Below are 72,089 nucleotides of genomic sequence, written 5' to 3'. Positions count from 1 at the left end.
CTTTCTTAAAGATACATTTTTGAAAGAAAAAGTTTGTGGGTCAAAAACTTCCTTACGTAGTCTTTCTTGTACTCCCTTATTCCAGTATTTGTGCAAGAAAGCGCGTTCAAATTGGTCGTAATATTGTCACCAATCGGATGCTTCTGACACCCACATCGATCCATCTCCATGTATGAATCCTGCAACGTACATAATTTTTTGTTGCTCAGTCCACATTCGCAGCAATATCCCTTTAAATTGCTTGATAAATACCACGGGATTGATCGACTTCCTTTCGGGAATAAATATCTGGAATTGACGATATTTAAGCATTTTTCTTCATTCATAGCCACAGGTGTATTCTGGTGGCTACTTCGCGGTGAATGATAATCTCGATAATTTGTTTCTGGTTGATTACGTGAATGTGCACCAATACATGGACATTGTTGCATGGATTCGGTTTCACTGGTTTCATCAGGAATAATGTCTGCTTTTGATAAACTGCAAGTAGTATGTGCCCCTCTAGTATTAACTAGACCCTGTTGGCATGCTTTTAATGTATTTTCTATCTTTGCTTTCCAAGCAGGAAATTCATCTCCTATATTCTCCTTAATCTCTTTAACTTCTGCTTTAAGTTGTTCTTGTGCAGCTTCATTGTTAACTTGCACGTTAGAAACCGTTTCTTTCAAGGTTTTGTCAACATAATTTCGCACTGTCTCGGTTTGCTCTTTCGCCCAATCTTCAATGTCCTTAGAGAATGCGATCTCATGTTCATTGAAAAGTTTCTCTATGTGTTTCTCGCCTTCGAGACTGAGAGTGTCTATCCTCCGAGTAAGCTGAATGACAGCTTGCTCGTTATCGTGCTTAATTGTATTCACGTCTTGCGCAATAGTGTTCTGTACATGAATAACTTCTTGCACTTGATGATTTAGTGAATCTTGACGACATAAGATGTCTTTGTATTTGTTTGTTAATTCCTGATACTGTCGTTCTTGTGTAACTATGAGTTGTGCCTGACTGGCAATCAAGTGAATCTGTTTGGTTTCCAAACTCTGGAATTTTTCAGTAATCTTATCATTTGTTTCTTTTAGTTTATTAAATTGCTCCTTAGCCAAATTAAATTGCGCACTCTCCAATACTTGCAATCTATGATTCATGTCATTTGCAAACGTGGATTGCGTGGTTTCCAATGCCTGGTATCTGCGATTCATATCGTTTGCAAACGTGGATTGTGTGGTTTCCAATGCTTTAATCCCTTGCGTTATGACAATCAAACTTGACATCAGCTGGGATAACAAATCGGTATTCTCAGCAATTGACGATTGCACTGGGCTTAATGAGGATTGTACCGACACAATTTTCGGTACATTCATTTCGTTATCGCACACGTCTGTGTCAGAGATGAAATTCATGTTGTTTGTTGCTTGCTGCATATTTCTCTGGACTTCTTTCGACATATGAATGTCGGAACTAGCAACCGTTTGTGTCGACGGTGTGGGCGCATTAATTATTGCTGGTTGCTCAGCCGTAATCCACATATCGCTAACTACGGCGGTATTAAATTCTGTGGCACTAGTTGACGATGCATTCACACTATTTAATTCATTTTGTGGCATTGCGATGCGTGCTTGCTTATTGGCTTTGAACATAGATCTAGTTATCACCATGTAAATGAGCAATTGACAGTTTCTCCTCTAAATAAGTCCTACAAAGTGACTATTAAATTTTACACACGCAAAAAACGTTAATGTCCTAATGCTGTTTATGTACACTTTACAATGTGACACAAACACAGTACATAGATAACATATAAAATATTGTCTTACTATATCTACTGAAATACTGGAATTCTAGTAAAAGTAATGTAGCAACACTATTTATACTTAGAAAAGTAACACATGAAAGGTCACTACAATGCACAAATGCTCAAGTCACGGTCGCCATATATAAAGACTCCTTTGAAAAAAAAGAAAAAAATTTTTGTATGTTCACTGTTCTGGATAAATACATACAGTGTACACAGGGCGATGTGTGAAACTGATAGCGATTACACGCTTCCGCTGTTGTAGAAATCTGCTCCAGATGCTGCAGATACCGTGTTGAGGTGAAAGTGGTAACCAAAGTACGGAGAAATATTCTTCGGGGCTCTGTTGCATAGCAATCAGATTGCTTTCAGTTCTGAGAAATGTCCAGGTACTATTGTGGATTTGAATGATCCATGAAGTGACTTCTTTTCCGAAGAAAACATCGAACTATTTCGCTAGAACTGAACGCTCCCGTCGGAACTGTTCTCAAGCTGATGTTTATTAGTAAATCACAATAGAAGTATATCGATGGGTGTATAATAACACGTACCTTCTTTAAATGAACAATATTTTATTGTTCTATTAACTGATTTCTTTCCATATACACTCATATTTTACAAAGTGAATCCAAAACACGCAATGGCGTCGACTTTTACATCACAAGAATGGCTCTCCGGTCCTAAAATTTTTACTCTTAAAAAGAACAAAAGCTCTATCTCCTAAGAATAATTATGTGAGCGCTGACCGCCACAGAGTAATAAACAATATCTTTGTCTCTCTCTCTCTCTCTCTCTCTCGCACTGTCACTGCAAGTTACGCTGCATGATACATCATAATCTGAACAGTTTAAAAATTTAGACCTTTTAGAAATACGTGTTTTCCACATCCCCTCTACGTGCTTTATATACCCTCCATTGCTAGCGCTGCCACATGCCGTCTGCACGTAGATGCTGAACGGGTTAACTAAACGTAGGTAACGTATAGTTTTTTTTCAGTGACTGTAAAATTTTACCATGAACGAAAAGAGTGAGCACTGTCGTAGGTTTGTGAGTAGTGGGTTAGGGTGTGGGAATTTGTTCAAAGTATTTTCATTGGGGGGAAGGCAGTGGGAAAGCCAGTGGGCATTCTAGCGAGATGCTCTCCTGCCATTGTAGAATCTGTAGTAGAAATAAGTTGATACAGGAGCAGGAGCGTAAGGATTGAGCCCTTTCTGGTGCAGGTGGAACTAAATAGGTTGAGGAGGGTGAAGGGTGCTGGGGAATGGTAACTGGCAGTTGACAAGAAGGCAACTAGGAGGAGGAGGTACTCAGACTGTTATAATTTGCGTAAATGCAATTGATTTGACCATCTGTCAGAGTTGAGTAGTGGGGAGAGGCCTCTAGTGGCGGTCGGTGAAGGAAACATGCTGCACTCCTCAGAAGTTACGAGTCCTACGTCAGTTGTGAAGTCTAAGAGAATGAAGAAGGTACTGCTGCTAGGCAGTTCGCACGCTTGAGGTGTGGGCCAGCAGTTGCAGGAATTGTTGGGGAGTGAGTACCAAGTCACCAGCACTGTGAAACCTAGTGTAGGGTTGGCTCAGGTGACTGACAGCAAAGGTGAGTTATGTAGGAGTTTTGTGAAGAAGGATCAGGTATAGTAGGTGGAGCAAGGAACAGTCTTGATAGGGATGGGGAATATGGTGTAGGTGGTGACCTGGTAATGACGGCTACTCAAACTTGTGGCACTATTGTGCATTTCGTGCAACTGTTTCAGCGTAATGATCGGCGTCATCTCAATGCGACTGTTAGGCATGTTACCGCAGGGCTGGAGAGGGCGCTGACGGCAGAGGGCATGGGTGACATTTCAATGGTGCCGAGTCTGTCAGTAGATTGGGTTTCACTAGGCATGGACTGCACCTCAATAGTTATGGGAAGGGGAGGCTGGCTAAGCTTATAGGTGACAAAGTAGTGGGTGGTGGTGGGATCACTCATGGAAAAATTCCTGTAGCAGTTGGTGTTAGAACTGGACATCTTTTAGATTGAAGTCAGCAGCTTAAAGGAAGTTCCTCTAAGTGATCACCTTCAGAGGACATCATGTTTCAAGTAGAGAAGGAATTAGAATATTTCATCAAAATATAAGAGGTATTACAGACACAGTTAGTGAACTGCTTATAGATGTTGACTCTGAAATTGTTGGTATAACGGAGTGCGACTTAAATAATTTGACAATTCAGAGACTTTACCAAGATACAGACTATCTGGCTGTTTTTCAAGGAGTTCTTTGTGGGATTGGGGAGTGGCCATGAATGTAAAAAACAGTATTCCGTTTGGGTCGATACATGTATCACGGCACTGCTTTAAAAAGATGTTTGAACGTTGTGCAGTGACAGTTGAATTTAGTGAAACTAAACTTCTAATTGTTGTTGTTTATAGGTCCCCTAACACTGACTTCAGAGCATTTCTGCTCCAGCTAGAGAGGGTTCTTAATTCATTTCATAGGAAGTACCAGAAATTAGATATATGTCGTGACTTCAGTATAAATGTTGTGTATGATGGTGCAAGAAAAAGAATCTTGGAAGATCTCCTAAATTCATATGATTTGATGCAGGCTGTGTTCCTCTCAACTAAGGTGTAGGGGAACAGTAGCACAGCCATAGACAATATTTTTCTTCATTCTTCATTACTAGATGGGCATTCTGTTAGTAAAAGGGAGACTGGCCTATGAGGCACAAATTTTAACACTATAAGGCTTTTATACTCAAAGAAATGTCACATATAATTACAAACTATTTAGGAAAGTTAATCCAACAGCAATAGAGAGTTTTTAAACCTCATCAAGGAACAAGAGTGGCTGGATGTTTATAGCGCTGATAACATAGATGATAAATATAATGCTTTCCTTAACACATTCCTCATACTCTTTGAGAGATGCTTTCCACTAGAACGTTCTAAACGGGGTACTAGCAGTAAAAGGCAGTCTGGGTGGCTGACTAGTGGCTCAAGGATATCATGTAGAACAAAGTGGGAATTATATCAAAGTGTTAGAAATAGTCAAAATCAAGCTACAGTAGCACATTACAAAAAGTGCTGCAAAGTGCTTAAAAATGTTATTAGGATGGCAAATAGTATGTGGTATGCAAATAGAATAGCTAATTCACAGGATAAAATTAAAACATTATGGTCAGTTGTGAAGGAAGTGTCTGGTCAGCAGCACAAGGTCGATGATTTAAAGTCAGTTCGCAGTAATGATGGAGTACCTAGCAGAATATTAAAGTACTGTGCTGCACATGTTAGCCCTGTATTTAGCCACATTTGTAATTTTTCCTTTAGGAATGGTTAGATACCTGAATTATTAGAATACTCAGTAGTAAAGTCGCTTTATAAAAAGAGAGAAATGGATAATGTGGACAATTTTAGACTTATTTCTGTGCCATCAGTAATCACTAAAGTTATTGAACAGGCTGTGTATATAAGGATAATTGATCATTTTATATCACGCGATTTGCTATCAAATGTACAGTTCAGCTTTAGAAGTCGTTTAGCAACTGAAAATGCTATATTGTCTTTTCTCTGGGAGGTACTGGATGGGTTAAACAAAAGGTTTCGAACACAGGCACATTTTTTTTTAATTAACTAAGGCATTTGATTGCGTTGATCACAAAATATTGCACCAGAAGTTGGACCATAAAGGAATATGGGGAGTAGCTCACAGTTGTTGGTTCACCTCTTACTTCAGTAACAGACAGCAAAAGGTCGTTATTCACAGTGTTGAGAATGGCTGTGATGTGGGGTCTGAATGGGGTATGGTCAAGTAGGGATGTCCCAGGGATCAGTGTTGGGGCCACTCCTGTTCCTTATTTATATAAATGATATGCCCTCTATTATTATGGGTAACTCTAAAATATTTCTGTTTGCTGATGACACTAGCTTGGTAATAAAGGATGTTATGTGCAACATTGGCTCTGTTTCAAATAGTGCAGTTCATGACATAAGTTCATGGTTTGTAGAAAATAAACTAACGCTAAATCACAGTAAGACTCAGCTTTTACAGTATCTAAAAAAACAATTGAACAGGACCTGCCGTCTTAATTTCACAGAATGGGCATGTGATTAATGAAACTGAATTGTTCAAATTTCTGGGTGTTCAGATAGATAGTAAACTCTCGTGGAAAGCACACGTTCAGGATCTTGTTCAAAGACTTATACTATTTGAAAGGTATCTGAAGTGAGTGATTAAAAGTGGTTTTACTTTATCACAACACAATAACTTAAATACATAAATTGTTACCTAACTTTAGCTGAGATGAGCAAGTAGGTGCGGAGCCGTACATCAATCAAATCTAACATCGCCTAGAAGTTACGAAGACAAAACTCTAGTGGCTCGCCCACTATGAAGTAGAAACAATGTTGCTTGGTCGTCTACTCGGAATCAAATGCCCTCAATCTGGAGCGGAGCTCTTAGATCTGCACAGCGCCGGCTAGAGGGCGCTGTCGTCGATGTCGGTGTCGTAGTGCCAACCTAAGAACTTGCACCTACGCCGTGGCGTCGTAGCTATCGATACCACACTTTGCTTATTTTCATTCGCTTATGTCCTATGGTATTATATTTTGGGTAACTCTTCCCATTCTAAAAGGATATTTTTGGCTCAGAAAGGGGCGGTTCGGGCAATAAGTGGTTTAATTTCCCAAACAACATCTACTCGACACATGTTCCCGAGTCTAGGTATTTTGACATTAACATCTCCATATATATACTGCTTACTGTCATTTCTTTTTAACAATATTAGCTTATTTCGAAGAAAAAGGAGCTTTCATTCAGTTAATACTCGGCATAAATCAAATCTGCATTTTTATTGGACTTCCTTAACTCTTTTGCAGAAAGGTGTGCAGTATACTGCTGCATCCATTTTCAATAACTACCACTGGAATTCTAAAATCTTAGCAGTAATCCACGCGCTTGAAAATCGAAACGGAAGAGTTTCCTCGTGGGTCATTCCTTCTATGCTGTCGAGGAGTTCCTTGAAAAATTTAGCTCAGTTTGCTTAAACTTATGGCTTGACTTTTGTCGGGTTTATAAACATTTTATATTTATCTGTTATTACTTTTACGTTGTAATTCCATGACCTTGGAGATTTGCTCCTTAATTTGGCCCTACGGTCGTTGACGTGTAAATAAATAAATATATAACACTGGTGATCGTCACATTAATGTGACCAGACCGTGTGTGTGTGTCAGTGTGTGAGAAACAGCATGGTGTTGACAGTTTTCTATCCATAAGGAACGTGCCTCCAATTGATATCCGTAGAAGAATAAAGCTTAAGTGCGGCGATGATTGCTTCGACACCAGTTACGTGCGACGTTGGATTGTTGGTGCTCGTAATGAGGGAAACGGTGGTGCTAATCTCAAAGTTTATGACAGACCTCAGGGTCGATGACAACATAGAGCAACTGAGGACACTCACCAAAAACAGGCGATGAACTCATTGGAGAAAATCGTCAGATAACACAGTCGGAGCTCTCAGGTGTGTGTGGCATATTACGAGGGCGTGTACAGGCCATCACTTCAAAACTGCATTGGTGGGTGCCTCCAATGGTTACCCGTGGCATAAAACAGACAAGATCGGACATATGTATAAAGTTTGTTTTGGTTTTTATTGTGAAGGGTTCCTTAATAGCATTGGGATAGGTGATGATACCTGGGCTCACCATTTAACCCCTAAAACAAGAGAGCATCAATGGAGTTCCACTGCAAAGGATCTTCGACGCCAAAAAAGTTTAAACCCATGCCATCAGCAGACAAAGTCAAGCTCACAGTTTTGTTCGATATTCAAGGCGCTGCGCGTTTGGAATTCATACCTAAAGATACCACCATGAACTCTAAAAGGCACAGCGAGACCCTCAGAAAACTAAAAGCTAGAGTTCGAAGAATTCATCCACACCTGGAAAACACTCTCACCGAACGAGGTGGCGCAGTGGTTAGCCCACTGGACTCAAACACTAAACTCCTCCTCTTCCTCCTCGTCCTCCAGAACGTTCTCCTCCAGCATGACACTGCCATATCACACACAAGCACTGCGACATATTGGGCTCACTGCCATCGACCATCCTCTATAAAGTCCGGACTACACACAATCTGATTTTCATCTGCTTGCAACATCTTGCAGGACTTCACTTTGATAGTGGCGAAGCGTTGCAAGCAGAGGTGAAGGTGTGTGGCTTCACCAAAACATCAAACGTTCGAGAAATTGGTCCCCTGTTGGGAGAAATTTATTCGTCGCCAAGGTGACTACGGTGAGAAATAAATATGTAGACATAAAGAATGAAGATGTTAAATGTTAGTAAAGTTTGTTTTATTTCAAAAGCTTCAAGAGTATTTACTTTAAAAATTCAGAGGCTTTATTTTTCAGTACTCCATCGAACAATGTCGGCAGCAAACGGCGATGTTCTTAGATAGTCTCACTGAACTTTAATTCCTTCCCCAGTTTCTATTTTATTTTCTTGCAGCTTCCTCAATCTACCCATTAAATAACATCGGGAAGAGGCTAAAAATCTGCGTCACTAACTTCCGAACTTCTGAATGCCTTTCATGTCCTCAGAGTCTTTTAACAGGATTCTGATTTTTATGCAAGTTGCAAATAAGTTTTCACTCCCTTTATTTTACACTTTATATCTCCGTAATTTCAAAGAGTGTATTCCAATCAACGTTCTCAAAAGCCTAATCTAATTCGACAGAAGCTATAAACGTTGCTTTGCCTTTCCTTAGTTTATCTTTTAATATAAGTCGTAGAAACAGTATTGCCTCTCGTGTTCCTACATTTGTCTGGAATCCAAACCGATCTTCAGTGAGGTCATTCTCTACCTGTTTTCCCTGTCTTCTGTAAGTAATTTATCTTAGTAAATTGCAGCTGTGTCTTTCTAAACTTGTAAATCGGTAATTTTCACACGTGTCAGCAACAGATTTCTTTGAAATTCGCATTATTATGTTCTTCTTACAGTCTGAGGATATTTCGCCCGCCTCGTGTCTTGCACACCAAGTGGAATAGTTCTGTCACGGCTTGTCCACCAAAAGATGTCAATAATTCGATGCCATCTACTTCATGGCCCTTGATAGTTCTAAATACTCCCAATCTTACGAGGGTTTACCTAAATATTATTTATAGTTTTACTGGACTTAGAATATGTATTTATTCTGACACACTAAATTTCACAGAAGCAGGCTTTGAAATTGGTATGTGATGCCTATAAAATTATACCGGTTATATATACATACACATCGACATACCCACTCCATAATTACTTCACAGTGGTTGTTAGAGGTATCATTAAGCCATTATCATTCATTCCAGTTCCTGTTCCACTATCAACAATGCTTTTCAGAACTTGCAGCTGTTGCCTTTCTTTTGTCGCTTAACTGAACAGTGAAGCATAACTCCCTGTTGTTGTAGCATTTATGCAATATCAGTTTTAAAAGAATACGTGGGAACTGTTGGTTTTCTTGTCTTGTGCAAACTATTATTGCCAGAGGTATGTGCCAGTAGCCATACTCCAAAATTGACCAAAGCAGGACAGAGATAGTATTGCTGTTTGCCACTATGTTGCCCCTCATGAACCATGGGCCTTGCCGTTGGTGGGGAGGCTTGCGTGCCTCAGCGATACAGATGGCCGTACCGTAGGTGCCAACCACAACCGAGGGGTATCTGTTGAGAGGCCAGACAAACGTGTGGTTCCTGAAGAGGGGCAGCAGCCTTTTCAGTAGTTGCAGGGGCAACAGTCTGGATGATTGACTGATATGGCCTTGTAACACTAACCAAAACGGCCTTGCTGTGCTGGTACTGCGAACGGCTGAAAGCAAGGGGAAACTACGGCCGTAATTTTTCCCGAGGGCATGCAGCTTTACTGTATGGTTAAATGACGATGACGTCCTCTTGGGTAAAATATTCCAGAGATAAAATAGTCCCCCATTCGGATCTCCGGGCGGGGACTACTCAAGAGGACGCCGTTATCAGGAGAAAGAAAACTGGCATTCTGCGGATCGGAGCGTGGAATGTCAGATCCCTTAATCGGGCAGGTGGGTTAGAAAACTTAAAAAGGGAAATGGATAGGTTACAGTTAGATATAGTGGGAAATAGTGAAGTTCGGTGGCGGGAGGAACAAGACTTTTGGTCAGGCGAATACAGGGTTATAAATATAAAATCAAATAGGGGTAATGCAGGAGTAGCTTTAATAATGAATAGGAAAATAGGAGTGCGGGCAAGCTACTACAAACAGCATAGTGAACGCATTATTGTGGCCAATATAGACACGAAACCCACACCTACTACAATAGTACAAGTTTATATGCCAACTAGCTCTGCAGATGACGAAGAAATTGATGAAATGTATGATGAGATAAAAGAAATAATTCAGGTAGTAAAGGGAGACGAAAATTTAATAGTCACTGGTGACAGGAATTCGAGAGCAGGAAAAGGGAGAGAAGGAATCATAGTAGGTGAATATGGATTGGGGGAAAGAAATGAAAGAGAAAGCCGTCTGGTAGAATTTTGCACAGAGCATAACTTAATCATAGCTAACACTTGGTTCACGAATCAAAAAAGAAGGTTGTACACATGGAAGAATCCTGGAAATACTAGAAGGTATGAGATAGATTATATAATGGTAAGACAGAGATTTAGGAACCAGGTTTTCAATTGTAAGACATTTCCAGGGGCAGATGTGGACTCTGACCACAATCTATTGGTTATGAGCTGTAGATTAAAACTGAAGAAACTGCAAAAAGGTGGAAATTTAAGGAGATGAGATCTGCACAAACTGATTAAACCAGAGGTTGTACAGAGTTTCAGGGAGAGCATAAGGGAACAGTTGTCACAAATGGGGAAAAGAAATACAGTAGAAGAAGAATGGGGAGCTCTGAGGGATGAAGTAGTGAAGGCAGCAGAGGCTCAAGTAGGTAAAAGGATGAGGGCTAGTAGAAATCCTTGGGTAACAGAAGAAATATTGAATTTAATTGATGAAAGGAGAAAATATAAATATGCAGTAAATGAAGCACGCAACAAGGAATACAAACGTCTCAAAAATGAGGTCGACAGGAAGTGCAAAATGGCTAAGCAGGGATGGCTAGAGGACAAATGTAAGGATGTAGAGGCTTATCTCACTAGGGGTAAGATAGATACCGCCTACAGGAAAATTAAAGAGACTTTTGGAGAAAAGAGAACCACTTGATGAATACCAAGAGCTCAGATGGAAACCCAGTTCTAAGCAAAGAAGGGAAAGCAGAAAGTTGGAAGGAGTATATAGAGGGTCTATACAAGGGCGACGTACTTCAGGACAATATTCTGGAAATGGAAGAGAATGTAGATGAAGACGAAATGGGAGATACAATACTGCATGAAGAGTTTGACAGAACACTGAAAGACCTGAGTCGAAACAAGAACGGCCTTGGGAGAGCCAGTCCTGACAAAACTCTACCATCTTGTGAGCAAGATGTATGAGAGAGGCGAAATACCCTCAGACTTCAAGAAGAATATAATAATTCCAATCCCAAAGAAAGCAGGTGTTGACAGATGTGAAAATTATATGTAAATTACCGAACAATCAGTTTAATAAGCCACAGCTGCAAAATACTAACGCAAATTCTTTACAGACGAATGGAAAAACTAGTAGAACCCCACCTCGGGGAAGATCAGTTTGGATTCCGTAGAAATATTGGAACACGTGAGGCAATACTGACCTTACGACTTATCTTAGAAGAAAGATTAAGGAAAGGCAAACCTACGTTCCTAGCATTTGTAGACTTAGAGAAAGCTTTTGACAATGTTGACTGGAATACTCTCTTTCAAATTCTAAAAGTGGCAGGGGTAAAATACAGGGAGCGAAAGGCTATTTACAATTTGTACAGAAAGAAGATGGCAGTCATAAGAGTCGAGGGACATGAAAGGGAAGCAGCGGTTGGGAAGGGAGTGAGACAGGGTTGTAGCCGCTCCCCGATGTTATTCAATCTGTATATTGAGCAAGCAGTAAAGGAAACAAAAGAAAATTTCGGAGTAGGTATTAAAATCCATGGAGAAGAAATAAAAACTTTGAGGTTTGCCGATAACATTGTAAGTCTGTCAGAGACAGCAAAGGACTTGGAAGTGTAGTTGAATGGAATGGGCAGTGTCTTGAAAGGAGGATATAAGATGAACATCAACAAACGCAAAACGAAGATAATGGAATGTAGTCGAATTAAGTCTGGTGATGCTGAGGGAATAAGATTAGGAAATGAGACACTTAAAGTAGTATAGGAGTTTTGCTATTTGGGGAGCAAAATAACTGATGATGGTCGAAGTAGAGAGGATATAAAATGTAGACTGGCAATGGGAAGAAAAGCGTTTCTGAAGAAGAGAAACTGGTTAACATCGAGTATAGATTTAAGTGTCAGGAAGTCGTTTCTGAAAGTATTTTTGTGGAGTGTAGCCATGTATGGAAGTGAAACATGGACGATAAATAGTTTAGACAAGAAGAGAATAGAAGCTTTCGAAATGTGGTGCTACAGAAGAATGCTGAAGATTAGATGGGTAGATCATATAACTAATGAGGTGGTATTGAATAGAATTGGGGAGAAGAAGAGTTGTGGCACAACTTGACAAGAAGAAGGGACCGGTTGGTAGGACATGTTCTGAGGAATCAAGGGATCACAAAGTTAGCATTGGAGGGCAGTGTGGAGGGTAAAAATCGTAGAGGGAGACCAAGAGATGAATACACTAAGCAGATTCAGAATGACGTAGGTTGCAGTAAGTACTGGGAGATGAAGAAGCTTGCACAGGATAGAGTAGCATGGAGAGCTGCATCAAACAAGTCTCAGGACTGAAGAACACAACAACAACAACGCTATGTTGACTATTTTGTGCTCTCCCTACAATACTCGCTGACGCCTGACCAGGAGAAAATCTAGTGTATTCAAAATATTCGGAGTAAGCACCAACAGCCGGGGCTATGTTTAATTGGTAGCAGCTTTCCACACTCTTACGCCAATGGTCACATGCCCTAGAGGGATATTGCCATGGCCTTACTGTTTCTGATGTCACAGATTGTCTGGAAACACTGCCAATTAGACTAAAGTCTGGCGCCAGAGCTTGGTATAAGAAGACGACTGTTTCTGACACGGTATTTAAGTGATTTCAATAGTGACGCATATGTAGCAACACACATTGGTTAACAGAATGTAAAGGGTGTGGGTTGGTGCAAATGGGTCTGAGCGCTATGCGACTTAACTTCTGAGGTCATCAGTCGCCTAGAACTTAGAACTAATTAAACCTAACTAACCTAAGGACATTGCACACATCCATGCCCGAGGCTGGATGCGAACCTGCGACCATAGCGGTTGCTCGGTTCCAGATTATAGCACCTAGAACCGCACGGCCACTACGGCTTGCTAAAGTGTGTGGGGAAGAGAGCAAAACACTCTGTACTCCATTGCCAAGGGCTTTGAACACACAAATCTAAGGTGATTCTGAAAGATAATGATCATTGTGCCGGCGTAAGCTGTCGGCAGCACTCCGATGAGCAAAGAGGCTGGAAGAAGATCGATAGTAGTCGAAAGAAGGCACCGGAGCAAGCTCGGCTATCAGGCCAAAGACAGACTCGCTAGTAATTAGGTCGCCACCGCGGACCAGATGGCCCAGTCAGGCAGACATCCAGCGAGCCAACAAGTCGAGCCATCAGTCGCAGCCCGGTGGGAGTCGCAGTCGCAGTTATTAGCTGACCCGCAGCTCAGCGACCTGAGTAGTGTGCATAGCGGGACTTTCTACTTAAACAGCAGTGGGGCTAACGGGGACTATTATGGCGAGCTTGTACTACAACTCCTGGACTGTCTTGAGTTAAGCAGCTTCTTCTTTAAGTTAATAAAGAACCATGTTGATACATGCGTGCAGTTGTGTTACGGAAAGATGATACCAGCCACCTCTTCTCGCTTCCCATGGTACAAGCCTACACTGACAACGAGATTGTACAAAAAACTGGCAATAAATATAATTCAGTTCCGCGCGGAATTAGCCGAGCTAGACCGCGCTGCAGTCATAGGTTGTGCGGCTGGTCCCGGCGGAGTTTGGAGTCCTCCCTCGAGCATGGGTGTGTGTGTTTGTCCTTAGGATAATGTAGGTTAAGTAGTGTGTAAGCTTAGTGATTGATCACCTTAGCAGTTAAGTCCCGTAAGATTTCACACACATTTGAACATTTTTATAATTCAGTGCACATTTTATTTCCTTCTCTTGCGTTTTAGCTTTCAGGGATTTCTCACTGCCAACTTCTTGTTGTCTTCTTGCATGTATTCCGTGAGGGGAGTCGCAGAGCTAATCAAATTTCTCTTTTCCGAGGCTTTGCTTGCCTTTTGATACAAAATATTTGTGTAAACAACGGCTACCCCGCCCCTCCACCTCCTGTCCAGCGCCACAGTTGCAGACGGCCATTGTGACGGATCTAACACAAGCTTGCTGACGACACTACAATAACTACTGTCTGCATAAGCCGCGTCGGACGCACAACAGACAAATCGACAAGGCGACTACGTGCCGCCGGCCACCGTACCACCGTTCCGACAATTTAACGAAACCGAAGAGGAATGTCCCGAATTCCTGAACGGTTCCAAGCACATTGTGAAGTTCATCGAGTTCAAGGTACTGTTAAGCTACATTATTTTCTTTCTATTGCCCCGTCCCTAGTGTTCACGTTAATACAAAAAACTATTCCCAACTGCGACTCCCGACGCACACAGCTCTGAATGTTCAAACGTCTGTGGATTCCTAAGGAACCAAACTGCTGAAGCCATCGGTCCCTACTTAAACTAACTTAAGCAAAGAACAACACACGCACCCATGCCCGAGGGAGGACTCGAACCCCCTTCGGGAGGGGCAGCGCAGTCCGTGACATAGCGCCTCAAACCGCGCGGCCACTCCGCACGGCGCACGCAGCTTTGACAAAGTACTGTGACTAGCAAGTTCAAGAAGCTGCAGCCAGATATCAGTTCTTTCGCTTGCAGGACAAACGAGAACAGACGTACCGTCAGTGATATACAGACCTAACCGGCATGGCTATGAAGTGTAAATCTAAGTGTAGTTGCGGCAATTTTACAGTGGGTTAATGATTAAGGATGCTATAACATTCCATGTCCCAGATAGTAGAATACAGGAACATTTCCTAAAGTACTCTGATCCATCATTTCCCCAATAGTCGCAAATCTTAGAGCAATATGATTCGGGTGCCACAGCGGCCGATAAGTCTGACCGTGCCCAGATTTGTAGGGTCGAGTCGCCCCTTGCTCGCGACCGCCCCAAGAAGCCACATAAGAAGCGCGTACACAGCCGCGCGGACCGCCACGTGGACAGCTAAACAGACCTGTGAACTCCGTGAAGTCTTGCCCTAGATGTTTTGCTCGCCATAAAAGACTGGACTGCCCATCTCTTAACGTAAAGTGTTACACGTGTGGAAAAAAATGGCCATATTCAAGCAGTTTGTTTGCAACGGCACAAAAACGCCAAGTGTGCCAGCTCTCAGGAAAAACAGGCTCGCGCACATGCAGTGGACGCTGTGCTTTCTCAACCTACAACAGGTACTGACATAACCAAGATTAAGGTTGTGCCTCCTTCTCGCCCTAGCGCTGAGCAATGATGTTCGAACAAACTATTTGTCTCACTACTAATTGCTGGCTATCGGGTGAACTTTCAGTTAGAAAGAGATGGCTCTGTAGCTTTGCTAAATCGTGCCACGTACGAACAGTTAGGCTTACCACCCCTTTATAAATCTAGCAACTCCCTGCTTACAACGGACAGGAAATTCCCGTACTTGAAAAGTGTAGTTCGCTTACTACTTAGAAATCTCCTTAGAAATCTCACACTAGGACAATGAATTTTGCTGTGTTGAAATCAAGAGAGAATGAGAACATTTCCGTTTTAGATGCCTTTGACTTGCTTGACCATAGCTTCCAATACAATTTGCTTTCCATATCAGCATTTGCACCGAAAGACTGCGTCGCTAACTTGCTTAAAGAATTTCGTAAAAAACTTTCAGAAGCAATGGGAAAAGATAATAACTTTGCTGCGCTTGTTACATTAAAAGACAACGCACAGCCTAAGTTTTTCCACGCCTACCCCGTTACAGTTGCTTTAAGAGACAAAGCAGCCATTGAATTGAAAGAATTGCAAGATGATACTGCAATTGCTCCCACTGAAACTAGTCAGTGGGCAAGTCTTCTCATTTTGTTGCCTGAACCTTCTGTTCACATTCGCATTTGTGTTGACTTCAAGTGTACAGTCAACCCACAGACAGTGGTTGACACTTTTCCGTTACCTCGTCCTGAGGAAATCATGGACAGGCTTGGAGCAGGGCGTTACTTTTATAAGATCGATTTGCGTGATGCATACTTGCAAATTCCATTGGATGAAGAATCACAGAAAGTGTTTGTTGTAAATACGCACTTAGGACTGTTCAAGTATTTGCGCTTGCTCTTCGACAGTGCTTCCGCAAACGCCATTTATCAACTTTACTTGGAACAGCTGGCTGCTAAAGTGCCATTTTTTTTCAAAGAGCCTTGACGATATTGTCTCATATCGTACACCTGACTTTTTTTCAAACTAAACTACAGTAATTAGGTCATGTATTAAACAGTGAAGGTGTTCACCTTCTCCAGTCTCAGTGAGCTGCTTGTGTCTCTCAATGTGTCTGAACTGCAGGATGCGCGGAGGTTTCAGTCCTCCCTCGGCCGTGGGTGTGTGTGTTGTCCACAGCATAAGTTAGTTTAAGTTAGATTAAGTAGTGTGTAGGCTTAGGGACCGACGACCTCAGCAGTTTGGTCCCATAAGACCTTACCACAAACTTCCAAACACTGAACATCAGTCAGTAGTAGTCAAGACGACATACAACAGTCAGTTCATACCGAATGCCACTCAGCGGCCACCATGCATTGCTTGCATCACGGAAATGTACATTTTGTGTATACTAAAGACTGTCAAGACGCATTTCAGAAACTCAAAAATGCTTTGCTTGGTGACAGACCTGTAGTGCATTTTGACCCTGACAAGCCGGTAGTTTTGCAAGTCCACGCTTCTTCCTACGGAATCGGCGCTGTGCTTTCACACAGAGCTGGTGCACGAGACAAACCTATTGCTTCTGCCTCAGTGTAGTTAACTCAATCTCTGTGCAATTATTCTGAGACTGAAAAAGAAGCTCTTGCTATTGTGTATGGTATGGCAAAATTGCATCATTATTTGTATGGTCGCAAGTTCCATTTAGCGACAGATCTCAAGCCTTTGCAGTCCTTGTTTCATCTACCAAATCCAGTTCCTACATGCACTGCTCAAACATTGCATCGTCGGGCTTTGTTGCTTTTGCAGTGTCGGTATGAAATTGTGTACGGATCTACAGCAAAGCATGGCAATGCAGAGGCCCTATCTCGCCTTCTCATTGGTTCAGACACTGATATTGATTCATTTGCAGCATCATGTTGCCAAATCGATACGCAGGCCAGGGAAGCAGAGCTACATCTCAAGATTTTATTGAATTATCTTCGCACGGGTTGGCCCCGTTCATTGAACAGTGTCCAGAACCCAGTTGTGCGCTGATACTTTGCATGTCGGCATAGCCTTTCAGTTCAAAAGGCTGTGGTTCTAGTTCAAAATAACAGTGGACAATCGAGTGCTCTTATTCCCAAAGTGTTTCAGGTGAGTGTGCTGCGATTGCTCCACCAAGGATATTGGGGAATCGTTCGAACTTAACAACTGTACTTGTCAGGGCATGGACGCCCACATTGAACAGGTGACGTCACAGTCTCGCACATGCGCGGAGTACCAATCTGCTCCGACACAAACCTTCTCAGCTAGACCTAAGACTAATTCGCTATGGCAACGTGTGCTCATAGACTTTACATTATAATTTTGGAACACTCTTTGGCTCATAGTGGTAGACTCTTTTAGCAAGTTCCTATTTGTTGTGTCTATGGCTTTTATCACATCACATAGCACCAATGAAGCATTGTCCTCCATATTTTGCGTATAAGCTTTGCCGGAAGTATTTGTGTCGGACAACAGACAACAGTTCACTTCACGTGATTTTGAAGAGTTTTGTGAACGAAATGGCATTAGTCACCTAATAAGTCCTCCGTTTCACCCACAGTCCAATAGAGAAGCAGAACGCTTCGTACGCACTTTCAAGCAACAGATGGCTAAGCTTCGCAGCACCACACACGGGAACAGGAGCTGCAACTCTTTCTCGCCTCCTGTCACTCCTACCCACAACACGGACCATCACCAGCGACAATTCTGCGTGACCGCCGCCATTGGACGCTGCTGCACTTGCTACACCCCCCACTGTGGCTCTGACCACTATGGGACTCAACTTCCGAGGTCATTAGTCCCCTAGATCTTAGAACTAGTTAAACCTAAGGACATCACACACATCCATGCCCGAGGCAGGATTCGAACCTGCGACCGTAGCGGTCTCGCGGTTCCAGACTGCAGCGGCTAGAACCGCACGGCCACTTCGGCCGGCCTCACCACAGTATCTGGCGCCGCCAATGGTCTGAAACTATCGCTTTGCGCCGCGAGATCTTGTTCTTTTCAGGATTAATGGCAACCGTGAGTGCTGGAAAAGAGTCGTAATCCAGGAACGCATTGGATTTTCTATGCACTTGACTGCAGGTCCCGATGGTTTGCAGCGCCGCCACCAGAACGAAATTGACGGATGTCATTTGCCCGTGATTCTGCTGCTTTTCTCCCCCCCCCCCCCCCCCCGCCCCACATTCACGGTCTCAGGGAGCCGTGCAGCCCGCGCTACGGCCCGCTGGATCCACCAGCCCACCCCAGGAGGAGCGGACGCGCCCCCGCCGCCCCCTCTTGCAGACCTCGTGAACCTGGCTGGATCTGCTACTTCCGTCGTCGTCGTCGCCCCAGGACACGTCCTCCGGCTGGACATGTGGCCTGGCAGCAGTTTTCCGGAGGATGTTCCTGTCGCCTCACAAGCCAGATGGCGGGGTAAGGTCGGGTGTGCGCCGTCCTCCACGGCTACGGCTCCCAGCTCATCTCTACGTACAGCGTCCGGCCTTACTACCCTTTGTCGTTCGGAGCTTCACTGCACGACCCACGTTGCGCGTTTCAGGTGGGAGAAACGTGCTGGCGTAAGCTGTCGCCACCATTCCGATCGGCAAAGAGGCTGTAAGAAGATTGTAGGCACTGGGACAAGCGAGCCTCTCGGGCAGAGGCCAACGACGGACTGGCAAACAACGCGCCGCCAGTGCACCCTCAGCCACCGGTATTCAGGTCGCCGCCGCCGACCAGAGGGCCCAGCCAACCAGTCATACAGTGAGTCAACGGGTCGAGTCATCAGTCGCAGCCCAGTGGGAGTCGCAGTTAGCTCAGCCTCTAGCTCAGAGTCAGACAGCACATGGCGGCGAGAGTGGTGTACATAGCGGGACTTTGTACTTTACCACCTGTGAGGCTAACGTGGGCTGTTATGAAGAGCTTTAGTTAAGTAGTTTCCTGTTTTAGTTAGTAACGAAAGCTATTAATACATGCATTTAGTCGTGTTATGCAAATAGGATACTGGCCACCTAACAACATCCTCTCCTTGCTTCCTATAGTACAAGCCATTAGTGACAACGAAACGACACATAAATTCTGGTGGCGAACAAGACGAAAAACGACGTCGATAAATAAAGTGGACGCATACAGAATTATTCTATGTAAACCACGTTACTATTTGAGCACTCGGAAAGTAATTTTAGCAGCGTGCTGGATGACATCGAATTTCTCCGTATTTATCTTAATTTCACGAATGAATTAAAATAAAATGTTCTCTGACCTTGAACGTATGCTCTCAGATGTTTAGCACATAACCTTTGTCATGCACAACACCTCGCCTGCAGAACCTGCCACTGGGTATGGGTGACTATCTAAAGGACGTTATCTTGGTTGCTAAAGGAATTTGCGTAAAAATGTGCTGTTCTTCGCTGGATCTACTCTAGCTGTCTCTTTCTGTTAATCCCACCTCTTGAAGATCAAAGACAATTCACAGCTGTCCCTGAATCGGCCGAACTAGGGTCCTAGCGTTTACTATACCTACAACTGATTTTACGCTCTCAGTACACTTTATGTTGCCACGAACGAATATTACTAGCATTTGTAATTGTTACTGTTTCCCAGAGACAGAGACAGAGACTTAAACGTCTAATCGAAATACAAAGGATCTCTTCACAGTTTTTGTGGTTAATATGTAGCATTTGTTTATACTTCAAATAACTGGCTGTTTTTGAAACAAAGTCGGTCCTCTCAGGATAAGCTAGACTAATAAGAAGAAAATGGGAAGTTAAGATGGTAGTTTTAATGTTTCACATGTTCTACATACTCTGTCCTCACTTTAGCACAACGCGCAGAACATTCGTACCACGATGTAATACTGTCTGAGAAGTCCTTCTTTGGGCTATTCTTCAACTCGCGCATAACAGAGCCTTGAATCTCGATTACGTCAAGAAAGCGTTGAACATTTACGTGAATTTCTGTACTTCTTCGTTCGTCCGTAGGTTAGCATAGATTGCGCCAAGTGTCGTGACCCGTGGTGACTTCCTACAGAAATAATAGTCTACCGAGGGGCGGGCGTCCACGTGTCGCTGTTTTTGCTCAGGTGTCAAGGCGTGCGGGGCAAACGGGGCACACGCTTTTCTCTTGTTCAAACATTCTTGGAAATGACTTGAACACTTGATGTAGAAATATTGCTCCGCTGCAGTTTGTGACACAACAGCGTCGACACGCTATGGTCGCACTTACACTACTGAACTCTGCTTGCTAACAGCTGACTGCACGAATGCGCATATGTTGTTTACATTTCTTAATTCAAGCCGCCAAAGTGGCTACTGCGCTGGCGTCACTTATACAGCAGAAATATCGTCAGTGTTGGACCTTATTGGACGGACGATGGATGTTGCGACTGTGCCCTAAGTAGCAGCATCAGCCACTGTGTGCCTTGCGGAGCATCAGGTGTTACCGATCAGTTCATTAATAAAACCTACTCTGAGTACTGCACCGCTAGCACGACTGCGAACATGTGTAGGCTTGGATTCAAAAGCAGCAGGGAATCAAGGAATAAGTTTCTTGGATCTAAAACTATAACTTTAATGTGGAATAGAAACAAAACAAAAATGAAATACTGTCTGTCCATTCAAAATGCCACATCTTGGAGTATTCAATTTCTGTTGGTTCATTATGGACAGGGGACTTAGGCTGGTTAAGTAATTTTCAATGTCAACAAAATTCACCAATAGCTGTGTAACTTAAGATATTATTATATTTTGTTGTGAAGGCTATGAGTTTCAGCATTTTATTGTGCATTCTTATGGGGCTTAAGTATGGCATAACGAAATGGTGCAACTGATAGCCTTCACAATAAAATAAAGTAATATCTTAAGTTACACAGTTGTTGGTGAATTTTACTGACATTGATAATTCTTTGGGATTTGTATAATCAAAGTCTTCTGCTACGTGGGGCTGTTGATGAAAACATATCGCAGTACATCGATATTTTCTCGATTATATATCGATATACACCGGCGAAACTTTTGGCGATGATATATCGATATACCGATATCAAAACGGCAATACCGAGAGCCGTTAGTTTTATTTTATATTACCCTTTTTTCACAATTTTCGGTAAATATTTGAAATTGTGTTCCAGCGTAAAGTAAAGTGAAGCGCCGGCACGGCAGTCGGGAACGCGAGAGCAGAGGGGGCTGTGAAGGAGACGTCAGCCAGCTGCACGCCGATTGACCCCTTCCTAGGACAACAGCGCCCCCTAAGCGAACATAAGCGCTGCAGCTGAAGACCGGCCAGTTCTGCGACTTCTGCAGCAGTGAGGTCGAGAACAGCGTCGAGCAGTTTTCCTAGGCACTCCGTATTTGACGAGTAGGCAGGGTACAACCAGACGTCTTACTGCTTTTTGAGATTTCATCACTTTCGGTCTTTCTCTCTGACAGTGTGAAGCAAGTATAGATGACACCAAAGAAGAGGTCCGACTGTGGGGGGTGGTGGGTGGTGGAGTGAGTGGATTGGATTGGATTGTTTGGGGGAAGGAGACCAGTCAGTGAGGTCATCGGTCTCATCGGATTACGGAAGGACGGGGAAGGAAGTCGGCCGTGCTCTTTCAAAGGAAACATCCCGGCATTTGTTGGTGTGGATGGGACAACAATATTCCCGACGTGAGGAAATAGCACACCAGTTGAGTTAAAAACTACTTTTAACCCAGCTAGTGTGCTATTTCTTCACATCGGCATTTTACAAAAACAGTTATTGAAAATGACGGACAAAAATATAAACGACAAGACTGGTTTGCGTTGGACGGAGACGTGTGAGAGGAAATGCTGACGTAGTCTGCGCTTCCAACAGCAACTACAACGTTTGGCTGCACTACGCAATTTTGACACTACATATGTTAGGTCGCTGCCGTTGGCAGAAATGAGAAAACGGGGAAGTCTATACGAAGTGTTCTAGACAAATCTGATACGCGACGAAACCGAACAACGGACTTATCCAACACCTTTTATTGTGCCTCTTACACGCAGTTACCATTACTAGCAAAGAGGTTATCGCTAAGCGTGAACGTGCATCGTTTTGGCTGAAATGGCTCTGAGCACTATGCGACTTAACTTCTGAGGTCATCAGTCGCCTAGAACTTAGAACTAATTAAACCTAACTAACCTAAGGACATCACACACATCCATGCCCGAGGCAGGATTCGAACCTGCGACCGTAGTGGTCGCTCGGTTCCAGACTGTAGCGCCTAGAACCGCACGGCCACTCCGGCCGGCGTGCACCGTTTTCCTTTCAATTATTGCTCTAAGGGGAATAGGCAGACTGCTAGCTTCTTGATGTACAGGATATCTAATAATAAATCAGTACTTACATATACAGCTCTGGAACCTGCTATATATTCACAATGTGTAGCCGATATTTTTGTAGGCCGGTACGTCGATATTTTATCCGCCCTTATACGATATTTTTTTCGTTGTATCGAAGCCGACAGGCCGGCCGCGGTGGTCTCGCGGTTCTAGGCGCGCAGTCCGGAACCGCCCGACTGCTACGGTCGCAGGTTCGAATCCTGCCTCGGGCATGGATGTGTGTGATGTCCTTCGGTTAGTTTGGTTTAAGTAGTTCTAAGTTCTAGGGGACTGATGACCACAGCTGTTAAGTCCCATAGTGCTCAGAGCCATTTTTGAAGCCTACAGTGATATTTCCTTGAATACAGATATATCGGAGTCCCCATACTTTTAGAAAATACCAGTTGTCTTACTGCTACGTAACGTTCAGTACCGTGTTGATACACCTGTGAAACTGTAACATGCTTCCTCAGGTTGCGGTCCATAACCTGGCTCAGAGCGTTCGTCTAATCTGCCCCATTCTTCGATGGCGGGCCTGCAGAGGTCATCGTGTGTGTGTGAAGGGTTCCTTCGACAAAGCGTTGTGTGTTTCAACTCATCGGTGCAGCACCAATTGGATTAATTCCAACAGATACTCCAGGACACTCTTTTCAGTTGTTTCCTGGTTCTTGGATGAAGGTGTTCACGATATTCTTGTGTATTGACGTCCTGAAGGACTAGATGTTGATTGTAGGGTTCGACAATAGACTGTAGGACCCTGGAGGCATTGTACAAAACTCAGTATCGTCTATGACGGTGAGAGACGTAAGCTCTGTCCACGATAGTGGACCAAAACTTGATTACCCGTCTCCCTGCCTCTGAATCAGAGTCTTACAGGTACCACGTGTTGCCCTCATACTGTTTAGCGATTTTCATGAGGTCCCTGTTTGTGGAGCAACTCATGATTTTTACAAATCGATGTCATCTGTTTTCGAAACACAATGCACGAATGTAAGGCGAGTTACAAACAGCTTTGTGATGATGCTCCCTTCACTTTTATAGTGACTTTCTGGCGTCGGTGTGGAATCCGGTGGATCTTTCCCGCCCTTCACAAAGTCTTTCGGCGCAAACCTGTCTACAGTACAGTGTAGAAATCTCTTGCAATTCGTTAAGATCATACAATCACCCATAGAAATGAATATGTGAAGTTGGCTGCTGAAATAATAAGTACTATCTGTCTTCTCACACTAAGCAGAAATATTTGCCTTTCCGTAGATTTCATTTAAGTAGCTGTAATATAATATCCCCTTGGTTACCCATTCCTCTGGATACAAACTGAATTGATAAGTAAAACTTTGATGACCTTCCGGGTATTTAAGATTCTGGTCTTTGGAATTGGTTTCCTTACTAATCAAGATAACATTCAGACAGGATATTTACTACTGATCACACGAATCTCTGTCCATGTAATTTGTTCTAATGACTCGTGCATCCAAAACTCTAGCTAGCAATCTTACACGTCCCCACGTTACCAAAGTATAATCAGAAGAGTTACGTGTGATGTTTTTCAAATTTTTGATGAAGGCCTCTGTCAGTATTGCTTCTGAGGCGATGAATGTATAAAAGTATTAGTGTACCAGTTTCCTAAATAGTCTGATAGAGGTTTCCCCTTGTGATTAATGTTACTAAAACGCTCCTTTTTGCGAGTTCACCAAGTACTTCACTATCGGGCAGCTGGACGTGAGAGGAGTGTTCCTCTGATACAAAAATAATAATGATCAATGAAAATAATAGTGATCAGTGAAAGTAATAATGATCAATGAATCCTCGTAAAGTTAAGGTAATTTCGAAATGTGTGCCTGAACTCTAGTGATAAACAAAGAGTTGGTAGTATTTCACCAATGAACACTTAGAATATTAACATTGGTACCCGATCGCATGGAGTATTTGCTACCTTTAGGAATAGTATTAAAGTTTATAAGGGATTCTGTTATAATAATTATTATTCCACGTAGCTTCATAAGGTGTCTCACGTCTCTTAATTTGACTCCACTTCAGGGACTTAAGCTTTCCTTTGCAGCGTGCCGTTCATGGTGCGTCTTTACAGAAATGAGAAGCGTAGGCTAGAGTGAAAGCAGACTGAAATATTAGGTGGTCCGTTCGGATTTCCATCCAGCTATCTAATATTTCTAGGAAGGCACATTTATCACTAGACCACCAGGACTGACAGCCCTTCCCTTGCAATATCTCGTCTTGTTAAAGGATAGTTTGAATGACATTTGAATTCTGATTTCACACCAAAAGCCTGACATGTTGTCAGTTTAGTTCGGACGCGTTACACACCTTTCAATTTTCTAAAACAGATTTTATTTTTATTACCTTATCTTTTGACTATCCTCTCAAAGCCCTATGTGAGTGCATTTTCTTATACAACTTTTAAAATTAGATTTTGTTTATGAGAACGTGTATAGGGTCTCCTTCGCGAAGAGGATTAAGTTGCTGTTCACTATATTGTAATAATCCATTTTGTTCTTATTTTTCTTGCAGCTTGACCGAAGCATTACTAAAGAAATGTAATGACTTTTAAACATCAACAGTCTGACAGCTAATCACTGTGTGGTACCTCACGTGAAGAGCTTAAAATAAAACAAATATCAAAAGAATATTTTTCTGATTAATGGGATTTCATGACATTACGAAGATTTTATTCTTTTTTTGACCCTTTCTCTGTTGATTTCTTTGAGTCTGATAGATTTGCTCGATAAAGAATTGAATTTCTTTTCCTAATGTGCCACAGATAGTGCGATGGATCAAATTAAGTAAAATATTGTGCGAAATTTTAAAGATTTTGCAGAGGTAAAAACGTGTAAGTTTTGCGTACGGTTGATTTAAGCTTACACATTGCAGTGCAGAAAACGCACGTCCACACGACCACAGCGCCGGCTGAATGGCGTAGCAGGGCGTGTATGCACACCCACAGCAGCCAAAGGTGCCGCAGTGGTTAGCACACTGGGCTCACATTCGGGAGGACGACGTTTCAAACCAGCGTGATTTACATTTTCCGTGATTTCCCCTAAATCGCTTCAGGCAGATGCAGGGATGGTTTCCTTGCAAGGGCCCGGCCGACTTCCTTCCCCATCATTCCCTAGGGTGATGGGACCGATGGCCTCGCTGTTTGCTTCCCTCCTCCAAATCAACCAACCACCCAACAATTCCGTGCCTCTTGCAGCTCTTCATTTTCGCTTTGTTTTCTGTACGATCAGAAATTTACGTTCTAAACTATTTTATTGTAGATACCAACAAAACATTCGTTAGCTATAGGTCATCAAGAACCTGCCGTGCGAAATATTGCCACTTTGGTACCTTGCACTTAGTCTTTGTGAGGAATCAAAAGGAAACTGTATTGTCTGGTCGTCACAGTAGTCTGTTTCTTTTCTTGACATATTGGCGCAGTGGCCGGATACACATAAGGTGTATTAAATATGTACTTTGTGTTATTGTTGTATGTTGATTGCATGTGTCCTTAGCAACCGTATCTCACAGTGCACTGTTGCTGATGCATGCTCGAAATTCAGATTTGAGAGGCAAAGATTTCGTTTACAGTGTGCTGACAATGCTAGGAATGGAAAAGATGACACTGAAAGCAGCTGGCCATGAAATGAGTCGAAAGCGTTCGAAAAACTTAATAAATTGTTAAAAGTAGTGGTATCGTTGTTTCGCAAATGGTCATTAATTGGCTTTACTTGGGATTGCGTCAGTCGTGGTTAACTATTTTTGAGGTAGAGTCAATTGGTTGAACTGCGTATTTTCAGTAAAAGTGATGCGTGAACAGCCATTGGTAGCTATATTGGTGCTAACCGAAGCGGTATATTAGCACTTGCGTTGCATAGTGAATTAGATTCGTCTTCGTACTTGGTTGATTTGAAATAGTTGTAGGACATTTACTGCACGGTTCCGTTTGTGAACTCTTAGTAAATGGTGGACGTGGAGAACAGTTAATTAACGAGGGAGATCTGGCTATTTGTTAGTGAGGAGCAGATAAAATATTTTATTGGAAGCAAGAGTTCTAGCAAAGATGATGAATCAACGGTGCACGTAGGCGCACTTTATGATTACCATAACTTAAGAAGGTCTTTTTTAATAGGAAGATAGATTATAATGAGGAAATTTATTGAGTTTCATAAATTCTTTAGATACTTACAAACATTTGCTGTGAGATTTACGGCAGTACCGAATGTGTAGTGCGTATAGCCTTATTCAGTATACGCAAAGAATTCAGTTTAAATTGTGGTTACTGTAAGGGTGTACAATAGGTGTGTTAAATAAAAACAGAAGCGTATACGTTGGTGTGCTAGCTTTTACTATAGCGTTAGCATCGATTCCAAACTTGCAAATTTACACGTACGAACGAAATGGGCTAGAATACTGATATATCTGATAATTGTCGATTCAGATGCGTGGACTGAGATAATAGTTTGTATGGCTTTAATAAATTGATAAGTAAAATCACCTTTAGCTGGAACTGAGAAATCTTATACGAATAATTTGGGCAATGGCACACATTTGTAATGTTGTCGTGTGTAACAATTATTGGTACATTGTGTTACAATGTAGCATTTGAGATATAGTTTGCTACTTAAGTTATAGATGATATTTGTTGTAAGAAGCTTATACTGGTAAAAGGTTTGGTACATTAACAACTGCTTAAAGTTAACAGCTGCCCGAATTCCGCTCCAACTAAAACAGTATATGAAGTGGCTTACCGACTCAGACCTGCTCCTTGTTACGACACAAGAAGTGTAAGTAAAGCACGAGCACGCTGTCGGATGCGATTGTCACTTCTGCGTATCAGTAATAACCAGCGACAGTTTACTACACAAAAGCATAACAGTTGTTCCGTCCCAGTACACCGTGCAGTTTCCAATGCTCATACCGCACGTATAAAACCGTACTATTTAACCAGTGGTACTGAAAAAAGTTACGGGGTTAAATTCATATTCACTACCAGGCATCACTTTCGCACTTGACGGTTTGGTAGAGTTCTCTTCACCTAAAATGCTGTTCATTCATAGGCTTTTTGTCGAGTGTGATCATGTTGTTTAGTAACACACATGATTTTAAATCGTGTTGCCAGATGACCTATTGTATCAGCTACACATGTATCTGTACATAGAAGTAAAAGGAAATGTGATAAATGCAACATATCCAAAACATGGTGATATTTGCCATCGTAGATTTTTCTTGATCCCACAGTCTCTACTTGAAAATGGCCCAAGGCTGAAATTGTAAGATATTACAGGAAATAAACACTTATAAAATAAATTAAAATTAAATTAACCCCATTAGCAAAGAAAAAATCCCACCAGAAGAAGAAGAGAACCTATGACCCTCATAAACTGATACAAAATGAGGATTATGAAGCACAAACCAGGGATATAAAAATAACAGATGAACTGGAAGAAATAATTCCCAAATTGAAACAAATAGCTGAACAGGTTGCCCCTATAAATCCAAGGAAAAAACACCAGTGGTGGAACGATGAATGTGATGAAGCAGTGTTGGATCGACACCAAGACTGGTTAAGGCATCAAAATGAAAAAACAGAAAAATCATATTTGGAACTCACAAAACAAAGGAAGACAACACAAAAAATAATAAGGAGAGTTAAACGTCAGTACCAAAAAGATATACTTCTAATGACAGAAACAAATAGTGAAAAAACAAACTCAAGAGACTATTACAAAATATTTGGCAGACAATTACAAAGATATGATCCTCCAACATTAATGTTAAAAGATAAAGATAATAACCTAGCCCATAGCAATAGTAAAAATACAGAAATTCTAGCAGAAACATTTAATTACTAAATTGTGAAGATCCCCCAGAACTTCTTCAGATAAACACAGAAACCCCAATTAAAACACCAGCAGAAAATATAAATCCACCTACAATTAATGAGGTCTAGAGAGCTTTGAAAGAACTCAAAAACTACAAAGCAAGTGGAGAAGATCAAACGTTTGCTGAACTTTGGAAATATGCAGCAGAACCAGTAAAGATAGCATTACACCAATGCATAGTAAAAATCTGGAATGAAGAGAAATTACCAGAAAATTGGACTACTGCTATAATGCATCCATTACATAAGAAAGGAGAAAAATCAAATCCAGACAACTATAGAGGAATTTCCCTTTTGGACTGCACCTATAAGATTATGTCAAGAATACTATACAACTGCTGTAAAGATCAATTAGAACTGGAACTGGGAGAATATGAAGGAGGATTTAGATCCTGGAGAAGCTGCCCAGAACAGATAATCACCTTGAAGTTAGTTATGGATGTCTACAAAAGAAGGCAAAAACAACTAGTCATAACCTTTGTAGATTTCAAAAAGGCATATGATTGCATCCATAGATCTTCAATGATGAAAATATTAAGGAATTTTGGACTTCATCCTAAATTAATAAAAATGATACAGTTAACCTTAACAAACACCAAATCCAAAGTAAAATTTAGAGGAGAAATATCTGAACCATTTACGATTAAAACAGGGTTGAGACAGGGAGATTGTTTATCACCATTGCTATTCAATTGTGCTCTTGAATATGTAATGAGAGAATGGTACAAGGAAAATCCTATGAATATTAAAATTGGAACTAAGAAAGATAAAATAAACCTAAATTGCTTGCATTTGCTGATGACCTAGCATTACTAGCTAATAATATTCAGGAAGCCACGAAACAAATAACAAGCTTACAAAATATAGCACAAAAATTAGGACTCCAGATATCATTTGAAAAGACTGAAATAATGGTAACGGATCCACTTGTAATAGATCACATCACAGTGAACAATAGGGAAATTAAAATAGTGAAACAATTTAAATACCTGGGTGAAATTATAACACATAAATTGGATGAGAAACCTGCATGGCGAGCAAGAACTAATAAAATGATAAAAGCTCAAAAACTAACATGGTCTACGTACAATAAAAAATGTCTATCAATTAAAACAAAATTAAAACATTACAAGACGGTGGTTCAAACAGAGGTTACATACGGAAGTGAAACTCTTATTAAAGTCACCCAGAAAAACAGAATTGACAAAATTTTAAAAGTAGAGAGAAGAATTGCTAGAACATGCATAAATAAGAAATATCAAAAACCTGGGCAATGGCGGATAGTTCCAAATGAAGTGGTATACAGAGAACTGGAGCCCATCACTGATACTATACGAAAGAAAAGGATCTCTTTTTGTGGTCACATTCTGAGGACACCAGAAACCAGATTATCAAGGAAAATTATTGAGAAACTCTGGAATTTGAAACAACAAGGAGGATGGCTTAAGGAAATAAGAGAGGATATGGAAGAACTGGAAATAACTCTGGATGATTTGCAGAACAAAACGCGAAATTTAAAGAAGTTGAGGGACACAGAAATGAGATTTAAACCAAAAATTGACAAACGACATACAATGAAAAGGGTATTTACAGATAAGGAACGACGAAAAGCATCGGAACGAATGAAGAGATACTGGGCCACTCGGAAGGGGAAAATACCAAAGAAGAGGACCAGAAATGATTGACTGAAGTGGTCCAATGAGGCCGTAAAAGCAGAAGAAGAAGAAGAAAAATAAATAATACTGACCGACTGCCTGGATATCAGTAGACAGAGGTCACTGACAATGAACACTCATGAACTGTTACCTCAAAAACTGCTACTGTATCCCTAAAATAGTTCAGTACTAAGCTCTTGCCTATGACACAAGACTTCATTACACAGAAACACACACAAAGGCACGCACTCTCTCTCTCTCTCTCTCTCTCTCTCTCTCACGCACACACACACACACACACACACACACACACACACACACACACACACACACACAAACCCAAACACATAACTACAAACATAAAATCACAATAATAATTTTGTAATTATTTAGATACATAAGTTACTCTCCTGTTTTTTATTGAATGGGTGTTTCATCATTCTAAATATTTTAGTTTTTCTTGCGTAAAATTACGAATATTTCAACTGTTATGATTAAGCTGAATCTACTGAGTTACCTGTACGTTAAAGAGGAGATCTGACAGAAATTGTACTATCAACGTGACAATTATGGATTTCCTTGTGTAAAATTATGAGTATTTTACTGTTGTCGGCAAAACTGTAAAACGTGATGTCAACCGAAAGGTTTCTGCTACAGTATATGGAAACATATCAGCCAAATTCAGTTCCGTTAAAATATACTGACAGATCATTTAGCGGTTGAAACAAATAATATTTTGCATTATCGCTTGCTATCAAGCATGTAGGATCTCATTGCTATTCTTAAATAGCTGGATAAATATATAATTGTAAGAAGGTTCCGTTTGAAAGTGTAAACTAAAATATATTTGGATTTATTGTTATTGTCTTAAGATAAATGATTCGGTTTTAACGTTGTTTACTGTCATGTATCTTCACGTGAAGTCTGCCACATTAAGTTTCGTTCTGATGCAAATAGTCACTGATACTTTTGAAATAACGGCTGCTACCAGGGATGTACGAAAGCTTCCTCAGCTGGGAAGTATCTTCTGCAGCAGGTGACTGTTACAGGATCTATAGATCATGAAATATTCTGCTGTCCACAGATAGCTGCTAAGATGTCAATGAGTCTAGGTGATAATGACCAAGTTGGTTTAAAAATAGTGTTAATTCCCACTGTTGCTCAGATACATCATGTTGTTGTGTAAACTTTACTAATAAAACCTTTTAAAACTGTTCATAAGGGAACTCGGAATGGGATGAACTGGACTAATATATAGACGCAGTTTTAAACATACCAATGGACACCGACGTACTGATGCAGTTGAGTAACATGTCACCTGCCTATTAATATTTCACTGCTTTGGTCCTTACATTAAATACGCTGATTGGCCAGGACGTCGCGACCTTGTGCCTAATAGCCGGTATGTCCACTTTTGGCACGGATAGCAGCAGCGACGCGTCGTGGCATGGAAGCAATAAGGCCTTGGTAGGTGGCTGGAGGGAGTTGGCACCACATCTGCTCACACGAGTCACCTAATTCTCGTAAATTTCGGGAAGGGTGGTGATGACATCTGACGCCATGTTAAATCACATCTGAGATGGGTTCGATCTGGTTCAGATCTCATGAGTTGGAAGGCCAGCACATCAATTGCGATCCTCGAATACTCCTTCACACTCATAGCCTTGTTGAAAAATGCTACTGCTGTCGGGAAGCATGTTTGTTATGAAAGGGTGTAGTGGTCTGCAACCAGAGTACGATACTGCTGGGCCGTCGTGGCGCCTCGCACGAGCTCCACAGGACCCATGTGTGCCCACGTAAACGTCCCGCAGAACATAATGGAGCGGCCGCCAGCTTGTCTCCGTCCCGCAGTACAGCCGTCAAGGAGCTGTTGCCCTGTAAGAGGACGGATTCGCGCACTCCCATCGGCACGATGAAGTAGGCATCTGGAGTCATGAGACCGTGCAACGCTCTGCCACTGCGCCAACGTCCAGTGCCGACGGCCACGCACCCTTTTGGTTCATAGTTGCCGATGTCGTGGTGTTGACATTGCCACGTGCGTGGGTCGTCGGCAGCGGAGACCCACGGTGAGGAGTGTTCGGTGCACTGAGTGTTGAGACACACTTGCACTCTGCCCAGCATTAAAGTCTGATGTTATTTCCGACACAGTTCGCCGTATGTCCCGTTTTACGAGTCTATCCAGCCCACGATGTCCGACGCCTGTAACGAGAGGTGGGCGCCCAACCCCAGAAATCTGGACAGCGTTTAACCTCGATTTCGCCATGTGTTGGAGGCACTCACCACAGTACTCCTTGAACGCCCGACAATTCTTGCAGTTCCCCAAATGTTCGCAGCGAGCCTCTGGGCCATCACAATCTGCCTTCGGTCATCCTGAGATTGATGGCACTCCTTCCCTTTTTTGCACACAGACAGCACGCTTACTGATACTGAATGCACCGTGCGTGTGTCTTAACTAGCAGTCATTTCCTCACCAGGTGGCGCTGCTATCGCCTGTACGGGCTTATACCGATAATAGGTCGGTGTCAAAATGTTCCGTCTGATGAGTGTGATTTGAGAGTAACGCCCGTGTTCACAGACCGCTTTCTCAAGTGTGGAAATCAAGAAATAGACACTTGTTATAAACATCGTTTGCACTTTTTCTGTAACTCAGTCTCCTTTCTTCGCCGCGCGGGATTATCCGAGCGGTACCCGGCACGGATGCTCAGCGTGTTCAGTCAGAGAGCCCCTGTAATAAAAAACTGAGTGGAAGGATCAACCACCGAACTTGAACAGGATGTCTTGCGACGTCCGCAACGACCAAACACGACGATCAATAACCAACAAAACGCAAAAAAAAGGCGGTCTAGAGTGCTGTAGTCATGGGCTGTGCGGCTGGTCCCGGCGGAGGTTCGAGTCCTCCCTCGGGCAAGGGTGTGTGTGTTTGTCCTTAGGATAATTTAGGTTAATTAGTGTGTAAGCTTAGGGACTGATGACCTTAGCAGTTAAGTCCCATAAGATTTCACACACATCTGAACATTTTTTCTCCTTCGTTCCTAGTTAAAAGAAAGACATTATTCATTTCGTACACACTCTCAGTGCAACGTATACTCGGGTTCTGTGATGATGACTGTGCACTTCACGTACGTCTAACGTATTTGGCCGGCCGGTGTGGTCGAGCGGTTCTAGGCGCTTCAGTCTGGAACCGCGCGACCGCTACGGTCGCAGGTTCGAATCCTGCCTCGGGCATGAATGTGTGTGATGTCCTTAGGTTAGTTAGGTTTAAGTAGTTCTAAGTTCTAGGGGACTGATGGCCTCAGATGTTAAGTCCCATAGTCCTCAGAGCCATTTGAACCATTTTCTAACGTATTGATTCTTCGTCTTGAAAAGTTTTTGTCTCCTGCTTCGATTGTCTAATGAATTTTCAGTTTCTGAATGTCTGTCTTCTGTCTTCCTTCTCTTCCACCTTCCCTACTCCGTTGATAATTTCGAGAAGTCATCGTCTCGTCTAAAATTTTGGTATTTCTCTGCAAAAACACTGGAATGATAACTCGTTGGTCACTTCTTCGTTTTTCCCGTCTCTGTACGCTCAATTGCTTCCACTGCATCCGTCCTCGAATTCTCTCTCTCCATCACACCTTCAAACTATTACTACAAAGCAAATTGCCTCTTTTCCACAAAATTGTGACTACATTCCACTGACAGAACAACATCTCCTTTCTGTCCACCTTTACAGTGCCATGCCGCAGCCTCAGCTGTTCACTGATCATTATTTCGATTCTCATTCCAAATTTCTCCGTCCATTCTATACCAAGAAAACATCTTCTTTTCGGAAAACAGTGCTGATTTTTCCGTTAATAATCCGCCATTTCCCTTCGATCCATGTTTACGTCTCAGCATCCTATCATCAACTTTCGATTGTCACTTGTCAGTTCTCTCTTAATAAAACTTTTCGCAGTTTACATTTCTCCAAGTCCAGGCATTCTCTTTTGCATATAAATTAGATACAATCGAAGTAACATAGAACATAACTACATGTTTACATAATACACTTAATTAATTGAATAGAATTGGGGACAAGAGGAGTTTGTGACACAACTTGACTAGAAGAAGGGATCGGTTGGTAGGACATGTTCTGAGGCATCAAGGGATGACCAATTTAGTACTGGAGGGCAGCGTGGAGGGTAAAAATCGTAGAGGGGGACCAAGAGATGAATACACTAAGCAGATTCAGAAGGATGTAGGTTGCAGTAGGTACTGGGAGATGAAGAAGCTTCCACAGGATAGGGTAGCATGGAGAGCTGCATCAAACCAGTCTCAGGACTGAAGACCACAACAACAACAACTCAATTCGTTCACATTTACTTTAGAAACAAGAGCCAATGACGTACAAATTACCTTAAACAATGGATACATATATTTTTTATCATTGAAAATTCGCTGTGTTAGTTTGCGGTGAAGAAAATCTCGGTCACAGAAACATTAAAACACATTAATGAGCTACATAATATGTTGAAAAAAATCAAGAAACATGTTGGTCATGGCTCCTTGGAAACACTCCGGTACTTTATATTGATTGCTGTGACTCGCTTTAAATCAGAATTACTGGATTTGAATTCGCAAATGACTTCATTTCATCCACGAAGTCAAGGAGGTGCTGCAGTTTTTTTTGTGACAGGGAGAACGTTTGTTTTCATGGTGCCTACAAAACATTTCCAGCGCAGAACCGAGGGATACAACGGCACGGACACCTGGCGCCCTTGACCTGCTTCAGTATTGACGAGGTCGCAGACCGGCCGTGTTATATGACACGAAGTCGCCGTGGCAACGGGGCCCGGCGCGGCGCCGGCCGTTACGCCTTTTGTGTGGCTGGCGGCCAGTCACGCACGGGTCGGCGACCACGCGGGCTGCCCGTCCAGCGCGGCCTCGCAGGCAGAGACACAGGGAGGCGCTCGCTGCACGGAGCTGGCGCACTTGCAGTGAGTCTACTGGACAGCTCCTCTCTGTATCCTGCACGAGCCCCCAAGTAACGGAAGTAGTCGTGTTTCTAACAGCTCCCTCACGTGTCAAATGAAACAGACCATAAACTAAGGGTCGACTAAGATTTGTCCTTTTGCAGTGTCAGACTGGCATAAGATGTCGTCAATATAGTCTACAGGAAGCTGTCTGAGCCGAGACCCTCCTGTTCTGCACCACAGCATCAACTTGTAGTCGCAAACGCAAAACCGAGCGGATGCGTTAGGGGGCAGCAGGAGACACTTTTCGTTCACATGACTTGGCTTATTTTTTATTCTTACGCCTTTCTGGGAAGAGGTATATTTCTGTGAATTTTTGTGTTGACTGCTGTATACTAACGTACTCAAATTTTTTTGTGTAAACTTAAGCACATTTGCATTTTGTAACCCTCCTGTCACCATAGTAGCACAGCAGAGCCGGCCGCGGTGGTCTCGCGGTTCTAGGTGCGCAGTCCGGAACCGCGCTACTGCTACGGTCGCAGGTTCGAATCCTGCCTCGGGCATGGATGTGTGTGATGTCCTTCGGTTAGTTAGGTTTAAGTAGTTCTAAGTTCTAGGGGACTGATGACCACAGCTGTTAAGTCCCATAGTGCTCAGAGCCAGCCAGCACAGTAGAAGTACTTAGATTGCACGTGGCGACTGCTTCGGCTAGGGTTATATTCTTCGTGGTTACGAAAACAACGATGGTGTGAAACACAGCTCGCTCTGTCCGTCAGTACACGTTCGGCGACCAGTCTTACATCGTGTTCCTTGACTTTCGGGAGGCGTCCGATGCAGTTCCACACTACCACCTAATAAGCAAAATACGAGCGTACGGGATATCACATCAATTGTGCGGTTGGATTTTAGTTTGTGTCAAAAACTCAGCATATTATGAACGCAGTCTTCAGACGTAAAATTAGCTTTGGATGTGTCCAGGGGAGTGTTACAGAGCCATTACTTTTAGTTTTTTTTTAATCATCAGTCTACTGATTGGTTTGATGCGGCCCGCCACGAATTCCTGTGCTAACCTCTTCATCTCAGAGTAGCACTTGCAACCTACGTCCTCAATTATTTGCTTAACGTATTCCAAACTCTGTCTTCCTCTACAGTTTTTGCCCTCTACAGCTCCCTCTAGTACCATGGAAGTCATTCCCTCATGTCTTAGCAGCTGTCCTATCATCCTGTCCCTTCTCCTTATCAGTGTTTTACGCATATTCCTTTCCTCTCCGATTCTGCGTAGAACCTCCTCATTCCTTACCTTATCAGTCCACCTAATTTTCAACATTCGTCTACAGCAACACATCTCAAATGCTTCGATTCTCTTCTCTTCCGGTTTTCCCACAGTCCATGTTTCACTACCATACAATGCTGTACTCCAGACGTACATCCTCAGAAATTTCTTCCTCAAATTAAGGCCGGTATTTGATATTAGTAGTCTTCTCTTGGCCAGAAATGCCTTTTTTGCCATAGCGAGTCTGCTTTTGATGTCCTCCTTGCTCCGTCCGTCATTGGTTATTTTACTGCCTAGGCAGCAGAATTCCTTAACGTCATTGACTTCGTGACCATCAATCCTGATGTTAAGTTTCACGCTGTTCTCATTTCTACTACTTCTCATTACCTTTGTCTTTCTCCAACTTACTCTCAAACCATACTGTGCACTCATTAGACTGTTCATTCCGTTCAGCAGATCATTTAATTCTTCTTCACTTTCACTCAGGATAGCAATGTAATCAGCGAATCGTATCATTGATATTCTTTCACCTTGTATTTTAATTCCACTCCTGAACCTTTCTTTTATTTCCATCATTGCTTCCTCGATGTACAGATGGAAGAGTAGCGGCGAAAGGCTACAGCCTTGTCTTACACCCTTCTTAATACGGGCACTTCGTTCTTGATCGTCCACTCTTATTGTTCCCTTTTGGTTGTTGTACACATTGTATATGACCCGTCTCTCCCTATAGCTTACCACTACTTTTTTCAGAATCTCGAACAGCTTGCACCATTTTATATTGTCGAACGCTTTTTTCCAGGTCGACAAATCCTATGAGAGTGTCTTGATTTTTCTTTAGCCTTGCTTCCATTATTAACCGTAACGTCAGAATTGCCTCTCTCGTCCCTTTACTTTTCCTAAAGCCAAACTGATCGTCACCTAGCGCATTCTCAATTTTCTTTTCCATTCTTCTGTATATTATTCTTGTAAGCAGCTACGATGCATGAGCTGTTAAGCTGATTGTGCGATAATTCTCGCACTTGTCAGCTCTTGCCGTCTTCGGAATTGTGTGGATGATGCTTTTCCGAAAGTCAGATGGTATGTCGCCAGACTCATATATTCTACACACCAACGTGAATAGTCCTTTTGTTGCCACTTCCTCCAATGATTTTAGAAATTCTGATGGAATGTTATCTATCCCTTCTGCCTTATTTGACCGTAAGTCCTCCAAAGCTCTTTTAAATTCCGATTCTAATACTGGATCCCCTATCTCTTCTAAATCGACTCCTGTTTCTTCTTCTATCACATCAGACAAATCTTCACCCTCATAGCGGCTTTCAATGTATTCTTTCCACCTATCTGCTCTCTCCCCTGCATTTCGCAGTGGAATTCCCGTTGCACTCTTAATGTTACCACCGTTGCTTTTAATGTCACCAAAGGTTGTTTTGACTTTCCTGTATGCTGAGTCTGTCCTTCCGACAGTCATATCTGTTTCGATGTCTTCACATTTTTCCTGCAGCCATTTCGTCTTAGCTTCCCTGCACTTCCTATTTATTTCATTCCTCAGCGACTTGTATTTCTGTATTCCTGGTTTTCCCGGAACATGTTTGTACTTCCTCCTTTCATCAATCAACTGAAGTATTTCTTCTGTTATCCATGGTTACTTCTTTGTACCTATGTTTTCCTTCCCAACTTCTATGATGGCCCTTTTTAGAGATGTCCATTCCTCTTCAACTGTACTGCCTACTGCGCTATTCCTTATTGCTGTATCTATAGCGTTAGAGAACTTCAAACGTATCTCTCATTCCTTAGTACTTCCGTATCCCACTACTTTGCGTATTGACTCTTCCTGACTAATGTGTTGAACTTCAGCCTACTCTTCATCACTACTATATTGTGATCCGAGTCTATATCTGCTCCTGGGTACGCCTTACAATCCAGTATCTGATTTCGGAATCTCTGTCTGACCATGATGTAATCTAATTGAAATCTTCCCGTATCTCCCTGCCTTTTCCAAGTATACCTCCTCCTCTTGTGATTCTTGAACAGGGTATTCGCTGTTACTAGCTGAAACTTGTTACGGAACTCAATTAGTCTTTCTCCTCTTTCATTCCTTGTCCCAAGCCCATATTCTGCTGCAACCTTTTCTTCTACTCCTTCCCCTACAACTGCATTCCAGTCGCCCATGACTATCAGATTTTCGTCCCCCTTTACATACTGCATTACTCTTTCAATATCCTCATACACTTTCTCTATCTGTTCATCTTCAGCTTGCGACGTCGGCATGTATACCTGAACTATCGTTGTCGGTGTTGGTCTGCTGTCGATTCTGATTAGAACAACCCTGTCACTGAACTGTTCACAGCATCACACCCTCTGCCCTACCTTCCTATTCATAACGAATCCTATACCTGTTATACCATTTTCTGCTGCTGTTGATATTACCCGATACTCATCTGACCAGAAGTCCTTGTCTTCCTTCCACTTCACTTCACTGACCCCTACTATATCTAGATTGAGCCTTTGCATTTCCCTTTTCAGATTTTGTAGTTTCCCTACCACGTTCAAGCTTCTGACATTCCACGCCCCGACTCGTAGAACGTTATCCTTTCGTAGATCATTCAATCTTTTTCTCATGGTAGCCTCCCCCTTGGCAGTCCCCTCTCAGAGATCCGAATGGGGGACTATTCCGGAATCTTTTGCCAATGGAGAGATCGTCATGACACTTCTTCAATTACAGGCCACATGTCCTGTGGATACACGTTACGTGTCTTTAATGCAGTGGTTTCCATTGCCTTCTGCATCCTCATGTCGTTGATCATTGCTGATTCTTCCTCCTTTAGGGGCAATTTCCCACCCCTAGGACAAGAGAGTTCCCTGAACCTCTATCCGCTCCTCCGCCCTCTTTGAGAAGGCCGTTGGCAGAATGAGGCTGACTTCTTATGCCGGAAGTCTTCGGCCGCCAATGCTGATTATTTACCAAAATTTAGGCAGTGGCGGGGATCGAACCCGGGACCGAAGACGTTTTGATTATGAATCAAAGACGCTACCCCTAGACCACGGTAATGTGTATTAATGACCTATTAGAGAACGTCGGAAGATTCGTGAGGCTTTTCGAGATTGGTATTACATGCGGAGAACCTAAAACCGACTCATTATTTTTGAAAAGTCGTGTGTATTTGTAATTATTGTTTGTTCTGCTGAAGGACATACGGAAACATGTGACGTTCCATCTACGACAACATTATAATTATGATTGAGAACACAAAGAAATTACTCTTCCTACAAATTATGAATAAATCAATCCCCAAGTATGTGACTGCGAGTTTTAAAAATTCCATAACTCCTGACAACCGTTCTGCACTACTCCTGCGCACAACAGACAAATTACCTCGTCTTGCCACTCCAGCTTCGTGAACAGGAACATGCTGAAAAATTTCAAAAGCAATACTGCAATCCATCTAGAGTTCAGTGCGTGGTCAAAATAACTGCAATAACTACTCCCATATTTTGTTTCTAGAGAAATTGAATGAGCAGGAGGGATTTGGTCGACCAGCCTTAAAACGTCGTAAAAGAATGAAAGAAATCAATAAAGACTTTACTGCACTCGCAATATAGATTATTTAAACACTTACAATCCTTACACAGATTCAACTATTCCTCAATGTCTATAATCAATAAACACGTCTCTGGGCATAACAAAGATACTAATATACTTCTGGATTCACAAATCCCACAAAATCCCTCCAGTGCGCAAGCTAGCAACAGCTACTTGCAGCAAAAAGTTACATTACTAAAAATCTTCAGTTAACACCCAAGTCTCCCCCGACGTTACCAGCACGACCATGGCAGGCTGCGACTTCTCATGTCGCGCCGCTTCTCTTCGCCGGAGGCTGCGTCCAACCATTGCCACCTCCTCTCAACAACTGTTCTCTCGTTGCTACTCGCGATAATAATATCTCAGACTCAGAGTTTGTGTATGCACATCACAGCAGAATCATTGGTCCACTTTGCAAAGAAGTATTAACATACAACTTTCATGACCCCCACTCTCCATTTTTAAGAATTTTGTGGGATGATTCTCGTCTAACATGTTCGCAAGGAGCAAATGCATAATTCTTATATAACAAAATTGAGAAAAAGAAATCAGATGTTTTACAAAATTGGTCGAATACATAAACGCAAGCATAAGATTACAAAAGTCATGCACATACTAGGAAACTAATAAGCTGTACAATGCAGTCAAGAATAAATTATAAACAAGCATCATCTTGTGCATCTAAGCACGCATCTCCACCTGACACCGATAGTAATTTGTTTGACAGGATAACAAAATGCTACTTATAATTCACCAAGAGTGTAAAAAAATGTTTTTCAGTTGTGTAGCTTTTGGACTGAATTGCAAAGGCAAGCCCTCGTATCTGCATGGCTTTGGCGGTAGTTCATTTGACACGATAAGAAAATGTTATTTACAGTTCTTCAAGATATTAAAATTCATCTGGAAATAGTAAACTGGGTAAAGAAACACACATTTTCGGTTCAGCTGACGCAGGGAGACCTCACACTTTGTCCACTAACAACAACACCAAAACATTAATATATTCGTTTGACGACACACAACTTTGTTGTGTAAGCAGTCTCAGAGACTCAATACATACATTATATCCTCTGACAATCAAACCAATATATTTTAGTGTGGCAATCCTTTTCATATTCAGGTAAAGATATTGAACACAATCAGTAGTAATAGTATAAGGCATTACTGTAGCATGTGAAGTACCAAACAATTCATGAAGATCATAAAAGCACTGGTGTTGTATACCTTTGAGAGAACAAACTTTCATAACTGACATAGATCAGAAGTGTAGTATATGACACAATAACAGGAACGAATCAGTGATTAAATGAATAACAGTAAGCTATATACACTTGAATATAAAATTCAACATTATGTGAATAGGAATACAAGCTCAGTGCTCAGTTAATGACTCAAAACACGAATTACCACAGATAATTACATAAGGGTGACAGGTTTCTTGAAGTGCTGTTGTAAATATGAAGTTTAGGCCGACCACACAGTGGCAAAGTTGTTCTATATAAATTCATTTTATGTTGTTACAGTACACAACCTATAGTAAAATACAAGTTTTTATCCAGAACATACGAAATATGTGACATATAGCATCACTGGATGACATATAGATTTGACCAAAGACGTGAATGGTGTCATATTTAAACAATATTACAATTAATCATAGATCCCAGTGTTGATATATACATAGTAATTGCAGTTGATTTAAATTATCAGTCAGAATTACAGGTCAACAAAAAAGGTAAAAGTTCATCCAATTTCTATATTACATACATAAGAAAATATGTGTGTGAGCATACATGCAACTCCTTCATATAGGTTATAAGGGATTTGAGCTCAAGGTATCACCATCAGTTCAGATTTCATAAATACTTTTTCCTACAAATTTAACCATTCAGTAGGGGGAAGTGATAATTAGAAGTAAATAATTATTATTACAGAACAGTTATTTCATTTTTCAAAAATCATAGTAATGTTTGCACGATGTTCATCGAATATAAAACTGCAAGTAGCATCACAAGGTCACCACCGTCAGATGTTGAATGTCAACTTGTCTGTGTATGTACAGTCAGGATTGTATAGAGTTATAATCTTATGGAATCAGAATCGTATTGTGTCAATCTTATGGAGTCACAATGGAGTCATAATCTTATGGAGTCAGAATGGTATGGAGTCAGAATCGTATGGCTATACAGTGTTAATCACAACAGCAAAATAAACACAACATTCAAAAGGCATATCTTATAAAGCAACCCATAATGACATAATTTACTCTAAGATGCAGCATAAAAATGATGTATCCTCGAACTGTACAGTAGTAACTGAAATAAATGATTTATTAACGGAAAATGAAGCAAATAACTTCTCTTGAGCTTCAGTGTTGATAATAATAAGAGAGAAAAAAAATCTTCCTCTTACAATCATTAACATGATAGAATCAGCACTGTATCACTGCTGTAGCAGAACCATAATAAAAAGTCCGAAATAAAATTGTTTAAATAGAAAGACACTAAAGTAGTGAAGTAACTTATTTTACAAATTTTGTTACAATAGGCATGAAAGGTAGCTCACCAGTTTGCATCAAGGCGTAAAAATACTACAAACTGAAAAGAAAAAGTTTCAAAGTACATAATATATTTTTATATACAAGTCATAGATCAATGTTTTTAACGCGACAGACAACTGCAACATTTGTATTGTTAGAATGTAGCTTGCTCGCTACGTACGTTATCCTCCGATCTGAAAATATTGTTTACTTCATACAAATGCACAGAGTTCTGTGTTCTTTTTTACTACTTCTGCAATAGGGGAAATTCACTTACGACCGTGTCATGCACAACAGAAATACCTTTCTCAATTCAGAGCCACTCATGCACAGTATCTCATATAAAATGAAGTCTGCAGTTGCACCACTATAATTCATGACCCACTTCACAAAATATGTACCCACAGAAAAAGTCATCTCATGTAATTTCCTCAAAAATAACACAGTGCTCTGTCTGGTAGAGGTAAAGCGAAATGTGCATTACAAATTACCACAAGGCACAAGAAGCTTCATTATATGTGCAAATTGTCTTCCTGAAGAAAAAAAAAAGGATTATCTCAGAACTTCAAAGCTAAGTCTACTCTTCTGTACCAAGATCTCAAAAGAGAGGTTCCAAACTAATGAGATAAGATAACAGTATTGAATTTCAATCAGATACTTCACCAGTAAACTCAGAATAATACCAGCTGAGTATAAATTGTTCACACATGGCTTACCATTCCATATTGTTATAGTGCAAACATAGATGCATAAAGATTGTCTGCTTTCATTGTGTTATCACTTTGTAACACTGTGCTTAGCAAATTCAAAGTCCTTTTCCAGAGACAACACAAATGATAGATAGCCTCTATTTATAAGAATTCCCTATTAAGTTGTTTGACAGAAAGAGATACATTAACAGATATACAGATCAGTCAAAGAGTATGAAACAGTGCTGAAAGCTACAGTAAGAAAATGTACAGCTACAGCTGGGGCATCTATGCTCACCACATCAAATGTTTCCCACAGTGAACCCTCTAGGCTACTCTTCTTTTTAAATTTTGATGTCGGTATATGATGAAGACTTCTTGATTTGTATGTACGTATGGTTTCAAGTTCCACAGTATTTGCAAGTGTGATTCGCCGTAAGCGAAAAGGACCTTCATACACCAAGAAAAACTTGCTACTTAAAGACTTTTGTTTATAACATAAACGATGCGAATTGAGCAGCACTTTCTTATCTCCATGTAAATTCCTCACGTTCAATCGTGGATTCTGGAGGTTCTTCATTTTTTCTGCGGGTTTCTTGATTTATTTCAAAGCTAAATTAATTATTTCACGGTGTATTAAAGGTCGTTGTGTAGAGAAGGCTACTAACTGTTTTACAAGATCTGCTGCTGGTTTATTCTTTAATACAAGGAGTGGAGCAAAGTTGTAGAATCAGTCGGTAGTTCGCTAACGATATTTTGAAAATCAGATAGTTGTAAATCCTAATTTTTTTCTGTTAGCAATACAATCTGCAAAGTTTACCTAATTCTTTCATAATGCCTTCTGAATGGTTACAATATGGTACAAAATGTGATACAAATACTGTTTTAATTCTTCCACGTCTCAGAATTTTTAGCTGTGTATTATAACGAAATTTTGAGCCATTATCAGAAATTACTTTGTGGTCACATCATACTTCTTTCAGAAAGTTCCTTACGAATGCTATAGAAATAGATTTTACAGTAGCTTTCCGTAGAGGTGTGAATGGTCCAAATTTAGAGGTAAGCTCAACAACTACAAAAACAATTGAATGAGAATGTTTAGATCTAGTAACAGGACCGAATATGTCAACAGCAGCTAATTCTCTTAGTTTCAAAGGAGTGATCGGAAATAGTGGTGTTGCGTGCATTTGAGACAGATGGTTCTGCCTTTTCGTATTTTGCCAAAATAGTACGAGTTCGCTTTTCCATAGTGTTGAAACAACATGGATCCTGAAATTTCTGAAAACATTCCTTAGCACCAAAGTGTGGTTAACTGGGGTGTGTGTACCAAATGAGTTGGTTGAGGTGTTCATCTGGGATGCACAGTATCCAAATAAGAGTGTCAGGACATCTACGTCTGAATAAAATGTTGTTACGTACAAAGTCGAAATGTTTTATCGCAGCATTTGATTTGTTTTGCCATTCTTCCTTTATGTCTTTCCAGATTGGATCCTTCTCCTGTTCATGAGCAATGTCACATAACGAAGATGAAATAAAGTTTTCAAGGCCATTTTTGCCATTTATAACAAACTAAAATTATTTTCTTTGCAATCTTCCTCATAACTCTGGCCTAAACCAACAGTTGCACGCGAAAGTGCGTGAGGAATAATGTTTTCTGAACCTGGAATGTATATCACAGTGAAACTGAATTCCTGAAGACACAAAGTCCAACGTCTTGAGCGATCATGATTTAGTTTAGCTGTCATAAGAAACTGGAGTTCCCGACGATAGTTATGTACCCTAGTGTGTTTATCTTGTAGAAAGTAACGTAATTTGTCAAATGCCCGAACTATGGATAATACTTCGAGCTCAGTGACAGAATAGTTCCGTTCGACTTTTGTTAAGACTGGACTGACAGTAGTTATACTTTTCTGTGTAAGAATTCTATTTGTACACCAAGACTGGATTTTGAACTGTCTGTGGAAAGGCAAAAATCAAGAGACAAAGTGTGACAAGTCAGAAATGTGATAATATGGATGAATTAAGCAATGCAGTTTACAGAGCATCATATTCAGTCTGGACGACGTCATCCCAGTCCCAAAGTGTATTTTTAACTGTGAGTTGACCTGTGAGGTGTAGATAAGTTCTTTAACCAGATGAAACTTGTATAAAAATTGATGAGACCTGAGAGTCCTCTACGTTCTCCTTTGTTTATAGGTACAGGCATTTCGTCAATTGCTTTCAGTTTTTCTGGATCTCTTGATATGCCTGTTGTAGAAATAATGTCGTCAAGAAATTTAATTTGGTTTTACCAAATTATGATTTTCCCAAACTGACTGTAATGCCATGCACAAGGAATGTCGCTAATGGTTCGCTCAGTTCCTGGTTGTGTTCTGTCCACGAATTTTCCGCAACCAAAATGTCGTTAACATATGTGGTGATCCTGTCTTTTAAATACTTACGTATGATAATATTCAGACCTCGGATAAATGCAGAAGATGAAACATTGGAACCAAATGGTAATTTCCAAAATTGGCAGTAATTTCTAAAAAGGAGAAAGGCCATATATCCCTTACATTCAGGATGTAATTCGATTTGCCAAAAGCAAGATTGTAAATCAAGGGAAGACATTACCTTCCCACCATGAAATTTCTGTAATAATTCGTTTAGTGATTGTGGTCAACCTGTTTCTTCTTGTATTATAGTGTTGATCAGTCTGTAATCGAGAACAAGTGTAACAGAAAAGTCGTTCTTTTAACAACGGGTTGTTGTATGTACTCATAGCGTGCTCAATTATTCCCTAATCTAACATCGATTATATTTCCTGCTTAAATTTTTCTCTATATGTTGACAGAATGTGGTAAAAAAAATTATTATGTTCTTTAAACATGAATTCATTAAGAAAATTTCGTATAGTTCCTGTATTGTGAGAAAAAATTCAGAATGTGACTATAAAATTTCTAATTATTCATGTGCGTCTGCCTCAGAGTCTACTTCATTTCTGAATACCGTCTTTTTAACTATCTGTTGTGTGGTAATAGATTGTTTAGCTTCACAATGAAATGTTGTTATGCCGTTCATGCAATCTTCAGACAAATTCAATGAGTGCTGAGTATCGAACCGAAAGAGAAAATGCAAACAGTTCATGTCTTCATCTTGCTTTGTCAACCATCCTTGAAATTTAAGAGTTACAGGTACCATATTTGTTTGTAACGTTACTTCAGCATCGCAAAAATTTGACATCGCTTTATATTCATGCAAAAGCTCTACACCCAAAATTGCTTATGTTGACAAAAGAGAAACTATGAGAAAATTTGCTGAAAACTTGTGGCCCAGACACATGACAACTAACGAAGTTTGATTACGCGTATCTACAGTCTTTCCTTGAATCACTCCCTTCAATTTAGTTCTTAGTAGATGAAAAGTTGGACAAACAGATGATTGAGCACGTTTACTAAACACTGGCCCACTAATCATATGAAGTGGGCTAATAGAATCAAGTGCAGGAAGAAGCGAAACGTTTCCTATTAAAATTTTTACGATAGAATTGACAAGTGTATTTTCACGCTCGGCATCTTCTCGTAACAAAGTGTGTCTGATGTCATAAAAACCTACAAAATTAATATGGTTCGTGTGCACACTGTCGGCAACTGCAAACTGTTCGTTTGCAGGCGTGGCTGCTGGTCATTCTTATCGTTTTGCCTGAAGTTCTTGCCTGGGTTGGGTGGTCTGATTTCTACAGTTGCACCACACACGGATTTTGAAGTCCTGCGATCACGGATATTTTAGTTTGATATCTCAGCATAATTATTTCATCTTCCGTAACTATTATTAATATTAGTGTCCCGTGGGCTCGTTGCCCTGATTTGTACAACCTGAGCACCATGTTCGGAATTAAAATTTCTGCGATCACGCCAATTTCAATTTACTCTGTCATTACCATAACGTATACGTTCATACGATCCACGAATTATATTCCTGTACTGACAATTCCGGCGGTCACGAGAATCGTTTGTACGGCAGGGCCTACGTGTCACATTGTGCCTATTTTCGTCCGGTCTCTCATCGTATCCTTCACGCAAATTGCATCTGCGTTTTCGGTTACGCTGCTGATGGTAATTTTTCCGGTATTGATTATTGTTGGCGGGCCGTTGTGGCCTAGCGGTTCTAGGCGCTTCAGTCCGGAACCGCGTGACCGCTACAGTCGCAGGTTCGAATCCTGCCTCAGGCATGGATGTGTGTGATATCCATACGTTAGTAAGGTTTAAGTAGTTCTAAGTTCTGGGGGACTGAGGACCTCAGATGTTAAGTCCCACAGTGTTCAGAGCCATTTGAACCATTTTTGATTATTGTTGCCTCTTTGTGATATGGCATTATTGTCAAATTCAAGTTCTTGCAAAGGAGCTCGAAAAGATTCCAAGTCATCCTTACAACGTCTGCCAAAACTATGTGGCACAATCTGATAGGTAATTTAGTCAGACAAATGCGGATTTATTCCGACGGCCTGTGCGGATTAGTTAAATGTCTGTTTATGCGCATAAAAATACTGCGCAGTAGTTGAGAAATTCGATTGTGCATAATTTAGCATCATGATATGTTTTGTTTCCCGCGATCTTGAGTTCTTTCAGACCAGTTAGCTGCCAAGAATGCCAGATAAAAATCACCGTACATGTGACATTCACGTGCAATCGATCTCATTCTTGTTGCAGGTTTTCCTTCGAGATAACTGCTGATGAATTCAAGTTTGTGGCCAATTGGCCATGTTGGGTGGTAAAGAATAGTCAAATCACTCCCTAGGGTGAATTTCATTGCTAGCATTGCGAAAAATCTGTGATAAAATGTTTGTAATCAAAAACATCGTTTTATGAATTGATGAGACTTTTCTCATTCCGTAACTCGCATTCAAGTCACTGTGACCTGCAAATATATCACGTCCACGAGAGAGTGATTAGCATTTCCAAAGTAGTGCGTGTACTGTGATTTCCAGTGTGATAATCATTGAAACTACTTGTAGCGTTATCACGACCGATAGTTTCTTCGGCATTGGCTAAGCTGTTACTGCATCTTTCTTACGTCACGTTTATTTTGCTGATTAATCGTCGTCTGACCTTCTTTGAAACGTTGCAGAAATTGAAGTTTGTTGTGGACTGGCAGGAGACCAACCCACTAGATTTAGAGGAAGCCGAAAGGCACGCGTTTTAGCTCACGCAGGCTGGCGTGAGGTCTGGAACACGACAAGGAAATTAGAACTTAGAAAAACGGACGTAGATGGTGGAATACTTAACTTTAATCCAGTAATGTTGAACATAGCTCTGTACATTATTTGCAATATCAATAGTAACTGAACATGGCGCCTTGCTAGGTCGTAGCAAATGACGTAGCTGAAGGCTATGCTAACTATCGTCTCGGCAAATAAGAGCGTAATTTGTCAGTGAAACATCGCTAGCAAAGTCGGCTGTACAACTGGGGCGAGTGCTAGGAAGTCTCTCTAGATCTGCCGTGTGGCGGCGCTCGGTCTGCAATCACTGATAGTGACGACACGCGGGTCCGACGTATACTGACGGACCGCGGCCGATTTAAAGGCTACCACCTAGCAAGTGGGGTGTCTGGCGGTGACACCACAAAGTTCTTCGGTAGAAGCAAACGGCACCGTCTGAGTATCCTCTGACCTTTCGTCTGAATCGTTGTTCTTTGCATCACTCTCACGGGTAATTCTTCGACACGCATTGCAACAGTCATCAACTGATTTTGCGTCTTTGAAACTTCAGTGTTAATCTGTAACTGTAATGATTTCATCTTTTGTACTAATCCATCTATTTGCAATTCTTGTTATGACGTCTGTTGTCTCAACTCCCCAACGTCAACAGACCATACGCGGTTAAGTCTGGACTCAAGATTATTAATATCAGACTTGAGTTAATAGCATACCTGAGTTTTTAACTGTTCCGATTTCTTCGAATTTACGATTTAAATTGTCGCTAATCTCACCTCGAAACAAATTGAAGTTCTATTCCTGTTTGCTACTAGATTCCTTGATCTTGTCATTTATCTCGTCACGAAAAAATTTGAACTTCTCTTCCTGTAGCTTGAAATTTTGTTCCTGTTTGTTAATCTCATCATTAAATTCTCTAATTTCCTTATTGGATTTTCTCAACCATTTATTATTAGATTTTCTCATCTCATCAAGTTGAGGTAGTATTAACTATGTAGCATGATTACTGAAACAGGGTACGATAATATTATTTTGCTCTGTAGAAGTAGAAGCAATACTCGAATCTGTCATAACAAAATCAGAATGTGCTACCGTGTTTTGACTACATGAACTGAGTGTTATTCCCTGCAGTTCGTCACGCATCACCAGCAAATAATTAATATAAACTCTGATCGTTGACTGTATTGTTCGTATGTTCCCTGACGTCATTATGCCAAGAAGAATATTCTACATTTGCCTCAAAATTTCCAACACTTCATTTGAAGCTACCTCTACAGCGGTGTTCATTGCTGCCTACGCTCTAGTATTCTTTGTCGTTGTAGCAATAAAGAATATAATACAAAATGTAAAACAACTATCTTACACAAAACCATTAACTTCACTGTTATAAAATTAATCCTGAACTAGGAAAATTGCTGAAATAAAGAGTTTTGAATTAATGTGAAGCAGTGCGCAAGCAACAAAAATGCTATGCAGCAACTACTGTCCTATTAGTATTGCATAAAATGTAAATGTAGTAGCAACACGAAGCATCTCTAACTGTGAAATTGTACTGTCAGGGTTGGCAGGTGAAACCCACTATTAATTGTTTTTAAGAACTTGTATATGTTTGTAATTATTCTTTGTTATGCTAAAAGACAGACAGAAGTATTGATGTTACATATGTGACAATAATACAATTATTATTGACAACAAAAGTAACAGAAATTGATTACTCTTCCTCAAGTATCTGACTGCGAGTTTTAAAATATTTTCTAACAACTCCTAACAACTGTTCTGCAATTCTGCTGTACGCAACGATCAACCTTCTTGATCTTGCCACTGGAACCACATGATCAGCAAAATTCTAGATATATTTCGACAGCAATACTGCAGTCCATGCAGAGGGCAATGCTTGGTCGTAATCACTGCAACAACTACGTCGATATTTTTTACAGGGAAATTAAATGATCGGGTGAAGTGTGATCAGCTAGCTTTAAACAGTGACCTCCACGTCCGCACGCGATCTGACGCCATCATGTGCGTGTGCCTCCGATACCAGCTGATCTGTCCGACTGTAGAAACAGTGTTATTGCAGCAGTTACACGTGACACATTGATCAAGGTTTCGGTACAACCAGCCTGTCGACTCGATGTGTACTCGGTGTTCACACTGAATAATTATAGGAAAAACTGTTTGTGTTTCTCTTTCATTTAGTGTATTATTTATAATTGTAAGGTGAATGTAATATATGCTATAAAGCCTTAAAATCCGTATATTCATCTTGGAACATCCTGTATTTCTGAAACACAAATCCAGGACGATTTTGACGCTGCAGACAGAAATTCGTTTACAATGATAGTTTTCAGTTACAGTTATTCACTCTTCAATCAACATTCATAAAATGCTGATGTGTCGTGTTTTACTTTACTCTATGTGTCCTGTGGCAGGGTTCCTCAAATTTTTCAGTTAGCGTTTTTGTTTTCGACCATACGCAGTTAGAAGCGGCCCCCACTCGGTGTTATAGAGGTTGTTAGTGTAAACTACGTATTGAAACAACCAATTTACTTGTCTCCAACCTGAAGACCCTCTTTGCTGAAACGCTGAGCTATTAAATTCGTCCGCGGAACATTTCACAAAAAGGTACTTTACCTAAATACTTAGTTAATACTTTATGATGAAAACAGTAGATTAAAATATCAACAACTGAAAGGAACAGTAAGAGGTGGGTAGCAAAATTAAAAAAGAATATGCTATTCAATAATTTGTCGTATGCTGACTACAACGAAGGATAGTTTACTGAAAGGTGGGAGGAGATAAATTTGATTTTAATGCGATGTATGTGGCTGCCTGTTCTCTCACGGACGAATGACCGTCCCTGATGGCGTAGTTGATACGAAAATTATGAGGAACACTATTTAATTCTACGCAAGTTCTTCAAGCTGAAAATCACATTGATTTAATATGGCTATCGAAAAACCTATAGACACATTAACTACTTGTGACAGAGCGATAATTTAATCCTGAAGTTAAATTCAGCATTGGAATCATTCTTCAGTTGGTAAACGCTCTCTGACCTAGCATAACAAATTGTAAATAGACATATTACAGCAAAATATCACATCGATGTCAAATACTTTAAAAACGATGTGTCTGCTAGTTTCTCGTCTGATCTAACCGTGTAGTAACATTTCCGTCTCTACTTATCACAGCAAACATCGTCGATAATTTGTTTTGCATTTTCCGATATTTATTTGACCCCAAACTTTTTATTCTCTGCTCACCCTTCATGATTTCGAATCAACAATTCCTAGTTGCTGCAACAGAAAATCAACTCAACCTTCCTAGGTGCTGCAATAGAAAATCAACTGAATCCTATCCAACTTTCTGGTGAGGGATGACTATATGTTATTTTATTCCAATACCTGTTCACGTAATTGTTAACACCCTCCTGTAACTCCGTACTCCAAATAATTCGTTTACACTCAGTCGTTCCTATGCTTCTGTACCACAATCTTCTTTCGAAACTCCCTTCAGACTTAAGTACTAATATTTGATAAAAGCGTAGAAGAAAGATTTCTTCTAGCGCGAGAATTTACCTTTAATATCTCCCTTCATCCTACGTTATATTGCTTCCTAATTAACATAACTCGTCCGCTTCCCCGAGAACTGAGATTTCGATTTTCGATGTTGTTCAACTTTGTCGAAACCTACTACGTTCTGCTCCTGTATTTTGTGCTAAATGTAGTGTGCAGAGAGAGATAATAGTTCGTGACAACAATATTTTACAGTTATTTAAAATCTACCTTATTATCAGCCAGAAGGGTATCTCGTTCATGAATCTTGGTAGTTTTGTCGTTTCCGCTTAGATTTCTAATGTTCTACAATTTTGTATTACGTTCTTCGCTGTAGCAAGGAGATACGTACCACACAACCTTGGCGATAACTTGCAACCCTCAGTTATATTCAAAATAAGTTGCTGATCTTCCACTTGTATTACACATAGTATTTTTGCATGTATAATATATTACTGCTCTGCCTCTCTACATTGATCGTCTCAGGATTTTATTCCACAACCCCAGACATACGTTGTCGAAGGCTTGTTCAGATACTGGACTCTCTCCAGTCATCCTTCCATTACTACCATCAATTGAGAGCTGCTTGTCTGCTATCTTGTATGTAAACTGGCACTTGATAACCATCATCCATTTTTTCCTTTTGTTTGTACATTATTATAACAGCCTACAAGGCTAAGACGTCAATAAGGTCGTATATTTGCTTCAGAATTAATCGCTATTGGCTTCTGAATTAATGTATTGGTAACGCTTTGTTTGGACTTCCTGCGTAGTACTAATAACCTTCTGGTCCTCACAATTTCCCATGATTTTACTTGTTTGTAAAGTGTATCATTCACTGTTGCTAATCTACCTAAACTCTCGCTATTTTTTGTTTAGATTTGCTGGATCACCTTTATCACTCGTACCACGTTTCTTCAACGCAGTGCCTGAATATGACAGTTCTTTAGAACTCTCAGGAGAAACTTCCGTATGTGTGTAACTGACTGAACAATAGTTTTCTTTTTATATGTTGTATCTGTGTCTTTCGGGTAACATTATCTAGACTAAAGAAGGAGAAAAGGACTGACGCTGTCTTTCAATACATGTACGATGACTGCAGTCACTACGAGTATGTGGTGTTCATGTGCTACGTATCTGTGGTGTTGAGGTGTGGCTGCAGAAACCCACATTACCCCGGTGCCCACATACGAGCGACGTTCATGGTGTGCATCACATGGACACCAGCCGTGGTGATATGAAACAAGCCGTGGTGGACCTCGTCAGCTCAGAAATCGCAACTAGAGTTTTGTGGCCACCATAGAAGACAACATGAGGTTTGTGCTTCAGCTTCCGCAGTTTAAACACTGCTACACATTTCCATATAATTTAGGATTGTTACGTTTACACCTTATGTGATGGGGAATTTCCTCTTCTTCTAAGAACTATTTTTAAGAATTTAGAGAACTTGTCACTAGCATTAACAGTAACAAAAAACTTTAATTGCCATTGAATACAACGCGTTTTTAAAGAAGTTTATCTTTTATCTTCATTGTTATTGTGATTTTCTCTTTATTAATTGTAAGTTGTAGCCTTCTATAGCCTGACAGAACTCATTGGTATAGGCGATAACATAATAATCTCTACCCAAGAGAAGGCTTTTACATGTAAAGAATAATTAATACTGAAAAATTGAAGCGTAGAGACGTTTAGTCATCTGAGCCAGTAACGCTCAGAACAGAAATATAAGTCCTGGAATCACACCACCTTATCACACCCGATGCTATCCCTAGTAATTCCCTAGCCTTCGTTATGATTTAAACGTCCAGCCATCTCTTTGATCAGGTATCAGACAGAACACTGCCCTTCCCGCTAGCCAGGTATATGTACTGTGTTGGTCCCGTCGGTGCTGACTGACTGGCACAGTTGCTGTGTTCCAGGGGTGGACAACTCGGCCTCTTCTGCCTGGTCTGCCTGCTGATCCTGCTCATCCTGCTCCTCCGCTTCTCTAAAAGGCTCCGGCAACAACGTGAGTTCGAGCAGTAGTGTTAGTTCCCTCCGTGGTATGAAGCATTTCGATTTTCATACATTCTGTGTGCTCGTTTCAAAATGTGAAATTACACGTAAAGCAGAAATAAACAGTAACACTGCAAAAATCATAAAACAAGAAATATTAGACACTTTTCGAATTAGCATTAATATTGCTTTGCGGACTCTGTGCAAATTTTTCTACTCTATCTTTAAAAATAAGCGATAGGCACGTAGAGAAAAATTATATACATTTTTATATTGGCAATGTGTCAAAGAAGGCGCCAGTTAAAAGCCCAAAGGAAACAGTGAACGGAAAGTTAGGGTCAAATTTATATGGCATTAATACGAACAGCACAAACCAGTACAGAGGGCGTCCACTGTAATTCTACCACACAGATTAAATTCGAGTGAGGCCTTGTCCCACGTTAATGCATATCTTGATTAGTTACACATCCCTAAGGTTTTCCATTCTTGCTGGTATGTATGGAACACGATGAATAAATGAATGAATAAATAACTGATTTGTAATTAAAGTAGCGTCAACCTCAAGGTCATTTCAGACGAAGGGCGAGCTCGTGTTGGATTACGATAGGGAAATAAATCTAGGGTGACCGTTTGGAATTAACTGTAACGAAACTCTGGATGCACGGAGAGGAAGAGGCCGTTCGTCCTGAACTGGAGTCAGTTCTCGTTCTGTGAAATCAAAAGACAAAGTTAAGGGCTTAACATGTGGGAGACTAGTAGATGCGAAAGAGTCCAAAGGAAATAGGAGGTGAATGGGATGTTTTACGGCACTCTTCATTATATCGAGACAGTACTTGGTTCCGACGGAACTAATCTCTGAAAAGCAGGCGTGTGCAGAATTTCCCGTCTGGGTTTCCTGCATTATACAGACCAATCGAACTGTGAATCGCCAATGCCTTGGTATCAGCGGTATAGTTATCTTTTCAGTTAAGCAGAGACACAACGGTCATGTATTCTCCATCTTGAACTATTTACAGTTATTTCAAAGTAATGCCCCAGACTTCTGCGACGTGACGGCCTGAGAACCTTCCGAAATTCTCTTTGTCAAATTATATACTTCCATTTACAATCTTACGTGATTCTAATTGCTTACCCGGAGTTTTACAAAGCTTGTGCGAAACTACCGATCTTTAATCACTATTCCACTGAGAAGATATTACAGAGAAATTCAATATGTACTCGAACCTTTCACATTCATGACTTACACGAAAATGTCTTAAAAGCCACAACTATTCTTGAGTGCCTTCTAAATTCGTGTGCCAATGCAGGGATCTGTTATCGAATAACACTTCATCCTTATTACGTTTCTGTATCCAGATCACAGATGACTGTTTTATGTGTCAATCTGCAGTGTTTCCTTACACTTAAATGTTTTATTTTCCTCGTTATATCTTTGACAAATTTCTAGGTTTTTATACATCATAATAGTATAGTGTCTCCGTTCTGCACTTTATCTGACTGCTTAATCATGTAAGAGAAATCGTAATGACGTTATATTTTTGTCAGGATAAATAAACAGAACTAACAAAATAAATTTCCTTATTAAACCTCGCCTCTTATTTAAGATGAAAAGATTTATTTTGTTTAAGTGACTTTTCCATCTGTGCCATAGTTTTATTTAAACGTCTTTCTTCATTTGTACATTATCTGCATAACTCTCTGTCAAGAAGAAGTAGTTCATGTAATGGGCAACACTAGTCTCGTAATTTGCGACGATCTTATTCTCCCTTCTTCGCCTGCTGAATCATCTATACTAGACGTTTATTCAGATGAACCAAAGCGCAAATTGGTTAGTGTAGAGCACTCAATGAACTATTCGAACTGTATATAATTGGTATTATCTAGTGATAGTATTACGATACGTCAAATTAAAGTTCAGCCGCCCAAGACTGCTACAGGAGCCTGAGGAAAGGATGTGACCGTGTTGGAGAACGATAAATCTATTACTATAAGGACGTCCCACCAGATAAATACATAAATATCGTAATTTTGGTGATCCTATTAACTTAAATGAATGGGTGTTTTCTCTTATTTCAATATTGTTATTGTTGTATTTTTATACTTCGTTCGCAAACAGCGGCATCAGGGGTTTATCTCTCAGAAATGCAGACTAGCTAGTGTGCTATGTAAAACTCTTAGAACTGATTTCGGAGTTTATTAAAGTTTTCGTCGAAAATTTGAACATCCGTCTACCTCCTCCTCCATCGTAAATGGGCCAAACAAACGAATCATCGACGTAGCGGAACCAAGTATTCAGTTTTCTTCTTTTTTTTTGTTTTTTTAAAGCCGTTTCAAATGCCTGCTCCTCGGATATTTCCGCAAAGAAATTCGTTATTAACAGGCTTACGGGGCTTCCATAGCCACGCCTTTAGTATGTTCATAGAACTCGTCGTTCCATTTGAATAAGGGTTCGTGATGCAAAATGAAAACAATTCTGCAATAACTGGAGGACAAAGTCCGATTTTGCTGTTAGAACATCTCATTGAGTGTAACGATAGTAAACAGCGATACCATATTAAAACCAACTAATGTGTCTCCTGCTAGACCACTATGCCGTTTAATTTACTGATAAAATTTGTCGAATTCGTGATGTAGAGGTTTATTTGGCCCGCTTATGGTTGTAACAATATTTTCAAGAACTCGGCAATCGAATAGGTGGGCGAAAAATCGGCATTCTCTATGTTCTTTATGCACCTCCGCAACTCATTAAGTCTTAGTCCTATCGCAACTGAATTGAAGAGATTTTTGCCAGCGCTCTGTTCGACAGAAGATTTGTTTATCAACCGCTTAACAGGGTAAGAACTTCATGAGTGGATGTTACATAAGTTTCCTAAACGTCTGCAGATCTAGTAGGTCGTTAAACTTACTGTGATTATCGGTCACATTCAAAACAATCGTCGCATTTCCGTTGTCAGCGAGCAGAATTAGAAAACTATCATCCGCATTCAGGCGTTTTATGGTGCTCCTCTCAACCACAGTTACATTTTTGGAGGCTTTACGCGAGCCAGTACTGTTACGGTTTCTACACTGGTTTCTTCAGGTGTCGGACGGGTCCGAAAGAACAGATACTATCTTCATATTGGTAAGGCTAACCGGCCAATGATCTTCAGTGCGGATGCACTCACATTGTTCAAACTCTTACGGGAATCGGTAGATTGACTTCCGCGACTAATGAGTATAGTGGGCAGGGGGCGCTACAAATGTAGTGTTTGGACAGCAAGTTGGAACTGTGGGTCTCACGGGGAGCGCACTGCCCTCGGTGTCGGCGATTGCTCAGTGGGATAGAGTGTTTGCCATGTAAGCAGAAGATTCTGGGTTCGAGTCCCGGTCAGGGCATACATTTTCAACTCCCCCTTTGATATTTATCAACCCCTGTATGCAGAAAATGGTCTGGATTTCACTGTCATTTCAGAAATATTTGTGGCCGAAGCCCTCATATTTCGTTGTTTTCGATCATTCGTTCCGTTGCTTCTGAAATGCGAATTAATTCTCTATGGTGTACGCCAGATGTCACTACAAATTCCTGCGCTACTTTCCCGATAACGTGTGATACACATCTCCACAGTGGTGCACAGTTGTGGGACAGTTCGGCTTCACAGTCGTGGCTTGTAACTCGCTTTGTGTTTACTTGTTGTGGGCACGCAACGACCGCACGACACACTGGAAATTCTGTGGTATTCACAGGTGCCGTTTTATCTGAAAGCGTTCTCTCCGTACACTTTTCTTGCCTCATTCATTTTCTGCTATGGCTGTCCTCCATCAGTCTTTTCGTGGAACGACTTTCAATGCGTTTCACGCGATCTTGCTTCCTTTTCACGTATTTAACTAATTCACGAGTGATTCTCCCGTACTTCCGTTACTTCTTCATGCTGCTGCTCCAGCTGACTTATACTCTCCGAATTTTGCGATGTTTGTTGCTGCGATTCTATTTCAGTTTTCTTCCCATGCTTTTGTACTGCAGGTAGCGCCTTCTTCCTTCGGCAAACTGCTTGTTTGAGTTGTCTCGCGCGTTTTTTTAGCGACTAGTGCTTCCTTCCTTGTTCCTAGCGCTTCAGTACGATCTACCTTGCGTCTTCCTTCGCGCCAGTTGCTATATGTTTTGATTCAGTTACTATCTGCCAAATTTTCCTTCTTTGGTCCTAGATATCACCTATATCTCTTCTTTAGTCTCTCTCGAACTTCCGTTTGTCCTCTTCTGGTTATTTTAAAATATTTTTACTTTCTTCACTGTCTCTCTATAATTTTTCTTCCACTCGTTTGAAAAATTCGAAAATTGTATTGATTTGCGTACTGTTTCCTTTCGCTAATCCTGATGTAGAAGCTCCTGAACTTACTTCACTATGTTGCTCTGTTGACGAACCCGACATCTCATTATTTCTCGCCGTTGCCTTTTTGATGCTAACTGCTGTTTCTACATGGTCTGAACCTGTTCTCCCTCCATCCTCACTTTCATCACATGCTGTGGCAATTCCTTGCACTCTGGTACTACCTTCTCGTCCTCGCATCCCCCAGTCATGAGTATATGGTCCCTTCTATATTCTTTATCATTCTGAATATATTCCTTCTTCCTGCCAATGCTTTCTCTCTTCTCTGGGCTCGATACCTTTTGTGCCAGACAATCTCTCCTCCTGTCCATTCTTGCGTAAGTGTGTCAACTAGTACCTCGATTCTGTATATGGTTTGTGCTATCAGACCCTTTGCCTCAGACCAGTTGGCTTACTGTGCCTCCTGCTGGTGCACCTGTTAGAGAAAATTGTACCGCACTGCATACAAGTAAGCCTCGCAGATGACATGCCGGAACACTAAAATTATAAAGTGTGTAGATGATATACCCACAGACCAATTTAATGAAACAAAATGCGGCACATAACAAAATAGAGATCCACTTTCCGAAATTCCTCTTATGGTTACTGCCGCCATGTTCGGAATTTTTCTTCACACTTGTTGGTTGACACACATAATTTTTTGACTCTCGCTCAGCTTCCCTGTGACCACTGATGGTGTCTCCTATGCGAGTGATTTTTGCTGGTACAAAATAGTTTTATTTCCTTGGAACAAAACGTCAAAACAAGAAAATTATGACAAAACTTTCTTTAATTTTGGGCAACTACAATCTCATCTTATTATCTTCATTACTTTCTTCTCCTCATTCACATCCATGCACTACTCTCGCATTGCCAGGCAGTGTGTCCTACTGTTGATATGTGCTGCAAACGTCCTGATTTGCGTGGTTACCTGCTGCACTGTGACTGGTCTGGCTGTACTGTGCGCATTTCGTACGACAAAGGTCATTGACTTCGTACGAGTTTCCTTTGAACTGGCTCAGATCTGGTAGGATATTTCTACAAGCGAACATGACGCGAAATGTCGGGCTTTCATCCATAATCGCTCCAGTAGAATGACACACTTGCAAAAAATATGCTCTCCAAAAGAAGAATGCTGGTACCAGCACTGTAAACAATGCCACACATGGTGCAGAAAACCACAGAGCAATATGTAGTGACTTGGCCAGACAGCCAAGCCACTGTAAGGTAGCCGAAAGGCACGCATTAAGCTCACACAGATTGGCGTGAGGTCTGGAACAGTTAAAGGAGTTATTCTATCAAGAAAAGAACGTAGTTCTTGGAATACTTAACTTTAATCCATAATTGGAGAACATCGCTCTTGTTAGACATTATTACACTGAATATAAACTGGTAATGGCGCCTTGCTAGGTCGTAGCAAATGACGTAGCTGAAGGCTAAGCTAACTATCGTCTCGGCAAATGAGAGCGTATTTGTCAGAGTAGCATCGCTAGCAAAGTCGGCTGTACAACTGGGGCGAGTGCTAGTAAGTCTCTCTAGACCGGCCGTGTGGTGGCGCTCGGTCTGCAATCACTGACAGTGGCTACACGCGGGTCCGACGTATACTAACGGACCGCGGCCGATTTAAAGGCTACCACCTAGCAAGTGTGGTGTCTGACGGTGACACCACACAATACACACAAAATTATTCACCTAAGGAAAGAAATACATGGGTCAGTAAATTCGCACTAGCCATTATAGTTATCACAAAACTAAAGGTTCATAATGAAATTGAATGGTAATTAATTCGAAAATTATTAGTGAGAAAATTAAATTTATTAAGCAAAACTCAATGCTGACAGAATGACTTCTATGCAAGATTCATTCAACAATAATGGCTTCACTTCGTCGCAAATGTACCGAAAAATTCTAGACCGTGACAGGGTCGCCAACTTATACGAAGTGTCTCTCAGGTGGGTAAGCCCGGGTCTCTCTATGAACCTCTGTTTCTCAGTAACTTTTATGGCACAGAGCCACCACGTTAGTGACACAACTAAAAAGATGAAACACAACAGATTATAATACAAATTATTATAAAATGTGGCTCTGTGTAATGATACTGTAGCTGATACGTTCTAGCTGCCCTTCACTTCATGTAACTGCATGCATCTAGAAACGACTAAATTCAACATTACACCACTGTCAACCCTCTCTCATAGTGTCACTGACCAGAGAGTGTATCATAATCAGAAAGATTAATTACGAGGGTCAGTCAAAAAGTAATGCCTCCTATTTTTTTTTCTACGTTTAATTGTCAGGAAATTTAAATGCAATTACATAGGTTGAAAACCACAACATTGAGGATCATTTTGTCATTTTTCAATGTAATCTCCACCCATCTCTACAGTTTTGGTCCATCTTTGAACAAGGGCATGTATCCCAGCACGGTAAAAATCACAGCTCTGCTTCCTAAGCCATTGACGCACGGATGTTTTGACGGCCTCCTCATCTTCAAAATGAATCCCACGATGAGCTTCTTTTAGTGGCCCGAACAGATGGAAGTCTGATGGTGCCAGGTCAGGGCTGTATGGGGGATGAGGCAAAACTTCCCATCCAATTTTGACAATCTCGTCAGAGGTGTGACGACTGGTGTGTGGTCTTGCATTGTCATGCAAAAGAAGAACATCTGCCATTGATTTTGTTGGGCGAACTCGCTGAAGACGTGCTTTAAGTTTGTTGAGGGTTGTGACGTATTGAACAGAATTTATTGTGCATCCCTGCTCCAAAAAATCAACCAGAATCACACCCTCTGTATCCCAGAAAACTGTTGCCATAACTTTTCCTGCCGATCGCACAGTTTTGAATTTTTTCTTCCTCGGCGAGCTTGTGTGACGCCACTCCATTGACTGCCTCTTTGATTCGGGTTCAAAAAAATGCACCCATGTTTCGTCCCCGGTCACAATTTTTTTCAGAAACTCATCTCCCTCCAAACGGAAGCGCTGCAAGTGTTGGGAGGCTATTGTTTTCCGTGCCTCTTTATTCTGATCGGTTAACATTCTTGGAACCCACCGTGCACAAACTTTTGAGTACCCCAATTGTTTAATAATCGTGATCACACTGCCTTTACTAAGAGAAATAATGCGACACACTTCATCTGCAGTCACCCGACGGTCACCACGAATGATGTCATCAACTTGCTGAATGTTGTGTGGAGTCACTGCACTCACCGGCCTGCCGCTCCGCTTTTCGTCAGTCAACGGTGTTTGCCCTTCAGCTTCCTTACAACGACGAACCCATCGTCTAACAGTGCTGACATCCACTGTCACAACACCAGACACCTTCTTCAGTCTTTCATGAATGCGTATGGGCGTTTCACCTTCTGCATTCAAGAATTCAATCACACAACGCTGTCTCAAACGAACATCGATGTCGGCCATCTTACAAACTTCTGCTGTGCTGCCACCTGTTGACACAGAAAGTTACTACTGCAGTGGATTGCAGAAGAAGGTTTGAGGAATGGCGCCAAATTCAAATTTTTCACTTAACTTAATTTCTTTAAATAGAAAAAAAATGGGAGGCATTACTTTTTGACCGACCCTCGTAAATGAAGAGCAAGAAAGATGGGTCGAAACGACTTGCCATCTTTCAGTGGTTTTATTTTTTTGCATTTTCCGATTCTGAGCGCCCCATATCCCATTCAGCTATAATTTCACACAATTTATTTTTGCTTGGAATGGAACCATAGCCAAAGAAAAATTAGCCATTCCTGTCAAGGGGCCAATCAATTGCATCCACCACAGCACACTGTCAGAGAGCTATCTCTGGTTTCAGTCACTTGGCCAGCCACCACACAATACAAAGCACATACACAGAGGCAGAAGATTGGCGGGCGTGCCACGGAAGTGCACGTGACCAGTCAGCGGTGGTCGACTGTGTGACGACAGTTCAGTAACCACTAACAGTGTAGACGACCCCAGTATGATGAAAACATCTGGTGTGGATTTTGCCGGTAGTATTACCGCCGAAGTCAGAGTACTGCCGAGGTAAGCACAGTGGCAGCGGCGTGCTTCAGGAAGAGTCTGTGGCTTGTCGGCGCGTCCGGGCTGGCTGGAGCTGGCATTGTAGAGCGGTACAGCGTGCTTAACGTCTGGTGTTGGTGCGCGGCTGCGTGGTACCGAGGTGCGAGCATTCTCATGTCTGAAAATGCGTGGCCACTTCTGTAGAGCACCTGTGAACGTCGTGGTACGTGTCGTACTAATACGTGTGGCTGATCACCCTTGCACTGCTTTTAGACTATAGCTGAATACATTGAATTTCTCTTCTCCAATGGCAGGTGTTTAGATCAGATCTACTGAACTGATAATGTAGGTTGCTGTGGGTAAGGAGTCAGAACTTCAGATTGAATGACAGTGGATATCTGAGCATCATATATCGTTCGCACTCAAGAGCTTTTGTTTGAATTGTTTTGTAATCAACTCAGATTCTGTAAGGGACTGCTGTGGACAGCGACTGTAGATTATGTTTCTTTCGAGTTAGAGTCCAACGAACTCGAGGCAGTACATGTCACCATACGATGTTAGTGGTGTTTGGGCGTGCCTATACATCAGTAAGACCGTATGGTGACAATTACTAGCTCAAGTGCAATGAAGAGGACTATTTACAGCCGAAATCTAGATATACAAGCGTAGATAAATGTAATGGAGTTTCAACTGATTGCTGTGTGCCTCTCCTTCCTTATTTCGTAATCGTCATCTGGTCACTGTTAGGGCCGTTGTTCGATTTATCTTCTAGTCACTGTCTGCTGACTTTAAGAGCTATTATCTAGTCCTTTCGTAATCATTATCTAGCCACTTGTAGACTGAGTGCGTCACCTTCGGCAGTGAGGAAGATCCGAGGATAATTCTATTTTAGGACAAGTGTGGAGGCAGTGAAACAAACGTTGTCTTTTGCTACAACATGTACTTTCGTACCAGTGGATGAAACTGTCAAAAAATGTAATTGGCAAGTGCACAGAGCTTAAAAGGTACGACGATAATGTACTGAATTGAGTTATTACGGAAGTGAATATTGTTGAGACTTGAACCACTCATTTTTTATTCAAATTAATTTATTAATGTTTTTCTTGGTTAAAGTTTTTTGTTATCGCAGATAACATGTCATCTATTAAAATTCTTATTTTCTAGAGATAGATAGTACCGTGAGCAACTGTACTTTTAATAGTGGACACATGGACAGGCAGTTAGTGCTTCTTGGAAAATGAAAATGTATGCTGTAATTGGTGGACAAATCCACCATCACTTCCATATTAAGCAGTTCTCTACGGCGATTCAATAAAAGGAAAACAGTTAATGAAGTGCTCTCCTCAGTGTACATTGTGTAGAGGCGTTCGCCGCCTGCGTCTCCGTTGTGTCCGCAGTGGCGGTGGGCTACGTGCCGGCGGTGGTGTGGCCGGCGGGCGTGTGGCTGGTGCGCCGCCCCCCGGCCGCCGCCCACCAGCCGGCGCAGCTGCAGCTGGTGGCCGTCCACCCCCACCTCCGTCCCCAGCCCGCGCCGCCGCCGGGCTGGCGGATACCGCAGCCGCAGCAGCCGCCGCCCTGGCCGGACCCGCCGCCGCCTTACGAGCACCCGCCGCCACCCCCGCCGCCCCCGCCACCTCCACCGCCTTCGGAGACCACACCGCGTCCCTCGGCGCCACCCATATCGCCACGCAGGGCGTAACATTGTGGTGGCCTGGACCTGGCTGTCGACTGCAAGTCCACTGTCACGAAACACCTTGAGATGTCTGTCTGTGATACTAGGACTATGGTTTCCTTGCACCTGATTCATGCACCTTAGATTAAAATACAGAGAATACATACGGCATTTTATATATATCCCGAAAATTGTTTCCTTGTTTGGCTCTCCAGTCTAGTACGAACTTACAATCAACTACCACAGCTGCCTCGCTGACGAGAGGCCTCTACGTCCTCATTAAGAACCACGTGAGTGGGGTGTTGCGAGACGTGCCGGCAGCAGGTGTGGCAGCCGACCGCAGGATGTTTCGGACGCCAGCTGTGAGAGAATTTGGTTGCGACCAAAACCGTGGGTACCCGAAACGTGGCTTACTGTATCTCCAAATTAATGCACGCACTGCCTTTTACACGTGTCATGATGTCAACTGCAACGTTAAGTTGATTTTACGTGAGTTGTCAGCTGTGGTTCCATGTGCTACCCCTCTCGTATATCCGACACTTTGCTTCAGCCTCTATAAGCCAGAAATAATTTCCTGAAAACGAAACACGTTATTACCCTGAAACTCTAAATGATTGCCTCCAGACTATGTATAAGAGTAATATTATCTTATGTTAATGAAGTGATGATCAAAGAAGAAGACACCTAATGTTTTATTATACCTGTCTGGTCAATCCATTAGTATGATGGGCCTACAAGCTTCACTCAAGCATACAACATTCAACTAAGAAACAAATTCAATTCGCATCAGTAAACTGCCTGACAAAACAAGTGAACAACCACAACACACGGAGGAATGTCAATACTAACTTCCTACAGGTACACAGCAACTATGGGTATGTAATGGAACTGAGTTGTAATTCTCTGTGATAGGTAGAATGGGTCAGAGAGGGCATTAGTGTTGTTACCTGGCCAGGCAGGATCTATAAGGGCGTCAATATCGTCAGTTGTTGGGTTATAACTGAAGTACATGAGAAAGATACATACTCGCCTGAGGCAGCGCCATTAGGATTTCACAGACCCTGAAAGGAGTCACGCCGTGGGTCTCCATTTCGCCAGCTGGTCGAATCGTACGTTACGCAGATGTTTTCGGCGTTCAGACAGTGCTGGTGGTCAGACGTTGCAGTGCGTGGGATCTCGAGGGCTGGCCTACTCCTCGGCACGGTTACAGGATCACCACGTTGTGCACCGAGCCTGTGGTAACCCAAACATATCTGCACGTGCCACCCGAGAACGAGTAGTGGGCTGCGTGCGAGGTTCTGCGCCGTCCCGCGCCGTTTCTCGGCGACCAGCAGCCCCACGGTGCGTCGGCTGCCGTTACGACCGCAACACGATAGGCTGCTCTGGGGAGCTGCGTGACGGGAAAGCACGGGGACTGCTGACGAACGGCGCCGCACTGTGTTCGACGATGAGCCGCGGCTGCGAACCACCCCAGGTGAGTGCAGCAGCGCCCTGTGCAGAGGTCCCGTTCTTCTGACGCCTTTCAGAAGGGCAGCGTTGTTACGTCGTCACGGTGCTGAGAGAGACACGGCGATTAGTGGTTCAACCTGCACTCTGCTTACGTACATGTATTAATCTTAAATCTGCATACCGTGCATTGTTTGTCTCGGTAGTGTACATCTGAAACTGATACATTTGGTGACAGTCTTCTACAAACATTTTTCTAACGCAAGAAATTCGAATAAATTTAAACTGGCCAATTAAATATCTCGAAATACAGTTTACTGTGATTCAGGTGAAGGCTGGTAGTGGTTCACGAAACTCTGAATGTATTCCCGAGCGTTACCTCACATGCGACAGTCCCGTAGTGTCGTTTTTCAACAGAACAGTGCTCGTCCATGTATGACACATACCTCTGTAAGCTTCCTGCTTGAGGTTGCGTAACTGATGTAGCACTGACAGAAAACGTGGACACCAGTTCAGAGAATACTACAGCTGTGAGTGAGCTTGCCCCAGGTGAGGAGAGTACGGCGTTATGACACCCATTCCAACCACATCAGTGCACGCATCTACGTCAGTGAGGGTATAACGTCGTGCTGATAAGTTATTTCTTCATTTGACTCGATTGCGTACTCACTGAAACGACATCGAACACCTTCTCAACCTGTGAACTTTCGTTTCATTCCCTCCACTCCTGCGATTCACTTCTTTTTGTCAGGCAGTGTGTACGATGTGTGGTAATGACGTCATTACTGCTGCACTTACTGCGCCAGTAAGCTAGAAGTCAATAACATAACTTACCGACATGCTGCACCATTACTGCCTAACTGCAGTCGTCCTTGGCCTAGGACACTGTGAACGATTCCTCGATCTCGTAAAAGGGAATGTTGTACTGGCCAGTGTCCATCCTAGTTCTGCGAAGGTCCTTGAAACTGCGATAGCAGCGCATGCAGATTCACACTGAATTTGTCCGTTTGAATAGTTCTGTTTCTCGCAGGGACCGTTTCGTCTTCGCCCATAAGTTTTCGTAAGAGTTGAAGCTAATAATGTCACATTTTTATATTTTCTACCTTCTCTAGGTAATGAAAGAGGATTACTGTTAGTGAAGTAAAAGATCCATGCAGTGAAACACCAAATAAAAAGGCTACTGCTTATATTTCTGATGTAGACGGCCATAAAAATGCGAAGGAACTGCTAATCAGAACTCAGGGAGAAGCTGTAGTCTAATTCACAGTCGATTTATTGATCTTAAACAAGACAAGACAACAAAATTATTAAAGAATCATCATACAAAAAATTTTTATTTAACAGAAGCCTTACTAAAATGCGATCTATGGTGGACAAAGTGATCTGCTGGGGATCGACACACGACACTAACCAGAACACTACTCGCTCTATCTCACATCATACACATGAATCCAGGTTACGGCGTCAAAGTATGCCACGACCCAGCATCTGTATTCTATCATACAAAAAGACAGGAAATATGTTTCGAAACAACAGGGTACTGAGAAATAGATATTATAACCCTATGACGCAGCAGCGAATAATTTACCATCCTACTGGTCAAGGCGGCACACTATGATGCGACTGAAGTCATAGACGGCGGCAACCTCTTGTTAAATGCACGTTCCCGAAAAATGCAAGTATGCGGTCTCGTGTTCGGTTAATTCAGAATGCAGTTACTTCGATAAGAGCCCCTGAAACCCTGATGGAGTCCAGTGTGCAGGTGGTCCCGTTTGCTGGTCTGCCAAACCAATTTGACTCCGTGCCACGACTGTGCATGTCGGAATACGTCAAATGATTAGACGGATGACTCAAGACAAATAAGTACACCCACACATCACTCATTGTGACCGTGATGATATAAGTAGTACCTCCAACGGTTCAGAAGGTGACTGGCACAGGCTGTAAGTAGCATCCTAGCAAAGGACACAAGTCTCACCGTTTAGATAGAGACCTGCAGTTCTTTACTAGTGAAGCGCCAGTACAAGAGACTTGTACAAGAGTGACGATCTCCCTTTCTCTGCGTTGCCTCCACAGCTCGGTTCCAAAAGCACATCTCTCTTTTTTGACTTCCCCCAATTTCGCACAAGTCAATCACGAGCTGAAGCCCAGCATTCTAAGCTCGGTGAATGGTCTTTGCACTACAAACTGATTTGATCAATCAGAGCCAAACATTAACTGGCAGAAAACGGAAAAAAATTCAGCTTCACGGCCTCTTTCCCACACGTTTGCCATGTCTTTTGCTAACACAATACAGGGTAGAAGCACAGCCCTCCATAAACAGCTTGTTATCTCCCCTGTTGCGTCCATTTCAAAGTTTGCAGGGAACGGCCATAAAATCGCATTGAAAAAACATGTTTTGTAACAGAGTCTGCACGTCTGGGCGCCAGTTTTCCTGTCCCAAGGAGATTTGCAGAGCGTTTACATTTCTTTTGGCGGCCTACTCGCTAACAAAGCCTACACTGCGCTGTCGGCGACTTTTCGGCGCTAGGCCGTACACCTGGGCGTCCGGCGCCAAAGCTTAATGTATTTCTGCACAATGCGACCGCGGCACGGCGCGTCTGGAAATGTTTCCTCACCGTTCACCAGAAAAAACGCGCTTTGTCGGCCCACCAACACCGTGCTTTTACTGCAGTCGTTTAAGTCGGCACCCTGTTCCTTTGGACGCAGGTAAAGCTTACCATATTTCTTTCCCTTGAGCATGCAAACAAGACCATAAACTGCTGCCCACCATTTCATCACAATGTATGAAGACAAATCGCCATGGATCATATTCCCTACATCAAATCAGAAGTGAGAGTGCCCTGCAATCTCTCAACCATCTCGGTAATTTCTTACCCTTTTGCTATTTCTTCAGTTTTAAACTGCAGTTCGTAAGCTATAAAATAATCACAGATCACGTTTTTCCATGAATATGTTTAGCAATTTAAAATCTTCTTGCGATATCTCTGTTTTACTGTTACGGAATCAGTCTGGAACCTCGTGGTGTCTCCAGGTCTGTTTCACATATATAACTGTCCACTATGATTCGTAAACGAAGTATTGACAAAGATGAAACTGTGCTGTCTACAAAGTTGTACCAGGAGGCTACCTGTTTTATTAAATTCCACCAGCCCATTCACTATTATATATGGCCTTCTCTAACTTTTCCATATATCGAATTAAAGTCCCCTGTAATAATTAAATTTTCATCTGCCTTAACTATCTGAATAATTTACGAGAACCATCAATGCAAAACACATCTTTCTCGGCCACATCAGTTAAAAAAATGTAGAATCTGTTGTGGGACATTGTAGAATATACTGGTTTATCTATAGTATAATGAACCTCCCCTAGGTGGCTGCTCTATATGTAGCCTACAAAGTGGCGTCTGTGAAGGAGGTGCATGCATTCCAAGCAGGAAGCTCTCATCAAGTTTCTTTTAGAGGAAAACCGTAGCATCGCAGATATTTGAAGTTGCCTGTAAAATGTCTGTGGAGCCCTTGCACTCAACAGAAGCACAGCCAGTCATTGTTCGAGTTGTCTGTCACCATCGCAACGAGGGTGCGCAAACCTGTCAAATGTCCCGCACGATGGCTGGCCACACACAGCTGTGGGTCCTTCAACGTTGAAACGTGCGGACACTCTCACTGGAGGAGATCGAAGTATCACAATCGGACACCTTGTTGCTCAGCTGGATGTCTCTGTTGGTGGTCGCTGATGTACTCCTCCATGAGATGGGATGTGCCTAGCAGAAGACATAAAGAGAAACAATGGATGGTCTGTGCACAATTGATTGTACGTTAGGAGGCAGACTGTGGCAATTTTTCGTAGAACATCGTCACAGGCGAAGACACATGAGTCCGTCACTTTGAACTGGCAACAAAACGTCAATCAATGAAGTGGCACCACGCCCCCCCCCCCCCACCCACAACCCTTCTAAGAAAACGTCCAAAGCCGCACCCTCTGCCGGTAACGTCGTGGCTACGGTCTTCTGGGACACTGAAAGGGTTATTCTGTTTGATGTTCACCCTCATGGTGCAACGATCAACTCGAAATTGTGTTGTGCTTTCTTCAGGAAATTGAAGAAACGGCTTCCACACGTTCCTCGCCACAAAAATGCGAACGAAGTTGTCCTTCAGCATGACAATGGAACGCCTCACACAAGCCTGCATACCCGAGAGGAGCTCACAAAATTACAGTGAACTATTGATTCACATCCATCCTACAGCCTGGATCTTGCATCTTCCGACTTCGATCTGTTTGGACCAACGAATTCTGTGGGAACCATTAGGTCGATGATGAGGCGGTTACTGATGCAGCGAGATGTTGGCTCAGACGTTGACCAGTAGACTGTGGTACCATGCAGGCCTACGTGCCCTCCCAGTAAGGTGGCGTAAGGTCGTTGAACTGAACGGAGATTATGTTAAAAAAATAGGGTTTGTAGCCAAAATAGTGGGTGTAAACTCCTCTGGTGTATGTAACATATAACACGTGGAAGTGTGATTGCCGAAAGTTGTCTCTACAATGGAATTCTCGCCCCTAAAAATGATTAAAACGACATTGCCATTGACAATCTACTCCTCGGGATTTCCATAATACGAAGTGTTGTGGTTTTACTTCAGTTTAGTTTAACACATCAAACCTAGTATTCCTGCTGGGATGTTACCAGAACGAATCACAACTTGAATACCGTAAAAGATTTACTGAAAAAAAACCAAACATATAGAGTGCAAAACATTATATAAATATAAAGTACACAATGTTTTAGAGTTTTTAGACCGCTGCTCCCCCCTCCCCCCTTTTCTTTGACGAACACAGAGGCGGCTGGTACTGATTAGCGGTGGGAAACAAATGATCTGCGGCCTGAATGACAGTTTCGGGAAAAGCTCAGTAGGCAAACAAATGGAATCACACTGCGAGTGTTTACCTATCGGCGGAAATGCGAATATCGTCTATTGAAGTACAGACAGCAGTTATACTGCATCACTGATCTGCTCGTTTCGGCATTGGCCACTGAGCAGATGACGTATATGGCGTATCTCCAATCCTCTGCCTACACAGTGGACACAATATGCCAACCGCAAACTCCTAGGGCTAAAATTACCTCGGAGAAGATAGAACATGAGACAAGGTTTGGCCCGCAGCTCGTGGTTGTGCGGTAGCGTTCTCGCTTCCCACGCCCGGGTTCCCGGGTTCGATTCCCGGCGGGGTCAGGCATTTTCTCTGCCTCGTGATGACTGGGTGTTGTGTGCTGTCCTTAGGTTAGTTAGGTTTAAGTAGTTCTAAGTTCTAGGGGACTGATGGCCGTAGATGTTAAGTCCCATAGTGCTCAGAGCCATTTGAACCATTTTTGACAAGGTTTGGCTTTGCTCTCTAGGCAGGAACAGAAACTCGACTGAGGTACTAATCTGTAAAGAAGCACTTCAGTGTGTGTCAGACTTCATAGAGAGGTAAAGAATGCGTCAGTAATCGAAGTATCAACTCCGTTCACAGAGAAACTACTTCATGTGGCGAAATAAACACCACCTAAAATCTAACCACCAGATTCTCCGCTGTGGGTCTTGCAAATGTAGTCTCTAGGTTGATCCCCAGAGGGAAGTGTCTTGAATCGCCACAGGGAAGTGTGTCAATACTTCGTACGCCTACTCCCCGCTTTTGGAACAACATTACCTCCCATTACATGCGTCATGAATCTGTGCGCCAATCGCTGAAAGTTCATACTCCTTTCTGAGGATTTTCTGGAAGTTTCCATTGCCCCTTCTACATCGTTAGCACTCCACCAATCAAACCTGCATCTTTGCTTCTCGGTCGGGAGTGTAACCCGGTGCTTTGAGTGAGAAGATCCTCAGAGGTCAGCTCGCGACCATCGTTCGTGACCCCAGGCATTCCTTTACACCAAAAGGATACATTTTCGCCTTGTTCCGCCACTGGTACTCTTCGGTCTGCTTCGCTACTCTGAAATTTATTTGACCGAGCAGAATGCAGTCACTTACCCACACAATGGGGTTCCTGATGCCTCCAGCGTTGTAAACTGCCCCCTCGTCACTCTGCTTTCGCTCAGAGCGATAAATGTTTGCTCCTGCAGAACACAACTACTCTCTTCCCAGCCCCCTCCTTAGCTGACACTGACAGTGACTTCAGAGGAACGCGTTGCCATGTGGCCCTTTCCGTCAGCGTTCAGCTCTAATTAACTCCTAAGCCAAGCAGTACTACAGAGTTTGTTAATACGTTGTGCTAACCAGTATCAGTCAATAAAATGATTAATAATCTAACTGGTCATTGTAAACAGTGATCTAATATACATGTAAACCGAAAAGAATTTTCAGAATATTAAGTATATGAAAACAAGATCTCACATGGGAAAAATATTGTGTATTGAAATCCTGAATAGAACCAACCTTCTTTCAGAATAAAAAGTGTTGCAATACTTGGTCGACGGCCCTCTCGTTTTGCTGCATTATACGCTGTTTCAATCTTTCCATCATCTGCAGAACTGGTATGCATTACTGTGGTGAGTGTTAGCATTGTTTCTGCGTTGGTTACGAAAATGCGTTCAACGTGGTAGCTAACCTGCATTCCCATTTTCTCGTTCGTTTTTGGACCTACTCCTGCAATACTGCAATTGAATTTTATGAGATGAGCCTGTACTGACATGATCACGATAGTTTGTTGATAATGGCA

At 41.9% G+C, this 72,089-nt stretch overlaps 1 long non-coding RNA gene across 1 annotated transcript; it reads left to right on the top strand.

The window, feature by feature from the left end:
- Positions 1-35,043: 35,043 nt before the first annotated feature.
- Positions 35,044-63,794, top strand: LOC126455443 (uncharacterized). Its single transcript, XR_007585321.1, has 4 exons — positions 35,044-35,134; positions 53,084-53,249; positions 53,853-53,941; positions 63,667-63,794. It is a non-coding gene; the product is annotated as an uncharacterized LOC126455443 (long non-coding RNA).
- Positions 63,795-72,089: the final 8,295 nt, after the last annotated feature.

Source organism: Schistocerca serialis, chromosome 2 (genome assembly GCF_023864345.2).
Source record: "Schistocerca serialis cubense isolate TAMUIC-IGC-003099 chromosome 2, iqSchSeri2.2, whole genome shotgun sequence".
NCBI lineage: Eukaryota > Metazoa > Arthropoda > Insecta > Orthoptera > Acrididae > Schistocerca > Schistocerca serialis.
Note: the sequence above shows the minus strand (reverse complement) of the source record. Positions and strands in the feature narration are given on the sequence as shown.